Raw genomic sequence first — 70,273 nt, 5'->3', positions numbered from 1 at the left:
CCTGGGTTCTTCCAAGTTCCCATCTAGGTCCTCAGGGATCCCAACCTTGTTACTGCCCTTCAGACCTCGGGGCATGGCGAACATCTCAGCAGACACACCTGCTTGCCTGCCCGTCTCCATGGGTGGGATTCAGGTCTGCTCTCTGACAGCGCTGTAGACGCGGAAGTTCTGGCTGGGGTGGTTTGATTATGGATCTGCAACGAGAACCTTCCAAAGATTTTGGCTGCTGTGTTTCTCTGAGGCACAGTTTAGCCACAACTGGACACAGCTCCCTGCCTCCCGCTCCCACACACAAACACACACACTGGTTTTCTCACTTCCGCAATGTGAAGAAATTTTTGTATGGAGAGTATATGAGTTTTAGATCAATGTATAATAAATTCTCACAAATTTGGGGTCTTTAAAACAAACCCCAACTCACAGGTCAGAAGTTCTACTGAGCCAAGTGACTGCCTCCTGCTCAGAGTCACACGAGGGACCTCCAGGATGGGTCTGACTGTGTGGTCGTTGCCTTCACCTGAGAAGAGTCTGGCTTCGATCTGATTCGAGTTGGTGGCAGAATTCAGGCCCACTTGTTTGTTCTGCCTGCTGCTGGGAGGATGCTCTCGGCTCCTACAGGTGTTGACCGGGTCTGCGCTGTGGGGCTCCCTGGGTCTGCACAGCCAGTGCTGAGGAACCTCCCTCAGGGAATGGAATCTCAGGGAGGTTCAGTCCCTTATAAAGAGTTCAGATGATTGAATTAGACCCAGCCCTTAACAGCTATTGGTTCAGGGTATCCTTAATCTAATCAGGGATTTGGGCGGCTCCTCAATTCATGGCTCCGCCCACACTCAAGGTAGGGGCAGATGGAGGGCGAGTCTCTGAGGGGCAGGAAATGCAGGGGGCATTTCAGAATTCTGTCTTCCTCACAGAATCGTAAAGTTCACGTCTCACAACAACAACCACAACAAAACATTTACAGTAAAAATGAGACATTTTATGAAGTGGCACATTAGAACATTTAAATGTCTGAGAAAAAAATGTCTAACTCATAGGGAAACGAGTGGTTTATGAGATACTCTGAAAGGAAACTGGGCTGGGTGAGGGGAATTTGAAAATATCATTTCAATTTTATTTTATTTGTTTATGTATTTAGTTACTTATTTATCTGTCAGACAGAGTCTCGCTCTGCGCCCCAGGATGGATTGCAGTGGTCTGATCTCAACGCACTGCAACCTCCACCTTCTGGTCTCAAGCGATTCTCCTGCCTCAGCCTCCAGAGTAGCTAGGAATCAATGTGCACACCACCACGCCGGGTTAATCTTTGTATTTTTTAAAGTAGAGACAAGGTTTCACCATGTTGGCCAGGATGGTCTTGAACTGCTGACTTCAAGTGATCTGTCCCCCTTGGATTCCCAAAGTGAATGGGAATGTTCACAATGATTTGATAATAAATCTCAGATCTTTATTTTAAGATGGAAAAGTCTTCTTTGCCATAATAAAGGTAAAGGAGAGTATGTATAAACAGACGTTGGGATAACTTTATAACTCCTGATGAACCTACTTTGTTCCATATAATAAAGGTAATCTGGAACACAATAAAGGTAAAGTAGAGTATATACAAGGAGACTGTGGGATGACTTTATACCTTCTGATGAAGCTACTTTGTTCCATATCTCAATAATTTCTTTTCTACGTTGCTGTACTCAGTTTCGATTTTCTGTGCAGATGGCCTATAGAAAGCGTAAAATCAAGATGCTCTGTGACAGTGTTTTAAACTAAATTTGGGTGCCTATAGAAGCACTGGTAATATGACCACATGAAGCAAACCTGAAGGATCAATAAGCTCTCTCTATTTGTGTCTTTTAAAGTGCAGATGATCATTACAAATGGGTGTTCACAGACAGGTGGTTTTCGTACTCTGTTCCTCGCTCTCTAGTCTTATAAAATTCTCCTACGCTATGTTAATTGCCAATAATGTAGATGACCACTTGCCGACATAAAGCAAAGGAGGGAGGAATGTATATGAGAAGAGTCAAATAAGAGAAAATAACGCTTTGTAATTTTGTTTTTATTTCTTCAGTTTGGAAACAGTTCAATGATGAATCAAAAAAATCCATACAAGAATGTAAACGACATACAAGGACAACAATTGCAGGGCTCCTGCTCAGGCACAGCCTCCAGGGCAGAATAACACAAGAGAAAAGTCTCCGCAGGCTGCATTGATTGAAACCAGACCTAATCGTCAAAGTTAAGACACAGCAACTCCAGGCTTCAGCATAAAACCATACAAGTCCCCTGGAAGACGTGTCCCCCTCTGAAAGCATCTCCCTGCCCACAAACAACTGAAGGCCCGCGCACTCATCTTCTTCCAACTACGCAGACAGGGAAGGATGCCTCTGTATGCCCTAGGAAGCAGAAATATTTAGTCAAAGTGATTATGAAACAAGTCACTGTCCTCATCTGGGGAAGACAAATGTCAGTTTGTGAAAGATGTTAAAGTTCTACGGAAACGCAGGGTGGACTGAGATGCAGAAGCCCCAGCAAACACGGTCCCGTCACGGGAAGATGGATGCAGTACTTCTCCCTTCAGGACCACACCTGTCCCTCTGGCCGTGGGCCTAAAAGAACATGGTTTTTCCGTCGTTGCTGTTGCGGAAGAGGCCCTTGCGCTTTAACCTGCGAACAGCCTCCCTTAAATGCTTGGGCTGAAGCGGGGGCGTTTCTCCCCACATCTCACACACGACCAGGGCCTCTTCCACCACCTCTCCAACCAAGACCTTGGCTATTCCAGCCATGGCAATGGCCGTGTTCTCAGACACCGAGCTGCCACTGATAGACCGCATCAGATGTGCAACGCGTGCTTTTGGGAAAGCTGACCCGCGACACACCTCATAGCGGGCCAGCTGCTCCTCAGACATGGCGGACAGCAGGGTGCTCATCCTCTGAGCCTCCTCTGCATCCACGGTGGGCTTCCTCTCCTTCTTTCCTTTGGTGTCTGTTTTCAGTCTTTTGGCTGCAGGAGGAGCTGAGGCTGAGGCTTCATTTTCACCTTCCGTGAGGTCCATGACATCCTGACTCCTGAGCTCACTTTCCTGAAACCTGGGTTCTTCCAAGTTCCCATCTAGGTTCTCAGGGATCCCAACCTTGTTACTGCCCTTCAGACCTCGGGGCATGGCGAACATCTCAGCAGACACACCTGCTTGCCTGCCCGTCTCCATGGGTGGGATTCAGGTCTGCTCTCTGACAGCGCTGTAGAGGCGGAAGTTCCGGCTGGGGTGGTTTGATTATGGATCTGCAATGAGAACCATTCACAGATTTCAGCTGCTGGGTTTCTGCTGAGCCACAGTTTAACCACAACTGGACACAACTCCCTGCCTCCCGCTCCCACACACAAACACACACACTGGTTTTCCCACTTCCGTAATGTGAAGAAACTTGTGGATGGAGAGTATACCAGTTTCAGATTAATGCATAATAAATTCTCATAAATTTTGGGTCTTTAAAACAAACCCCAACTCACAGGTCAGAAGTTCTACTGAGCCAAGTGACTGCCTCCTGCTCAGAGTCACACGAGGGACTTCCAGGAAGGGTCTGACTGTGCAGTCGTTGCCTTCACCTGAGAAGGGTCTGGCTTCGATCTGATTCGAGTTGGTGGCAGAATTCAATGCCTCAGCGTTGTGAGACCCAGGCCCACTTGTTTGTTCTGCCTGCTGCTGGGAGGATGCTCTCAGCTCCTACATGTGTTGACTGGGTCTGGGCTGTGGGGCTCCCTGGGTCTGCACAGCCAATGCTGAGGAATCTCCCTCAGGGAATGGAATCTCAGGGAGGTTCAGTCCCTTATAAAGAGTTCAGATGATTGAATTAGACCCAGCCCTCAACAGCTATTGGTTCAGGGTATCCTTAATCTAATCAGGGATTTGGGCGGCTCCTCAATTCATGGCTCCGCCCACACTCAAGGGAGGGGCAGATGTAGGGCAAGTCTCTGAGGGGCGGGAAATGCAGGGGGCATTTCAGAATTCTGTCTTCCTCACAGAATCGCAAAGTTCACATCTCACAACAACAACGACAACAAAAAATTTACAGTAAAAATGAGACATTTTATGAAGTTGCACCTTAGAAAACTTAAATGTCTGGGAAAAAATGTCTAATTCATAGGGAAATGAGTGATTTATGAGATACTCTGAAAAGAAACTGCGCTGTGTGAGGGGAATAGGAAAATATTATTTCAATTTTATTTTATTTTATTTTATCTTATTTATTTATTTATTTTTGAGATAGCGTCTCGCTCTGTCCCCCAGACTGGATTACAGTGGCCTGATCTCAACTCACTGCAACCTCCGCCTCCTGGGCTCAAGCGATTCTCCTGCCTCAGCCTCCAGAGTAGCTGGGACTAAATGTGTGCACCACCACGCAGGGCTAATTTTTGTATTTTTTAAGTAGAGATGGGGTTTTGCCATTTTGGCCAGGCTGATCTTGAACTGCTGACTTCAAGTCATCTGCCTCCCCTTGGCTTCCCAAGTGAAGGGATTACAGGCATGAGTCTGCGCCCAGACTTCAATTTATATATTGCAGATATATATGCATACAAAGGTCACAGAGAAGCACCAAAGACACAGAAAATTATGTCATGCACAAAGATATAAATCATATTTAGGGAAACTTATGTTGCGAAATGACATAAAAAGTACTTCAGAAGATAAAGCAGACACTCAAATATCTGACTTTTATATAGCTTTTGTTTATTCCAAAATAGTTGGTAGAAGATATGAAATTACTGGCCAGGCACTGTGGCTCGTACCTGTAATCTCAGCATTTTCGGAGGTCGAGGTGGGTGGATCTCCTGAGGTCAGGAATTCGAGAACAGCCTGGACAACATGGTGAAATCCCTCTTTTCTAGCAACATATGTTTACATCAGAACCTTTGTAAGTCACACAGGGCCTTTGCTTTTCAATATTTACTAGTACTGAAGGCATGATGGGTAGGTTATAAGCAGAATCAAATGGCAACTCAAACAGGAAGAACCATCCAAAACTTGAAAATTAACCCCTGAAATAAAACAAACACAGATACGTAAACTTCTCATAAAAATTAATTGCCACAAACAGTTATCTCTCACTATACTCTTAAAAGACACGGAATTTGTCTAAGCTTTATATACTCCTCATTTTTCTCTTAAACCCTAGTGGGTCTTTATCTAGAGAGGTACACACTCTAGAGAGAGGACTGAATTAATGACTTCTTAAATGAAAAGAGAAGGCGGCCATATACCCCCAAAATATGCAAGCTCATTGAGGCATAAGGAACAAAATTTGGCCGGGTGCGGTGGCTCACGCCTGCAATTCCAACACTTTGGGAGGCCGAGGTGGGCGGATCACAAGGTCAGGAGATCGAGACCATCCTGGCCAACAGGGTGAAACCCCGTCCCTACTAAAAATACAAAAAATTAGCCAGGTGTGGTGGAAGGTGCCTGTAGATCAGGCCTTTCTTTCTGGACTGGGGCCCAGAGGAAGATGACTTTGTTTTGTAGTAGGTGTTTGGGAAATGGCCACAGGGCTGTCCCGTGAGAAAGGTTTCCCTCCAATGCTTGGGCTGCAGTGGGGCACGTCTCCCCGCATCTCAAACACGCCCAGGACCTCGTCTACCACTCCCCCAACCAAGACCTGTATCATTCCAGCCCTGGTCACGGCCGGGACCACGTTCTAGGACACTGAGCTGCTGGTGATGGACTGCATCGGACTTCTGATGGGTGCCTCTCTCCCTTTCCCACCCACAAACAGACCCACACTGGTTTTTGCCTCCCGTAATGTGAAATGACTTGTGTATAGAGATTCTATTCACATTTTAGAAAGTAGGATGTAATGTATGCTCACAGCAAAGATACATTCAGGAACAGCCCAGGAGACAGGGAACATTGAGAACACGGAGCTGCGTATAGGAAAAGTCAAAGTGTGGATCTCATGCGCTGTTTGATCCAATGCAGGAGACATTTTCTATTTGCCACCAATAAGAACTTTATTTGGTTTTCAAGAATATTAGTGAACACATTTTTTCACAATTGTTCCTGATTTGAACTGTTGAAAGGCGTTCAGTGAGAAATTCCCCGTTGACATGAATGCATTAGACCCTCAGTGTAGATGGAAAGTTTACAGAGAAAAGAAAACAGAAACACAGTCGTACCGGTTATATCTGCCTCTGTTGTTACTCCTAATCATATGCAGGGCTACTTTTGGACCCAGTGAGGGACATAAAACCAAAAGTGAAGAGAACCACTAATATCAGAACTATGATTAACACAGAGAGGAAGAAAAACACAACCAAGGGAAGCGAAGCCGTCCACAGTGCAGCGTTTCCCAGGAGCGTGGGCTCTTCGGCACACTCTCCGAGAAGGCGGCGAGCCAGCTGTATGTCTCTGGGCGTAACTGTGTCGCGCCTGGCATGATTAACACATGGGTTGGTGTGTTTAAACCAGGTAGGCCTCGCTGTTCCCCTGAAATCGCCAATGGCCGTACTCTGGAAGCTCAGATCTGGCTGGATGGCGATCTCGCGCACCAGGCGGTGGAAGGGCAGCTTGCGCAGAAGCAGCTGCGTGGACTTCTGATACTTTCTGATTTTGCACAGGGCCAGGGTGCCAAGCCTGTGGCGGTGAGGCTTCTTGATCCCTCGGGTAGCCAGGACCCTCTTGCCGGCAGCTTTGGTGGCCAGGGGCTTCCTGGGGGCCTGCCAGGCGGAGGCTTTGCAGTCGGTCTGCTTGCTGTGAGCCATGGTGTAGGACTGTGGCCTCTCCCTTGTCCTTGGGCTGAGCCTGGTGAACTGGAGGCAGCGCTGGTAGCCGACAGCAATGGTATTGGGGATATGGGGCAGGATTCAGAGAGGCTCTGTGTTAGGATCTATGCAGAAGATGCTCCCATACACTTAGCCCCTTCCCACCCAGTCCCAGACTTACCAGCTCACTGGTCAGTGGGTCCGAGGTCCCTGTATTCAGTCTCTTTGACTGGCCTTGGGATTCCTAGGTCTGCACACAACAGTGGAGAATGTTTCTCCCAGGCAGTCTTGCTCTGGCCGGAGATCTCTGTGATCTCAGCCAAATTCAGTCATTTATAGGAGGCTTGGATGATTGGATTAGACCCACCCAGCTACCTTCCACCGCATTCTGTGCTTCAGCAGATGCTTAACCTAATCAGGGCTGTGAAAGCTCATTAAGCCCCTGGGTTCTTCCTCCCCCACTAGAGGGAAACACCTCTGGATTGTGCATTGTGGGAGGGATGGTAAATTAAGGTTTTGGGTGCCAAATGGATTCTGAAAGTTTACATTTTATTTACATCAAGGAAATAGTTCCTTAAAGTTGCATGTTAGGCCAGGCGTGGGGGCTCACACCTCTAATCCCAGCACTTTGGGAGGCCGAGGCGGGCAGTTCATGAGGTGAAGAGATTGAAACCATCCTGGCTAACACGGTGAAACCCTGTCTCTATTAAAAATATAAAACATTAGCCAGGCGTGGTGGCGTGCGCCTGTAAGCACAGCTACTCGGGAGGCTGAGGCAGGAGAATCACTTGAACCTGGGGTGCGGAAGTTGCAGTGAGCCGAGATAACACCACTGTACTCCAGCCTGGTGACAAAGTGAGACTCTGTCTCAAAAACAAAAACGAAAACAAAAGATAAAGTTGCACGTTACACAACTTACATGTCTGCAGAAAAACACCAAGGCTTGAGATCATGAGGTCTTCATCGGGTCCCACGAGGATGAACTGAACAGGGAAGGGGAATGTAGAAACCTGAAATGGCCACTCCACTGTGAGGGATTCTCCTGGGGCATTTTTCTCTTCAAAAGTGATGCTCCCGCAAATCTGCTGGTAGCCTCCTGGGGAAGGCAAAGCTTTTCTAAGAAAACAGTGACATGTGAGTGTCACTGATGCCCCCCCCCCTTGTCTTCTTTTCCACTTTGAACGTGGATTTGATGCCTGAACTGAGCTATCCTGTTGTTGCCCAGGATGAAAACACCATGAGGTCCTGAGAAGTCAGCCCCGACCTCACTGAACTGCTGAACTGAGGTCACAGCTTAGCGAAGTAAATATTGAAAACATTTCATTATTTGAATAGCTTTAGCAGTACCAAATTGTTTTAGGTACCATAAAATGAGATACGTTGTTGCTGTATGACCTAGGCTGGAGTGTAGTAGTAAGATCTCTGCTCACTGCAACCTCTGCCTCCTGGGCTCAAGGGATCCTCCCACCTCAGCCTCCCAAGTAGCTGACACCACTGTCACGTACACCACCCCTGGCTAATTTATGTATTTTTTGTAGAGAAGAGGTGTCGCTCTGTTGTCCGGGCTCATCTTGAACTCCTGGGCTCAAGTCATCTGCCTGCCTCAACCTCCCAAAGTGCTGGGATTACAGGCATGAGCCACCATGCCCGGCCAGTAAAACATTTTTGAATAGCCCGACACATATATCTTGTTATTTACAAGCTTTATTTATGGAATATAGTCATTTTGTATATAAAATTAGTTAATTTAATTCTTTGTCCTTAGATAAAACTAAACATAAATCAACATCTAATTTTGTTCTTTATGCCTTGATTATCTTGCATATTTTGGAGGTATATGGCCTTCTTCTTCTCTATTCATTTAAGAAGTCATTAATTCAGACCTCTCTCTAGAGTGTCTACCTCTGTAGATAAAGACCCACTAGAACTTAAGAGAAAAATGAGGAGTATATAAAGTTTAGATAAATTCAGTGCCTTTTTAGAATATAGTGAGAGATACCTATATATGGTAATCAATTTTTATGAGAAGTTTATGTATCTGTGTTTGTTTTATTTCAGGGATTAATTTTCAAGTTTTGGATGGTTCTCCCTATTTGAGTTGCCATTTGTTTCTGCTTATAACCTACCAATCATGCCTTCGGTACTAGTAAATATTGAAAAGCAAAGGCCGTGTGTGACTTACAAAGGTTCCAGTGTAAATATGTGTTACTGGAAAGGAGGGGTTTCACCATGTTGTCCAGGCTGGTCTCGAACTCCTGACCTCAGGAGATCCACCCACCTCGGCCTCCCAAAATCCTGAGATTATAGGCATGAGCCACTGTGCCTGGCCAGTAATTTCATATCTTCTACCAACTATTATTGCATAAACAAAAGCTCTTCAAAAGTCAGATATTTGAGTGTTTGCTTTACCTTCTGAAGTACTTTTTATGCCATTTCACAACATAATTTTCCCTAAATGTGATTCATATCTTTGTGCATGACATAATTTTCTGTGTCTTTGTTGCTTCTCTGTGACCTATGTATACATATACATGTAATATATAAATTGCAGTCGGGGCGCAGTGGCTCATGCTTGTAATCCCTTCACTTTGGGAATCCAAGGGGGGCAGATCACACGAAGTCAGCAGTTCAAGACCAGCCTGGCCAAAATGGTGAAACCTTGTCTCCACTTTTAAAAATACAAAAAATTAACCTGGCGCGGTGGTGCGCACATTGATTCCCAGCTACTCCGGAGGCTGAGGCAGGAGACTCGCTTGAGGCCAGGAGGTGGAGGTTGCAGTGAGCTGAGATCAGGCCACTGCAATTCATCCTGGGGCACAGAGCGAGACTCTGCCTCAAAGATAATAAGTAAATAAATAAATGAATAAATAAATAAATAAAATTGAAATAACATTTTCATATTCCCCTCACCCAGCCCAGTTTCTTTTCAGAGTATCTGATAAACCACTTGTTTCCCTATGAGTTAGACATTTTTTTCTCAGACACTTCAGTTCTTTAATGTGCAACTTCATAAAATGTCTCATTTTTACTGTAAATGTTTTTCTGTTGTTGTGAGATGTGAACTTTGCGATTCTGTGAGGAAGACAGAATTGTGAAAAGCCCCCTGCATTACCCGCCCCTCAGAGACTCGCCCTCCATCTGCCCCTCCCTTGAGTGTGGGCGGAGCCATGAATTGAGGAGCCGCCCAAATCCCTGATTAGATTAAGGATACCCTGAACCAATAGCTGTTAAGGGCTGGGTCTAATTCAATCATCTGAACTCTTTATAAGGGACTGAACCTCCCTGAGATTCCATTCCCTGAGGGAGATTCCTCAGCACTGGCTGTGCAGACCCAGGGAGCCCCACAGCGCAGACCCGGTCAACACCTGTAGGAGCCGAGAGCATCCTCCCAGCAGCAGGCAGAACAAACAAGTGGGCCTGAATTCTGCCACCAACTCGAATCAGATCGAAGCCAGACCCTTCTCAGGTGAAGGCAACGACCGCACAGTCAGACCCTTCCTGGAAATCCCTCGTGTGCCTCTGAGCAGGAGGCAGTCACTTGGCTCAGTAGAACTTCTGACCTGTGAGTTGGGGTTTGTTTTAAAGACTCAAACTTTATGAGAATTTATTATCCATTGATCTGAAACTGGTATACTCTCCATCCACAAGTTTCTTCACATTGCGGAAGTGAGAAAACCAGTGTGTGTGTTTGTGTGTGGGAGCGGGAGGCAGGGAGTTGTGTCCAGTTGTGGCTACACTGGGGCTCAGCAGAAACCCAGCAGCTGAAATCTTTGAATGGTTCTCATTGCAGATCCATAATCAAACCACCCCAGCCAGAACTTCCGCCTCTACAGCACTGTCAGAGAGCCGACTTGAATCCCACCCATGGAGACGGGCAGGCAAGCAGGTGTGTCTGCTGAGATGTTCGCCATGCCACGAGGTCTGAAGGGCAGTAACAAGGTTGGGATCCCTGAGGACCTAGATGGGAACTTGGAAGAACCCAGGTTTCAGGAAAGGGAGCTCAGGAGTCAGGATGTCATGGACCTCACGGAAGGTGACAATGAAGCCTCAGCCTCAGCTCCTCCTGCAGCCAAAAGACTGAAAACAGACACCAAAGGAAAGAAGGAGAGGAAGCCCACCGTGGATGCAGAGGAGGCTCGGAGGATGAGCACCCTGCTGTCCGCCATGTCTGAGGAGCAGCTGGCCCGCTATGAAGTGTGTCGCCGGTCAGCTTTCCCAAAAGCACGCGTTGCACATCTGATGCGGTCTATCAGTGGCAGCTCGGTGTCTGAGAACACGGCCATTGCCATGGCTGGAATAGCCAAGGTCTTGGTTGGAGAGGTGGTGGAAGAGGCCCTGGACGTGTGTGAGATGTGGGGAGAAACGCCCCCGCTTCAGCCCAAGCATTTAAGGGAGGCTGTTCGCAGGTTAAAGCGCAAGGGCCTCTTCCCCAACAGCAACGACGGAAAAACCATGTTCTTTTAGGCCCACGGCCAGAGGGACAGGTGTGGTCCTGAAGGGAGAAGTACTGCATCCATCTTCCCATGACGGGACCGTGTTTGCTGGAGCTTCTGCATCTCAGTCCACCCTGCGTTTACGTAGAACTTTAACATCTTTCACAAACTGACATTTGTCTTCCCCAGATGAGGACAGTGACTTGTTTCATAATCACTTTGACTAAATATTTCTGCTTCCTAGGGCATACAGAGGCATCTTTCCCTGTCTGCGTAGTTGGAAGAAGATGAGTGCGCGGGCCTTCAGTTGTTTGTGGGCAGGGAGATGCTTTCAGAGGGGGACACGTCTTCCAGGGGACTTGTATGGTTTTATGCTGAAGCCTGGAGTTGCTGTGTCTTAACTTTGACGATTAGGTCTGGTTTCAATCAATGCAGCCTGCGGAGACTTTTCTCTTGTGTTATTCTGCCCTGGAGGCTGTGCCTGAGCAGGAGCCCTGCAATTGTTGTCCTTGTATGTCGTTTAAATTCTTGTATGGATTGTTTTGACTCATCATTGAACTGTTTCCAAACTGAGGAAATAAAAACAAAATCACAAAGCGTTATTTTCTCTTATTTGACTCTTCTCATACATATTCCTCCCTCCTTTGCTTTATGTCGGCAAGTGGTCGTCTACATTACTGGCAATTAACATAGCGTAGGAGAATTTTATAAGACTAGAGAGAGAGGAACAGAGTACGAAAACCACCTGTCTGTGAACACCCATTTGTAATGATCATCTGCACTTTAAAAGACACAAATAGAGAGAGCTTATTGAGCCTTCAGGTTTGCTTCTTATGGTCATATTACCGGTGCTTCCATAAGCACCCAAATTTTATTTAAAACACTGTCACAGAGCATTCTTGATTTTATGCCATCTGTGTAGAAAATCGAACCTGAGTACAGCAACATAGGAAAGAAATTATTGACATATGGACCAAAGTAGGTTCATCAGGGGTTATAAAGTCATCCCATAGTCTCCTTGTATACACTCTACTTTACCTTTATTGTGTTCCATATTACCTTTATTATATGGAACAAAGTAGTTTCATCAGGAATTATAAAGTTATCCCAACGTCTCCTTATACATACTCTACTTTACCTTTATTACGGCAAAGAAGACTTTTCCATCATAAAATAAAGATCTGGGATTTATTATGAAGTCATTGTGAACATTCCCAGCACAGCTCGCCAATACTGATCCTGCTAGTTCAGCATGTTTATCTCTGCCCTGTGCCCCCTCAATCACAGAGTAGCAGCAAATAGGGTCTAAAAGCCCCTTCCAGTTCAGTTCTAATATTGAACAGAGAGTACCACCAATTATTTTTTCCTGAAGCCAAATATACCCCCTCAAAACTGTTGCTTTATTTATTTTGAAACTTAAGCTTTTGCTCTTCAAATGGTACTTACGGTACATCGAACCTGTCTTTGACTGGGTCAGTGTTACAGAAACTTTTAAACTTTACCAAAAATGGGGACATTCTGTTTCACACCACCATATTTTGACATTACATAGCTTTCATTTTTTTTTTTAATCAATTTCCTTGCAAATGCATGTAACAAGTTAGACTCCTGGGTCTAAGGGAGGCAAGTGGAGGGTACAGATTCTTGGAAGAATTCATGGAGTTGGGAGGGCTGTCTCAGAAATTGAAGTACTTGAGCAACCAAAATAAGTAAGATCCAAGGGTCTCAATATCACCCAGTCTTTATACTGCTCTTAGGTTGTTCTTTTTTCCATCACACTTGGGAGTCTCAGAAGCTGTGTTCTGGCCGATGTGGCAGGCGTAGTGCTCTCTGAACACTAGAAGTAAAGAGAACCTTGCCCAAGCAACCTGAGGTGGGGCAAAAATCTACAGGTAGCAGTGAGGGTAGTGATTGGACACACAAGGTTAGAACATTTTTCTGGCCCCGGCATAGAACTCAATGCTTTTCGTGGAGTCTGAGTAAAGCTGAACTGCTGAAGACAGAAGCAAGATCCCATCGAGGTCTCAGAGGTCAGTTCAGGAGCAGAAACACAGTGTTGTTTTTTCAAAGAGGAAAACCGCATTAGCTGAGAAGGTTCAGTGTCCCCACAAATTCTAAATCTTCTCAATGTGTAATATCACATAGCCACAGTTGTCAAGAAGAAAATCTATAGATAGTTATATCTTTCCAGGAAAAATCTTTGACAGCTTTCATGGCTGGTTGTATTACATGTTAATAACAATGTAAGTTTTCCTGGAGCTTCATTGCCATTATTAAAGTCTATCTCATAATGGACATTTGGAGACCGCCTAGAAAAATGTGGCCTCTGGTTGGAACTCGTGAGGTAGTGAGGAGATGACTAACAAATGAAGGGACTGCACTTCACAGCTTCTCTCTCTCTCTCTCTCTCTTTCTCTCTCCTTCCTTCCTTCCTTCCTTCCCTCCTTCCCTCCCTCCTTTCTTTTTCTTTTTTTTTTGTGGAGTCTTGCTGGGTTGCCCAGGCTGGCATACAGTGGCATTATCTTAGTTCACTGTATCCTCTGCCTTCCAGGTTCAAACAATTCTCCTGCCTCAGCCTCCAGAATAGCTGGGATTACAGACATGTGCCATCACACTGGCTAATTTTTGTATTTTTAGTAGAGATGGAGTTTCACCATGTTGGCTAAGCTGCTCTTGACCCGCTGACCTCAAGAGAGCCACCAAAGTGCTGGGATTACAGGTATGACCCACTGTCTATGGCCTACAATTTCACAGTTATTTTCAATAATTTAGGATCACTCTGGAATAAGCTTAACATCTGCTCTGCCTGCCTTTGCCCCCTAAAAGTACTTAGCCTGTGTCCAAATAAAGTTTAAATAATCTAGCTGCACTGTTTCCAAGTGCAAACTATCTAGGGTTTGGTCTTCAAAAGTACAAGTAATCAAAAGGTTGTACCCCAATTAAACAAGTTTAAATAATAATTTGATGGAATTATGTTTTCTATGAAGAAGGATACAAAGTAGAGGGGTAACTTTCATATATAGCGGAGAAGGGTGCCATGCTCTCACAAAATGAATGGAGTCAGATTATTTTAATAGTTTAATAAGTATCACGAATATTGGAGAGACATGTCATATAATTTCAAGTTAGTGCCGAGTCTAGGCATATCTAGCAGTCTATTTGATAAGGAAATATTTTCTTTTATATGAACCCATTAATGAGATAGATGAAGTTGTTTTTAATTTTTAATTAGTTTTTCTTAGTCACATATTCAAGGGCGCATACTACTGTTTGATAAAACAAGATGATTCGACATTAGGTTTTTGTTTTTAAAGATGAAAGAGCTGAAAAACCTTGTTTTGTCACAGCAATGCCATCTAATTATTCAAATTTTTTGAGATCATAATTCAAAAATTACATTGTGATTTAGCTTCAAAAATTTTTTTGTAATGACCTTTGAATTGACAACTCATTAAAACTTTCTGTAGTTTGGATAAAAACAAAAAATTTGAAATGATCTAAACTGAAAAAAATCATGTTTCTCAAAATCTACCTCCTACTCCTTCAGCTACCATGCCACGTTCAACTCTTGGACGTGAAAAGCATTGAAAAATTTAAGTTCTGTTAATTTCAATCCACTTTCACCAAAGAAGTATTGTTTGTGAGAAAGCCATAATCTCATTAATAACGGCTTTAAAAAAATTCAACAGAAAATATGAACTAGTAACTGATCATGATAAGAAAATAAAACCCAGAAAGAGCAGTCCTAAGGCAGAGCAACTTCTGTCTTCAGTGTGAAATCACCATCGTCTCTTGGAAGGGGTTTCTGTTTCAAAGCAGTTTGCTGTCCGGAGGGTGCTAAAGGCCCATACAAGTTTATTCTTCCAAATAGGAAGATGTAGAAAAAAAACTCAGATGTCAGAAACGATCCAAATATTTAGCCAAAATGATTATGACATAGGTTGCTTCCTTCATCCAGATGTGGCCAATTTAAGGGTTTGAAGAAGATATTAAAATTGTGGGTAAATTCAGGGTAGATTGAGACACTGAAGCTCTGGCCCACAAAGTCTTCTGTCATAGGGAACATGGAGCCAGTACTTTTCCTCCCAGGATTTCTTTTCTGGCCTTGAGTCTAAGATCACATAATTTTTTGGTACTTGTTAAAAATGTGGCCCTCTGTAATCCCAGTACTTTGGGAGGCCAAGGTGGGCAGATCATGAGGTCAGGAGATCAAGACCATCTTGGCCAACATGGTGAAACCCCGTCTCTACTAAAACTACAACAAATTAGCTGTATATGGTAGTACTTGCCTGTCATCCTAGCTACTTGGGTGGCTGAGGCAGGAGAATGACTTGAACCAGGGAGTCGGAGGTTGCAGTGGGCTGAGATCATGCCACTGCACTCCAACCTGGCTACAGAGCGAGACTACATCTCAAAAAAAAAAAAAAAAAGGAAAAATTGGGCCGGGTGTGGTGACTCTCGCCTGTAATCCCAGCACTTTGGGAGGCCGAGGTGGGCAGATCACGAGGTCAGGAGATTGAGATCATTTTGGCCAACATAGTGAAACTGTGCCTTTACTAAAAATACAAAAATTAGCTGTGCCTGGTGGCGCTTGCCTGTAATCCCAGCTACTCAGGAGGCTGAGACAAGAGAATCGCTTGAACCAGGGAGTTGGAGGTTGCAGTGAACCGAGACAGAGGGAGACTCCATCTCAAAACAAAAAGGAAAAAAAAAATAGACCGGGCGCAGTGCCTCCCGCCTGTAATCCCAGCACTTTGGGAGCCCAGGCGGGTGCATCACGAGGTCAGGAGATCTAGACCATCCTGGCTAACACGGTGAAACCCGTCCCTACTAAAAACACAAAAAAATTAGCCGGGAGTGGTGGCACTTGCCTGTAGTCCCCGCTACTCAGGAGGCTGAGGCAGGAGAATGGCATGAACCCGGGAGGCGGAGCTTGCAGTGAGCCAAGATCTTGCCACTGCACGCCAGCCTGGACGACAGAGCCAGACTGTGTCTCCAAAAAAATAAAAAAAAAAATAAAAAAAAATAATAATAAATAAATAAAAGTGTTCCTTAAACTTGATCGTACAGTCTGCCTGCCTCAAACGGTTTGGCTGCAGTGGGGGTGTGTCTCCTTACATCTCATAGACTTCTAGGGCCTCTGCTACTACCTCCCCTACCGAGACCTGGGTCATTCCAGTCATGGCCATGGATGTGACCACGTTCTAGGACGCTGAACTGCCAGAGATGGACAGCATCAGACTTCTAAAGGCTTCCTCTTTCCCTTTCCTACCCACAAACACAGTCACACTGCCTCCCATAATGTGAAGTGCCTTGTGGATAGAGAGTCTGTTCGTATTTTAGGAAGTGGAGTTGAATGTGTGTTCATAGCAAACTAGTAGGAACAGCCCAGGACACAGGGAACATTGCAAACACAGAGCTGCATACGGGAAAAGTCAAAGTGCGGATCTCATCTACTGATCAAGTTAAACAAACGTCACCGAGTTGCCATCAGGAAGAGATTTATTTGGTTTGAAGTAGTCTAAACACAGGCGTAGTCCAGTGAAAATGAACAGGTTTCTTGCAAATTGATGTAGAGTTGAAGTGCTGAAACTCGCTCACTGAAACTTCCCACTTGACACTACTAGTGCCTTATGACCCTCAAGGTAGATTAGACATTGACAAAAGCACACAGAAACACCACCAAGACCTGATTTCTGCCTGTTTCCACTCCCAATCCTATGCTTAGCTACCTTTGGGCTCTTAAGCACCCTCTCTGCGGATGCGGCGGGCCAGCTGCATGTCTCTGGGCATAATTGTGACACGTCTGGCATGGATGGCACACAGGTTGGTATCTTCAAAGAGGCTCACCAGGTAGGCCTCGCTGGCCTCCTGCAGGGCGCCAATGGCCGCGCTCTGGAAGCGCAGGTCCGGGCTGATGGCCTGGGCGATCTCGCGCACCAGGCGCTGGAAAGGCAGCTTGCGCAGGAGCAGCTGCGTGGACTTCTGGTACTTTCTGATTTCGCGCAGCGCCTGGGTGCCAGGCCTATAGCGGTGAGGCTTCTTGATCCCTCCTGTAGGCGGCAACCTCTTGCCTGGGGCTTTGGTGGCCAGGGGCTTCCTGGGGGCCTGCCAGTTGGTGGCTTTGCGGGCGGTCTGCTTGGTGCGCGCCATGGCCTGGGCTGTAGCCTCTCCCCTCTCTTTGGGCCGAGCCTGGCCTGCTGCAGGCGGTGCTGGCGTCAGAGAGCGAGGGCAGTGGTGCTGTGGATTCAGGATTCAGAGAGCCTGTGAGTTGAGATCCATGGGCATGACCCTCCTACACACTTAGTCCCTGCAAACCCAGCCCCAGACTTACCAGCTCTCAGGTCTGTGGGGCAGAGGCTGGGCTGTTTAGTCTCCCCACAGGGTCCTGGGTTTTTTTGGTCTTCACAGCAGCGGCCAGGAATCTCCCTCGCAGGCAGTCTCTTTCTGACTGGAGATCTCTGGTCTCAGTAAAGCCCTGCCTCTTATAAGGGGCTCAGATGATTGCATTAAACCCACCCAGCTACCCTCCATTGTACTCCCTGCTTCACTAGATCCTCAATCTCACCAGGGCTGTGAAAACCCAATCAAGTCCCCGGATTCTGCACACACCCCCCAGGGAGGGAGGAACCTCTGCTGTGTGCATCATGGGAGGGATGGTAGGTGCGAGTTAGATAAAATTCTGGGTTCCAAGGAGATTCTGAAAGTTTACATGGAAGTCATTACAATGAAAAAGACATATGAGTAAAGTTGCATGTTACACGACATTGGTGACTGCTGCAAAACACCAAAAGTGCGATCATGAGGTGTCTCTCAGGTTCCCGGAGGATGAGGTGAAACGGGGAGGGAAAGATAGAAAACCTCTAACAGGGATGCTCTTGGGGGCATTTTTCTCTCCCAAAGTGACATTCATGGGAATCTGCGGGTAGCCTTCAGGCAAAGGTGTGGCTTTTTGATCAACTGGTCCTATGGGCCTGTCACTGAGGCCTCCTGTTTTTTTTCTTACCTTGGTACTGGGGCTGAGCTTTGTTTCCATTTGCCAACTTTGGAAATGCCATGAGGCCCAGTGAAGACCCTGAGTTTACTGAGCTGCTGCTGAACCGAGGCCACAGCTGCTACCTTCATACCTTTGGCTCCATGAGAAAAGGCAAAGCAGAAGAAACAACACACAAACAAAAGGCCCCTATTTCAATACACGGTTAACAGGCTTCTCTGATATGTGTAGTAGAAATTTAATGCCCATGTATGCAATGCATATATCACGCACCAAACAGGAAATTCCAGGATAATCAACACTCACAAAATAAGTTTACATTACTGTTTTAAAAATAGAGCTCATTTCATAGAAAACCTTTAGGTTCATGCCAAAATGGGGCAAAAGGAACAGAGGTTACAGATATCCTCTCCCCCAACATATTCATAGGCCCCCTTATTATCAACTTTCTCTCCTAGATTGGGACTTTGGCTACAATCATTTAGCCTACACTGACACGTCACTCTGACTCCAAGACCATAGCTCTTCTTAGGATTCACTTGGCTGTTGTATATTCCATGGATCCGAGCAAAGGCATAATTACACGTGTCCACCGTTATTGTATTCTATGGACTAGTTTCACTTCCGTACAAATGCACTGTGTCCACTCTCTGCACTTTTCCTTCACCGTTGGTCCCTTGCAACCACTCAACTACTGATTTATTTATTCATATTTAAAATAGATACATCTCATTGTCTATATTTCCTCTTTTTTTTTTTTTTTTTTTCAGACGGAGTCTAGTTCTGTTGTCCAGTCTGGAGTGCAATGGCGCGGTCTCGGCTCACTGCAAGCTCCGCCTTACCGGGTTCACGCCATTCTCCTGCCTCAGCCTCCTGAGTAGCTGGGACTATAGGCGACAGAGAGCATTTTGGGAGAGCGGGGTTGGCGGATCACTTAAACTCAGGCGTTCCAGACCATCCTGGGCAACATGACGGAACTTCCTCTCTACAATTAAAGTGGGAAAAAAAAAAGCTAAATGTGGTGGTTGGTGCCTGCTCTTTCAGCTACTCCAGAGGCTGAGGTAGGAGGATCTCTTGAGCTCTGGAGGTGGAGATCCCAGTGAGCTGAGATGGAGCCACTGCTCTCCTACCTGGCTGGCAGAGGGAGACCCTGGCTCAAGAAAATAACAATCACCGTCAGCGTCATCATCATCATATTTGGGTCCCTGAGGTCCATGTATGAGCAGGCATTGTTCTAGGGCTTCCTAGTTGGAAGAACAAAGGTACATGGACCTTGAGCCTCCTGTGGACAGGGAACTGTTTTTAGAGAGAAGAAAGAAACCCTTTTAGGAGACTATGGTGGATTCACACGGAATCTTGAAGTGGATATAACTTAGGATTTTTGCTCATATGTGATTTTAAGGAGATACAACAAAGTCCTCCCTTACAATACTCTATCCTGAAGGTCCTGGGCTTTCTAAGAGTACTGGAGTAGTTGCCCTTGTAAACATTTAGCACGTTTCCGTAGCTTTTCCTGGGGAATCAAGCACCTCTTTTCCAGCTTGTAAAAATAAAAGTGAAATTGAAAAACAGTTTTCTTCTTGAAAATGACTCTTTTTACTTTCCTACCAAGACTGTTTCATGTCAGGGAGTGATATGTGATGATGTTAGAATGGTAACACACTCTAGGAGCCGCATGGAAAACTGAGAGAAGCACAGACCCCAGATACCCCGTCTAATCTGGGCACTCCTTTCCACGCCTTCACCTCCAAGGAATTGGCCCCATTGTAAACTAGGTTTATGGCCGAAATAACATGTTTGTTTCTGTTTTGTGCTTCTCTAAAACAGATATACATATGATGACAATACATTTTCATACAAGATAAAATTCAATTGTTACTTTATTTTCCAAATTATTCTATAAGAACATAAAAATTAAAAATAAAATTCCCTCTCAGTGTAGGATTTGACCATTAAGTATTTTGTGTATTTGAACATTATTTGTAATTATAGCGATGTGTAATTGATCCAATACCATGAATATAAGATAAACGGTAACAAATGTATAACCACAATAAAATGGAGTTCCAGTATCAGGGTGGCTCCTAAGGAGATTCAATATCATCACCTTGTCTTGAAATCAGTAAACACTAGAAAAGTGAAGTATCAACATCTCTCTGAGTGGTAATGTCACAAGGCAAACTACAGAGAAAATAAAAAGATTCATGCTTTCCTATCTTTAAACTAAGTAATATATGTATATTAGCACTGTGCTTTGTTCCCTCTTCCATAGGAAACACAAATCCATCAATTTATCATTTAAACCTTTCTAGTTTGGATATATCTTTTTATGTAGTTGTACATTTTTTTTTTTTTAGACAGAGTCTGACTCTGTCGCCCAGTCTGGAGTGCAGTGGCACAATCTCGGCTCACTGCAAACTTCACCTCCCAGGTTCACGCCATTCTGCTGCCTCAGCCTCCTGAGTAGCTGGGACTACAGGCCCCCGCCACCATGCCCAGCTATTTTTTTTGTATTTTTTTAGTAGAAACGGGGTTTCACCGTGTTAGGTAGAATGGTCTCCATCTCTTGACCTCGTGATCTGCCTGCCTTGGCCTCCCAAAGTGCCGGGATTACAGACGTGAGCCACCACACCTGGCCGGTTGTACTTTGAAGCTTTGTACTTTATACTTCTAAAGACTAGACCCTAGATAATATGTGCTTGGGAATAGTGGAGCTAGCTTGCTTAAACTTTATTTAGGCATACGCTAATTACTTGTGAGGGGCAAAGGCAGGCACTGAGGATGTTAAGCTTATTCCAAAATAGAAAATGATGGAAAATAGTCAAGTATACTCACTTTGTTAGGTATCTTGTCACCACTTTACCAGCATCCAATCAGAGACTACATTTTTCTAGGCAGTCTCCAAATGTACATTATGAGATAGTCTTTAAGAATAGTAATGAAGCTCCAGGAAAAACTTTATTGTCATTAACATGTAATATAATCAGCCATGAAAGCTGTCAAAGATTTCTCCTGGAAAGAAACCACTTTCTACAGATTTCTTTCTTGAGAGCTGTGGCCATATGATATTATATATTGAGAAGATTTAGTATGTAATTATTACAAAGTCAGGAAACAACAGATGTTGGCAAGGCTGTGGAGACATAGAAACACTTTTACAATGTCTGTGAGAGTATAAATTAGTTCAACCATTATGGAAGACAGTGTGGCAATTGCTCAAGGATCTAGAACCGGAAATACCATTGAACCCCGCAATCTCATTACGGGGTATATATCCAAGGATTACAAATCATTCTACTATAAAGACACATACACATGTATGTTTATTGCAGCCCAGTTTACAATAGCAAAGACTTGGAACCAACTCAAATGCCCATCAATGATAGACTGGATAAAGGAAATGTGGCATATATACACCATGGAATACTATGCAGCCATAAAAAAGAATGAGTTCGTGTTCTTTATGGTGACATGGATGACACTGGAAACCATCATTCTCAGCAAACTAGCACAGGTACAGAAAACCAAACACCACATGTTCTCACTCATAAGTGGGAGTTGATCAATGAGAACACATGGACACAGAGAGGGGAGTATCATACACCGTGGCCTGTCAGGGGGAGGGAGGCAAGGGAAGGGAGAGCATTAGGACAAATATCCAAAGCATGTGGGGTTTCAAGCCTAGATAATAGGTTGATAGGTGCAGCAAACCACTACGGCACATGTATACCTTTGTAACAAACCTGCACGTTCTACAGATGACTCCCAAAACTTAAAGTGAAAAAAAAAAAAAAAAAAAAAAGCCAGGTGTAATTACACTGAACCTTCTCAGCTAATCCAGTTTTCCTCTCTGCGAAAACAATGCTGTGTTCCTGCTCCTGAGCTGACCTCTGAGACCTTGATGGGAATTTCAGGTCAGCTTTACTCAGACCCCACTCAAAGTATTGAGTTCTATGAGGGGCCAGAAAAATGTTCGAAGCTTGTGTGTGCAATCACTGGTACTGTTCTCTGCAGATGCTTGTCTCCAAATCAGGCTGCTTGGGCCAGGTTCTCTTTTCCTCTAGTGTTCAGAAAGTGCTAGACCTGCCACGTCTGCCAGAATACAGCTTCCAAGATTGCTCAATGCCATGGGAAAGGAATGAGCTGACAGCAATCTAAAGACTGGGAGATATGAAGTCTCTTGGATCTTACTTCTTTTGGTTGCTCAAGCACTTTAATTCCTGAGAGAGCCCTCCCATCTCCATCAGTTCTTCCAAGAACCTGTACCCTCCTTGTGTCTCTCTAAGACACATTGGTCTAACTTGTTATACGCCTTTACACGGAAGTTGGTAAAATAAAAGGAAAGATAAACAATATCAGAATATGGAGGTATGAAACAGAATTTCCCATACTTGGTAAAGTTTAGAAATTTGTGTAATACCCAAAGACATATTCTATGTACAATAAGTATTAGTTTAAGAGCAAAAGCTGAGTGTCTGAGGAAATAAAACTATATTTTATGGGGGTATCTTTGGCTGCAGGAAGAAAGAGTACATGTTACTCTCCATTCAATATTACAGCTGAGCCTGGGGGATTTTACATCCTTTTTGCTTATACTCTGTGATTCAGGGGGCACATGGCAAAGGTAAAAAGACTGAAATAGCACCGTGGATATCTGGGAGCTGTGCTGGGAAGGTTCACAGTGATTCCATAATAAATCTCAGGTCTTTATTGTATAATGAAAAATTACTCTTTTCCATAATAAATGGAAAGCAGAGTATGTACAAGTAGAGGATGGAAGAGCTTTGTAACTCGTGATGAACCTATTTGTCTGATATTTTAATAACTTCTCCAACGTCTCTGTACTCAGGTTTGATTTTCTGAGTGGATCATCAGTAGAAGGAATAATAGAATCAAGAATACTCTAAAGCAATGTTTTGAACTAAATTTCAGTGTCTCTGGAAGTACTGGTAATATCACCATGTGTAGCAAACGTGAAGTATCCATAGGCTTTCCCTGTGTCTTTTGAACCGCACATACGACCATTACAAATGACTGGTTGAGGAAAGGTGTTTTGGAATTGGTTTCCGTCTCTCTAGACTTCCATGAAGCATTGATACTATATTACATATTAAAAAAGTAAAGCATCACTTGCTGACAGAAAGCACAGTAGGCAGGAATAGGAGAAGAGTCAACTTAGAGAAAAAAATGCTTTGTGATTTTATTTTTATTTCTGCAGTTTGGAAAACAGTTTAACAGTTTAACTGTTCTTGTGATGAGTCACGAAAATACATATGAGCATTGAAAATACACAGAAGGACAACAATTGGGAAATATTTCTGGAAGCTTCACTTACGGAAACCCAGACATAAGCATACAAGCTAAGACACAGCAACACCAGGCTTCCGAATGAAACCATACAAATCTCTTGGAAAGGCCTTGCCTCTCTGAAGGCAGCTACCTGTCCACAGGATGCTCAAGGCCCAGGCACCTTGTTTCCTCCAACTAGAAAGACGTAGAAAAATGCTTCAATATGCCCTTGGAGGCCCAAACATTTAGCCAAGGCTACTATGAAAAGCTGTTCTCTTCATCTAGGTAAGGCCAACTTCACACTGTAAGACATCAAGATTGAGGGTAAATCCAGGGTAGACTGACATGCAGAAGCTCCAGCAAACACAGTCCCGTCATGGGAAGATGGATACGGTACTTCTTCCTTCACGAACAGACCTGTCCCTCTGGCTGTGGGCCTAAAAGAACATGGTTTTTCCGTCGTTGCTGTTGGGGAAGAGGCCCTTGCGCTTTAACCTGCGAACAGCCTCCCTTAAATGCTTGGGCTGAAGCGGGGGCGTTTCTCCCCACATCTCACACACGTCCAGGGCCTCTTCCACCACCTCTCCAACCAAGACCTTGGCTATTCCAGCCATGGCAATGGCCGTGTTCTCAGACACCGAGCTGCCACTGATAGACCGCATCAGATGTGCAACGCGTGCTTTTGGGAAAGCTGACCGGCGGCACACTTCATAGCGGGCCAGCTGCTCCTCAGACATGGCGGACAGCAGGGTGCTCATCCTCCGAGCCTCCTCTGCATCCACGGTGGGCTTCCTCTCCTTCTTTCCTTTGGTGTCTGTTTTCAGTCTTTTGGCTGCAGGAGGAGCTGAGGCTGAGGCTTCATTGTCACCTTCCGTGAGGTCCATGACATCCTGACTCCTGAGCTCACCTTTCTGAAACCTGGGTTCTTCCAAGTTCCCATCTAGGTCCTCAGGGATTCCATCCATGTTGCTGTCCTTCAGACCTCGGGGCATGGCGAACATCTCAGCAGACACACCTGCTTGCCTGCCCGGGTGGGATTCAGGTCTGCTCTCTGACAGCGCTGTAGAGGCGGAAGTTCCGGCTGGGGTGGTTTGATTATGGATCTGCAACGAGAACCTTCCAAAGATTTTGGCTGCTGTGTTTCTCTGAGGCACAGTTTAGCCACAACTGGACACAGCTCCCTGCCTCCCGCTCCCACACACAAACACACACACTGGTTTTCTCACTTCCGCAATGTGAAGAAATTTGTGGATGGAGAGTATATGAGTTTTAGATCAATGTATAATAAATTCTCACAAATTTGGGGTCTTTAAAACAAACCCCAACTCACAGGTCAGAAGTTCTACTGAGCCAAGTGACTGCCTCCTGCTCAGAGTCACACGAGGGACCTCCAGGATGGGTCTGACTGTGTGGTCGTTGCCTTCACCTGAGAAGAGTCTGGCTTCGATCTGATTCGAGTTGGTGGCAGAATTCAGGCCCACTTGTTTGTTCTGCCTGCTGCTGGGAGGATGCTCTCAGATCCTACAGGTGTTGACCGGGTCTGCGCTGTGGGACTCCCTGGGTCTGCACAGCCAGTGCTGAGGAATCTCCCTCAGGGAATGGAATCTCAGGGAGGTTCAGTCCCTTATAAAGAGTTCAGATGATTGAATTAGACCCAGCCCTTAACAGCTATTGGTTCAGGGTATCCTTAATCTAATCAGGGATTTGGGCGGCTCCTGAATTCATGGCTCCGCCCACACTCAAGGTAGGGGCAGATGGAGGGTGAGTCTCTGAGGGGCAGGAAATGCAGGGGGCATTTCAGAATTCTGTCTTCCTCACAGAATCGTAAAGTTCACGTCTCACAACAACAACCACAACAAAACATTTACAGTAAAAATGAGACATTTTATGAAGTGGCACATTAGAACATTTAAATGTCTGAGAAAAAAATGTCTAACTCATAGGGAAACGAGTGGTTTATGAGATACTCTGAATGGAAACTGGGCTGGGTGAGGGGAATTTGAAAATATCATTTCAATTTTATTTTATTTGTTTATGTATTTAGTTACTTATTTATCTTTCAGACAGAGTCTCGCTCTGCGCCCCAGGATGGATTGCAGTGGTCTGATCTCAACGCACTGCAACCTCCACCTTCTGGTCTCAAGCGATTCTCCTGCCTCAGCCTCCAGAGTAGCTAGGAATCAACGTGCACACCACCACGCCGGGTTAATCTTTGTATTTTTTAAAGTAGAGACAAGGTTTCACCATGTTGGCCAGGATGGTCTTGAACTGCTGACTTCAACAGTCCCCCTTGGATTCCCAAAGTGAATGGGAATGTTCACAATGATTTGATAATAAATCTCAGATCTTTATTTTAAGATGGAAAAGTCTTCTTTGCCATAATAAAGGTAAAGGAGAGTATGTATAAACAGACGTTGGGATAACTTTATAACTCCTGATGAACCTACTTTGTTCCATATAATAAAGGTAATCTGGAACACAATAAAGGTAAAGTAGAGTATATACAAGGAGACTGTGGGATGACTTTATACCTTCTGATGAACCTACTTTGTTCCATATCTCAATAATTCCTTTTCTACGTTGCCGTACTCAGTTTCGATTTTCTGCGCAGATGGCCTATAGAAAGCGTAAAATCAAGATGCTCTGTGACAGTGTTTTAAACTAAATTTGGGTGCCTATAGAAGCACTGGTAATATGACCACATGAAGCAAACCTGAAGGATCAATAAGCTCTCTCTATTTGTGTCTTTTAAAGTGCAGATGATCATTACAAATGGGTGTTCACAGACAGGTGGTTTTCGTACTCTGTTCCTCGCTCTCTAGTCTTATAAAATTCTCCTACGCTATGTTAATTGCCAATAATGTAGATGACCACTTGCCGACATAAAGCAAAGGAGGGAGGAATGTATATGAGAAGAGTCAAATAAGAGAAAATAACGCTTTGTAATTTTGTTTTTATTTCTTCAGTTTGGAAACAGTTCAATGATGAATCAAAACAATCCATACAAGAATGTAAACGACATACAAGGACAACAATTGCAGGGCTCCTGCTCAGGCACAGCCTCCAGGGCAGAATAACACAAGAGAAAAGTCTCCGCAGGCTGCATTGATTGAAACCAGACCTAATCGTCAAAGTTAAGACACAGCAACTCCAGGCTTCAGCATAAAACCATACAAGTCCCCTGGAAGACGTGTCCCCCTCTGAAAGCATCTCCCTGCCCACAGACAACTGAAGGCCCGCGCACTCATCTTCTTCCAACTACGCAGACAGGGAAAGATGCCTCTGTATGCCCTAGGAAGCAGAAATATTTAGTCAAAGTGATTATGAAACAAGTCACTGTCCTCATCTGGGGAAGACAAATGTCAGTTTGTGAAAGATGTTAAAGTTCTACGTAAACGCAGGGTGGACTGAGATGCAGAAGCTCCAGCAAACACGGTCCCGTCATGGGAAGATGGATGCAGTACTTCTCCCTTCAGGACCACACCTGTCCCTCTGGCCGTGGGCCTAAAAGAACATGGTTTTTCCGTCGTTGCTGTTGGGGAAGAGGCCCTTGCGCTTTAACCTGCGAACAGCCTCCCTTAAATGCTTGGGCTGAAGCGGGGGCGTTTCTCCCCACATCTCACACACGTCCAGGGCCTCTTCCACCACCTCTCCAACCAAGACCTTGGCTATTCCAGCCATGGCAATGGCCGTGTTCTCAGACACCGAGCTGCCACTGATAGACCGCATCAGATGTGCAACGCGTGCTTTTGGGAAAGCTGACCGGCGACACACTTCATAGCGGGCCAGCTGCTCCTCAGACATGGCGGACAGCAGGGTGCTCATCCTCCGAGCCTCCTCTGCATCCACGGTGGGCTTCCTCTCCTTCTTTCCTTTGGTGTCTGTTTTCAGTCTTTTGGCTGCAGGAGGAGCTGAGGCTGAGGCTTCATTGTCACCTTCCGTGAGGTCCATGACATCCTGACTCCTGAGCTCACCTTTCTGAAACCTGGGTTCTTCCAAGTTCCCATCTAGGACCTCAGGGATTCCATCCATGTTGCTGTCCTTCAGACCTCGGGGCATGGCGAACATCTCAGCAGACACACCTGCTTGCCTGCCCGGGTGGGATTCAGGTCTGCTCTCTGACAGCGCTGTAGAGGCGGAAGTTCCGGCTGGGGTGGTTTGATTATGGATCTGCAACGAGAACCTTCCAAAGATTTTGGCTGCTGTGTTTCTCTGAGGCACAGTTTAGCCACAACTGGACACAGCTCCCTGCCTCCCGCTCCCACACACAAACACACACACTGGTTTTCTCACTTCCGCAATGTGAAGAAATTTGTGGATGGAGAGTATATGAGTTTTAGATCAATGTATAATAAATTCTCACAAATTTGGGGTCTTTAAAACAAACCCCAACTCACAGGTCAGAAGTTCTACTGAGCCAAGTGACTGCCTCCTGCTCAGAGTCACACGAGGGACCTCCAGGATGGGTCTGACTGTGTGGTCGTTGCCTTCACCTGAGAAGAGTCTGGCTTCGATCTGATTCGAGTTGGTGGCAGAATTCAGGCCCACTTGTTTGTTCTGCCTGCTGCTGGGAGGATGCTCTCAGATCCTACAGGTGTTGACCGGGTCTGCGCTGTGGGACTCCCTGGGTCTGCACAGCCAGTGCTGAGGAATCTCCCTCAGGGAATGGAATCTCAGGGAGGTTCAGTCCCTTATAAAGAGTTCAGATGATTGAATTAGACCCAGCCCTTAACAGCTATTGGTTCAGGGTATCCTTAATCTAATCAGGGATTTGGGCGGCTCCTCAATTCATGGCTCCGCCCACACTCAAGGTAGGGGCAGATGGAGGGCGAGTCTCTGAGGGGCAGGAAATGCAGGGGGCATTTCAGAATTCTGTCTTCCTCACAGAATCGTAAAGTTCACGTCTCACAACAACAACCACAACAAAACATTTACAGTAAAAATGAGACATTTTATGAAGTGGCACATTAGAACATTTAAATGTCTGAGAAAAAAATGTCTAACTCATAGGGAAACGAGTGGTTTATGAGATACTCTGAAAGGAAACTGGGCTGGGTGAGGGGAATTTGAAAATATCATTTCAATTTTATTTTATTTGTTTATGTATTTAGTTACTTATTTATCTTTCAGACAGAGTCTCGCTCTGCGCCCCAGGATGGATTGCAGTGGTCTGATCTCAACGCACTGCAACCTCCACCTTCTGGTCTCAAGCGATTCTCCTGCCTCAGCCTCCAGAGTAGCTAGGAATCAACGTGCACACCACCACGCCGGGTTAATCTTTGTATTTTTTAAAGTAGAGACAAGGTTTCACCATGTTGGCCAGGATGGTCTTGAACTGCTGACTTCAAGTGATCTGTCCCCCTTGGATTCCCAAAGTGAATGGGAATGTTCACAATGATTTGATAATAAATCTCAGATCTTTATTTTAAGATGGAAAAGTCTTCTTTGCCATAATAAAGGTAAAGGAGAGTATGTATAAACAGACCTTGGGATAACTTTATAACTCCTGATGAACCTACTTTGTTCCATTTAATAAAGGTAATCTGGAACACAATAAAGGTAAAGTAGAGTATATACAAGGAGACTGTGGGATGACTTTATACCTTCTGATGAACCTACTTTGTTCCATATGTCAATAATTTCTTTTCTACGTTGCTGTACTCAGTTTCGATTTTCTGCGCAGATGGCCTATAGAAAGCGTAAAATCAAGATGCTCTGTGCCAGTGTTTTAAACTAAATTTGGGTGCCTATAGAAGCACTGGTAATATGACCACATGAAGCAAACCTGAAGGATCAATAAGCTCTCTCTATTTGTGTCTTTTAAAGTGCAGATGATCATTACAAATGGGTGTTCACAGACAGGTGGTTTTCGTACTCTGTTCCTCGCTCTCTAGTCTTATAAAATTCTCCTACGCTATGTTAATTGCCAATAATGTAGATGACCACTTGCCGACATAAAGCAAAGGAGGGAGGAATGTATATGAGAAGAGTCAAATAAGAGAAAATAACGCTTTGTAATTTTGTTTTTATTTCTTCAGTTTGGAAACAGTTCAATGATGAATCAAAAAAATCCATACAAGAATGTAAACGACATACAAGGACAACAATTGCAGGGCTCCTGCTCAGGCACAGCCTCCAGGGCAGAATAACACAAGAGAAAAGTCTCCGCAGGCTGCATTGCTTGAAACCAGACCTAATCGTCAAAGTTAAGACACAGCAACTCCAGGCTTCAGCATAAAACCATACAAGTCCCCTGGAAGACGTGTCCCCCTCTGAAAGCATCTCCCTGCCCACAAACAACTGAAGGCCCGCGCACTCATCTTCTTCCAACTACGCAGACAGGGAAAGATGCCTCTGTATGCCCTAGGAAGCAGAAATATTTGGTCAAAGTGATTATGAAACAAGTCACTGTCCTCATCTGGGGAAGACAAATGTCAGTTTGTGAAAGATGTTAAAGTTCTACGTAAACGCAGGGTGGACTGAGATGCAGAAGCTCCAGCAAACACGGTCCCGTCATGGGAAGATGGATGCAGTACTTCTCCCTTCAGGACCACACCTGTCCCTCTGGCCGTGGGCCTAAAAGAACATGGTTTTTCCGTCGTTGCTGTTGGGGAAGAGGCCCTTGCGCTTTAACCTGCGAACAGCCTCCCTTAAATGCTTGGGCTGAAGCGGGGGCGTTTCTCCCCACATCTCACACACGTCCAGGGCCTCTTCCACCACCTCTCCAACCAAGACCTTGGCTATTCCAGCCATGGCAATGGCCGTGTTCTCAGACACCGAGCTGCCACTGATAGACCGCATCAGATGTGCAACGCGTGCTTTTGGGAAAGCTGACCCGCGACACACTTCATAGCGGGCCAGCTGCTCCTCAGACATGGCGGACAGCAGGGTGCTCATCCTCTGAGCCTCCTCTGCATCCACGGTGGGCTTCCTCTCCTTCTTTCCTTTGGTGTCTGTTTTCAGTCTTTTGGCTGCAGGAGGAGCTGAGGCTGAGGCTTCATTGTCACCTTCCGTGAGGTCCATGACATCCTGACTCCTGAGCTCACTTTCCTGAAACCTGGGTTCTTCCAAGTTCCCATCTAGGTCCTCAGGGATCCCAACCATGTTACTGCCCTTCAGACCTCGGGGCATGGCGAACATCTCAGCAGACACACCTGCTTGCCTGCCCGTCTCCATGGGTGGGATTCAGGTCTGCTCTCTGACAGCGCTGTAGAGGCGGAAGTTCCGGCTGGGGTGGTTTGATTATGGATCTGCAATGAGAACCATTCACAGATTTCAGCTGCTGGGTTTCTGCTGAGCCCCAGTGTAGCCACAACTGGACACAACTCCCTGCCTCCCGCTCCCACACACAAACACACACACTGGTTTTCCCACTTCCGCAATGTGAAGAAACTTGTGGATGGAGAGTATACCAGTTTCAGATCAATGCATAATAAATTCTCATAAATTTTGGGTCTTTAAAACAAACCCCAACTCACAGGTCAGAAGTTCTACTGAGCCAAGTGACTGCCTCCTGCTCAGAGTCACACGAGGGACTTCCAGGAAGGGTCTGACTGTGCAGTCGTTGCCTTCACCTGAGAAGGGTCTGGCTTCGATCTGATTCGAGTTGGTGGCAGAATTCAATGCCTCAGGGTTGTGAGACCCAGGCCCACTTGTTTGTTCTGCCTGCTGCTGGGAGGATGCTCTCAGCTCCTACATGTGTTGACTGGGTCTGGGCTGTGGGGCTCCCTGGGTCTGCACAGCCAGTGCTGAGGAATCTCCCTCAGGGAATGGAATCTCAGGGAGGTTCAGTCCCTTATAAAGAGTTCAGATGATTGAATTAGACTCAGCCCTTAACAGCTATTGGTTCAGGGTATCCTTAATCTAATCAGGGATTTGGGCGGCTCCTCAATTCATGGCTCTGCCCACACTCAAGGGAGGGGCAGATGTAGGGCAAGTCTCTGAGGGGCGGGAAATGCAGGGGGCATTTCAGAATTCTGTCTTCCTCACAGAATCGCAAAGTTCACATCTCACAACAACAACAACAAAAAAAAATTTACAGTAAAAATGAGACATTTTATGAAGTTGCACCTTAGAAAACTTAAATGTCTGGGAAAAAATGTCTAATTCATAGGGAAACGAGTGATTTATGAGATACTCTGAAAAGAAACTGCGCTGTGTGAGGGGAATAGGAAAATATTATTTCAATTTTATTTTATTTTATTTTATCTTATTTATTTATTTATTTTTGAGATAGCGTCTCGCTCTGTCCCCCAGACTGGATTACAGTGGCCTGATCTCAACTCACTGCAACCTCCGCCTCCTGGGCTCAAGCGATTCTCCTGCCTCAGCCTCCAGAGTAGCTGGGACTAAATGTGTGCACCACCACGCAGGGCTAATTTTTGTATTTTTTAAGTAGAGATGGGGTTTTGCCATTTTGGCCAGGCTGATCTTGAACTGCTGACTTCAAGTCATCTGCCTCCCCTTGGCTTCCCAAGTGAAGGGATTACAGGCATGAGTCTGCGCCCAGACTTCAATTTATATATTGCAGATATATATGCATACAAAGGTCACAGAGAAGCACCAAAGACACAGAAAATTATGTCATGCACAAAGATATAAATCATATTTAGGGAAAATTATGTTGTGAAATGGCATAAAAAGTACTTCAGAAGATAAAGCAGACACTCAAATATCTGACTTTTTTTTTTTTTTTTTTTTTTTTTTGAGACGGAGTCTCACGCTGTTGCCCAGGCTGGAGTGCAGTGGCGCGATCTCGGCTCACTGCAAGCTCCGCCTCCCGGGTTCCCGCCATTCTCCTGCCTCAGCCTGCTGAGTAGCTGGGACTACAGGCGCCCGCCACCGCGCCCGGCTAATTTTTTTTTTGTATTTTTAGTAGAGACGGGGTTTCACTGTGGTCTCGATCTCCTGACCTTGTGATCCGCCCGCCTCGGCCTCCCAAAGTGCTGGGATTACAGGCTTGAGCCACCGCGCCCGGCCAAATATCTGACTTTTATATAGCTTTTGTTTATTCCAAAATAGTTGGTAGAAGATATGAAATTACTGGCCAGGCACTGTGGCTCGTACCTGTAATCTCAGCATTTTGGGAGGTCGAGGTGGGTGGATCTCCTGAGGTCAGGAATTCGAGAACAGCCTGGACAACATGGTGAAATCCCTCTTTTCTAGCAACATATGTTTACATCAGAACCTTTGTAAGTCACACAGGGCCTTTGCTTTTCAATATTTACTAGTACTGAAGGCATGATGGGTAGGTTATAAGCAGAATCAAATGGCAACTCAAACAGGAAGAACCATCCAAAACTTGAAAATTAACCCCTGAAATAAAACAAACACAGATACGTAAACTTCTCATAAAAATTAATTGCCACAAACAGTTATCTCTCACTATACTCTTAAAAGACACGGAATTTGTCTAAGCTTTATATACTCCTCATTTTTGTCTTAAACCCTAGTGGGTCTTTATCTAGAGAGGTACACACTCTAGAGAGAGGACTGAATTAATGACTTCTTAAATGAAAAGAGAAGGCGGCCATATACCCCCAAAATATGCAAGCTCATTGAGGCATAAGGAACAAAATTTGGCCGGGTGCGGTGGCTCACGCCTGCAATTCCAACACTTTGGGAGGCCGAGGTGGGCGGATCACAAGGTCAGGAGATCGAGACCATCCTGGCCAACAGGGTGAAACCCCGTCCCTACTAAAAATACAAAAAATTAGCCAGGTGTGGTGGAAGGTGCCTGTAGATCAGGCCTTTCTTTCTGGACTGGGGCCCAGAGGAAGATGACTTTGTTTTGTAGTAGGTGTTTGGGAAATGGCCACAGGGCTGTCCGGTGAGAAAGGTTTCCCTCCAATGCTTGGGCTGCAGTGGGGCACGTCTCCCCGCATCTCAAACACGCCCAGGACCTCGTCTACCACTCCCCCAACCAAGACCTGTATCATTCCAGCCCTGGCCACGGCTGGGACCACGTTCTAGGACACTGAGCTGCTGGTGATGGACTGCATCGGACTTCTGATGGGTGCCTCTCTCCCTTTCCCACCCACAAACAGACCCACACTGGTTTTTGCCTCCCGTAATGTGAAATGACTTGTGTATAGAGATTCTATTCACATTTTAGAAAGTAGGATGTAATGTATGCTCACAGCAAAGATACATTCAGGAACAGCCCAGGAGACAGGGAACATTGAGAACACGGAGCTGCGTATAGGAAAAGTCAAAGTGTGGATCTCATGCGCTGTTTGATCCAATGCAGGAGACATTTTCTATTTGCCACCAATAAGAACTTTATTTGGTTTTCAAGAATATTAGTGAACACATTTTTTCACAATTGTTCCTGATTTGAACTGTTGAAAGGCGTTCAGTGAGAAATTCCCCGTTGACATGAATGCATTAGACCCTCAGTGTAGATGGAAAGTTTACAGAGAAAAGAAAACAGAAACACAGTCGTACCGGTTATATCTGCCTCTGTTGTTACTCCTAATCATATGCAGGGCTACTTTTGGACCCAGTGAGGGACATAAAACCAAAAGTGAAGAGAACCACTAATATCAGAACTATGATTAACACAGAGAGGAAGAAAAACACAACCAAGGGAAGCGAAGCCGTCCACAGTGCAGCGTTTCCCAGGAGCGTGGGCTCTTCGGCACACTCTCCGAGAAGGCGGCGGGCCAGCTGTATGTCTCTGGGCGTAACTGTGTCGCGCCTGGCATGATTAACACATGGGTTGGTGTGTTTAAACCAGGTAGGCCTCGCTGTTCCCCTGAAATCGCCAATGGCCGTACTCTGGAAGCTCAGATCTGGCTGGATGGCGATCTCGCGCACCAGGCGGTGGAAGGGCAGCTTGCGCAGAAGCAGCTGCGTGGACTTCTGATACTTTCTGATTTTGCACAGGGCCAGGGTGCCAAGCCTGTGGCGGTGAGGCTTCTTGATCCCTCGGGTAGCCAGGACCCTCTTGCCGGCAGCTTTGGTGGCCAGGGGCTTCCTGGGGGCCTGCCAGGCGGAGGCTTTGCAGTCGGTCTGCTTGCTGTGAGCCATGGTGTAGGACTGTGGCCTCTCCCTTGTCCTTGGGCTGAGCCTGATGAACTGGAGGCAGCGCTGGTAGCCGACAGCAATGGTATTGGGGATATGGGGCAGGATTCAGAGAGGCTCTGTGTTAGGATCTATGCAGAAGATGCTCCCATACACTTAGCCCCTTCCCACCCAGTCCCAGACTTACCAGCTCACTGGTCAGTGGGTCCGAGGTCCCTGTATTCAGTCTCTTTGACTGACCTTGGGATTCCTAGGTCTGCACACAACAGTGGAGAATGTTTCTCCCGGGCAGTCTTGCTCTGGCCGGAGATCTCTGTGATCTCAGCCAAATTCAGTCATTTATAGGAGGCTTGGATGATTGGATTAGACCCACCCAGCTACCTTCCACCGCATTCTGTGCTTCAGCAGATGCTTAACCTAATCAGGGCTGTGAAAGCTCATTAAGCCCCTGGGTTCTTCCTCCCCCACTAGAGGGAAACACCTCTGGATTGTGCATTGTGGGAGGGATGGTAAATTAAGGTTTTGGGTGCCAAATGGATTCTGAAAGTTTACATTTTATTTACATCAAGGAAATAGTTCCTTAAAGTTGCATGTTAGGCCAGGCGTGGGGGCTCACACCTCTAATCCCAGCACTTTGGGAGGCCGAGGCGGGCAGTTCATGAGGTGAAGAGATTGAAACCATCCTGGCTAACACGGTGAAACCCTGTCTCTATTAAAAATATAAAACATTAGCCAGGCGTGGTGGCGTGCGCCTGTAAGCACAGCTACTCGGGAGGCTGAGGCAGGAGAATCACTTGAACCTGGGGTGCGGAAGTTGCAGTGAGCCGAGATAACACCACTGTACTCCAGCCTGGTGACAAAGTGAGACTCTGTCTCAAAAACAAAAACGAAAACAAAAGATAAAGTTGCACGTTACACAACTTACATGTCTGCAGAAAAACACCAAGGCTTGAGATCATGAGGTCTTCATCGGGTCCCACGAGGATGAACTGAACAGGGAAGGGGAATGTAGAAACCTGAAATGGCCACTCCACTGTGAGGGATTCTCCTGGGGCATTTTTCTCTTCAAAAGTGATGCTCCCGCAAATCTGCTGGTAGCCTCCTGGGGAAGGCAAAGCTTTTCTAAGAAAACAGTGACATGTGAGTGTCACTGATGCCCCCCCCCCTTGTCTTCTTTTCCACTTTGAACGTGGATTTGATGCCTGAACTGAGCTATCCTGTTGTTGCCCAGGATGAAAACACCATGAGGTCCTGAGAAGTCAGCCCCGACCTCACTGAACTGCTGAACTGAGGTCACAGCTTAGCGAAGTAAATATTGAAAACATTTCATTATTTGAATAGCTTTAGCAGTACCAAATTGTTTTAGGTACCATAAAATGAGATACGTTGTTGCTGTATGACCTAGGCTGGAGTGTAGTAGTAAGATCTCTGCTCACTGCAACCTCTGCCTCCTGGGCTCAAGGGATCCTCCCACCTCAGCCTCCCAAGTAGCTGACACCACTGTCACGTACACCACCCCTGGCTAATTTATGTATTTTTTGTAGAGAAGAGGTGTCGCTCTGTTGTCCGGGCTCATCTTGAACTCCTGGGCTCAAGTCATCTGCCTGCCTCAACCTCCCAAAGTGCTGGGATTACAGGCATGAGCCACCATGCCCGGCCAGTAAAACATTTTTGAATAGCCCGACACATATATCTTGTTATTTACAAGCTTTATTTATGGAATATAGTCATTTTGTATATAAAATTAGTTACTTTAATTCTTTGTCCTTAGATAAAACTAAACATAAATCAACATCTAATTTTGTTCTTTATGCCTTGATTATCTTGCATATTTTGGAGGTATATGGCCTTCTTCTTCTCTATTCATTTAAGAAGTCATTAATTCAGACCTCTCTCTAGAGTGTCTACCTCTGTAGATAAAGACCCACTAGAACTTAAGAGAAAAATGAGGAGTATATAAAGTTTAGATAAATTCAGTGCCTTTTTAGAATATAGTGAGAGATACCTATATATGGTAATCAATTTTTATGAGAAGTTTATGTATCTGTGTTTGTTTTATTTCAGGGATTAATTTTCAAGTTTTGGATGGTTCTCCCTATTTGAGTTGCCATTTGTTTCTGCTTATAACCTACCAATCATGCCTTCGGTACTAGTAAATATTGAAAAGCAAAGGCCGTGTGTGACTTACAAAGGTTCCAGTGTAAATATGTGTTACTGGAAAGGAGGGGTTTCACCATGTTGTCCAGGCTGGTCTCGAACTCCTGACCTCAGGAGATCCACCCACCTCGGCCTCCCAAAATCCTGAGATTATAGGCATGAGCCACTGTGCCTGGCCAGTAATTTCATATCTTCTACCAACTATTATTGCATAAACAAAAGCTCTTCAAAAGTCAGATATTTGAGTGTTTGCTTTACCTTCTGAAGTACTTTTTATGCCATTTCACAACATAATTTTCCCTAAATGTGATTCATATCTTTGTGCATGACATAATTTTCTGTGTCTTTGGTGCTTCTCTGTGACCTATGTATACATATACATGTAATATATAAATTGCAGTCGGGGCGCAGTGGCTCATGCTTGTAATCCCTTCACTTTGGGAATCCAAGGGGGGCAGATCACACGAAGTCAGCAGTTCAAGACCAGCCTGGCCAAAATGGTGAAACCTTGTCTCTACTTTTAAAAATACAAAAATTAACCTGGCACGGTGGTGTGCACATTGATTCCTAGCTACTCCGGAGGCTGAGGCAGGAGAATCGCTTGAGGCCAGGAGGTGGAGGTTGCAGTGAGCTGAGATCAGGCCACTGCAATTCATCCTGGGGCACAGAGCGAGACTCTGCCTCAAAGATAATAAGTAAATAAATAAATGAATAAATAAATAAATAAAATTGAAATAACATTTTCATATTTCCCTCACCCAGCCCAGTTTCTTTTCAGAGTATCTGATAAACCACTTGTTTCCCTATGAGTTAGACATTTTTTTCTCAGACACTTCAGTTCTTTAATGTGCAACTTCATAAAATGTCTCATTTTTACTGTAAATGTTTTTCTGTTGTTGTGAGATGTGAACTTTGCGATTCTGTGAGGAAGACAGAATTGTGAAAAGCCCCCTGCATTACCCACCCCTCAGAGACTCGCCCTCCATCTGCCCCTCCCTTGAGTGTGGGCGGAGCCATGAATTGAGGAGCCGCCCAAATCCCTGATTAGATTAAGGATACCCTGAACCAATAGCTATTAAGGGCTGGGTCTAATTCAATCATCTGAACTCTTTATAAGGGACTGAACCTCCCTGAGATTCCATTCTCTGAGGGAGATTCCTCAGCACTGGCTGTGCAGACCCAGGGAGCCCCACAGCGCAGACCCGGTCAACACCTGTAGGAGCCGAGAGCATCCTCCCAGCAGCAGGCAGAACAAACAAGTGGGCCTGAATTCTGCCACCAACTCGAATCAGATCGAAGCCAGACCCTTCTCAGGTGAAGGCAACGACCGCACAGTCAGACCCTTCCTGGAAATCCCTCGTGTGCCTCTGAGCAGCAGGCACTCACTTGGCTCAGTAGAACTTCTGACCTGTGAGTTGGGGTTTGTTTTAAAGACTCAAACTTTATGAGAATTTATTATCCATTGATCTGAAACTGGTATACTCTCCATCCACAAGTTTCTTCACATTGCGGAAGTGAGAAAACCAGTGTGTGTGTTTGTGTGTGGGAGCGGGAGGCAGGGAGTTGTGTCCAGTTGTGGCTACACTGGGGCTCAGCAGAAACCCAGCAGCTGAAATCTGTGAATGGTTCTCATTGCAGATCCATAATCAAACCACCCCAGCCAGAACTTCCGCCTCTACAGCGCTGTCAGAGAGGAGACCTGAATCCCACCCATGGAGACGGGCAGGCAAGCAGGTGTGTCTGCTGAGATGTTCGCCCTGCTCCGAGGTCTGAAGGGCAGTAACAAGGTTGGGATCCCTGAGGACCTAGATGGGAACTTGGAAGAACCCAGGGATCAGGAAGGTGAGCTCAGGAGTCAGGATGTCATGGACCTCACGGAAGGTGACAATGAAGCCTCAGCCTCAGCTCCTCCTGCAGCCAAAAGACTGAAAACAGACACCAAAGGAAAGAAGGAGAGGAAGCCCACCGTGGATGCAGAGGAGGCTCAGAGGATGAGCACCCTGCTGTCCGCCATGTCTGAGGAGCAGCTGGCCCGCTATGAAGTGTGTCGCCGGTCAGCTTTCCCAAAAGCACGCGTTGCACATCTGATGCGGTCTATCAGTGGCAGCTCGGTGTCTGAGAACACGGCCATTGCCATGGCTGGAATAGCCAAGGTCTTGGTTGGAGAGGTGGTGGAAGAGGCCCTGGACGTGTGTGAGATGTGGGGAGAAACGCCCCCGCTTCAGCCCAAGCATTTAAGGGAGGCTGTTCGCAGGTTAAAGCGCAAGGGCCTCTTCCCTAACAGCAACGACGGAAAAACCATGTTCTTTTAGGCCCACGGCCAGAGGGACAGGTCTGTTCGTGAAGGGAGAAGTACTGCATCCATCTTCCCGTGACGGGACCGTGTTTGCTGGAGCTTCTGCATCTCAGTCTACCCTGGGTTTACCTAGGACTTGAACATCTTTCTCAAACTGACATTTGTCTTCCCCAGATGAGGACAGTGACTTGTTTCATAATCACTTTGACCAAATATTTCTGCTTCCTAGGGCATACAGAGGCATCTTTCCCTGTCTGCGTAGTTGGAAGAAGATGAGTGCGCGGGCCTTCAGTTGTTTGTGGGCAGGGAGATGCTTTCAGAGGGGGACACGTCTTCCAGGGGACTTGTATGGTTTTATGCTGAAGCCTGGAGTTGCTGTGTCTTAACTTTGACGATTAGGTCTGGTTTCAATCAATGCAGCCTGCGGAGACTTTTCTCTTGTGTTATTCTGCCCTGGAGGCTGTGCCTGAGCAGCAGCCCTGCAATTGTTGTCCTTGTATGTCGTTTAAATTCTTGTATGGATTGTTTTGACTCATCATTGAACTGTTTCCAAACTGAGGAAATAAAAACAAAATCACAAAGCGTTATTTTCTCTTATTTGACTCTTCTCATACATATTCCTCCCTACTTTGGTTTATGTCGGCAACTGGTCGTCTATATTACTGGCAATTAACATAGCATAGGAGAATTTTATAAGACTAGAGAGAGAGGAAGAGAGTACGAAAACCACCTGTCTGTGAACACCCATTTGTAATGATCATCTGCACTTTAAAAGACACAAATAGAGAGACCTTATTGAGCCTTCAGGTTTGCTTCTTATGGTCATATTACCGGTGCTTCCATAAGCACCCAAATTTTATTTAAAACACTGTCACAGAGCATTCTTGATTTTATGCCATCTGTGTAGAAAATCGAACCTGAGTACAGCAACATAGGAAAGAAATTATTGACATATGGACCAAAGTAGGTTCATCAGGGGTTATAAAGTCATCCCATAGTCTCCTTGTATATACTCTACTTTACCTTTATTGTGTTCCATATTACCTTTATTATATGGAACAAAGTAGTTTCATCAGGAATTTTAAAGTTATCCCAACGTCTCCTTATACATACTCTACTTTACCTTTATTACGGCAAAGAAGACTTTTCCATCATAAAATAAAGATCTGGGATTTATTATGAAGTCATTGTGAACATTCCCAGCACAGCTCGCCAATACTGATCCTGCTAGTTCAGCATGTTTATCTCTGCCCTGTGCCCCCTCAATCACAGAGTAGCAGCAAATAGGGTCTAAAAGCCCCTTCCAGTTCAGTTCTAATATTGAACAGAGAGTACCACCAATTATTTCTTCCTGAAGCCAAATATACCCCCTCAAAACTGTTGCTTTATTTATTTTGAAACTTAAGCTTTTGCTCTTCAAATGGTACTTACGGTACATCGAACCTGTCTTTGACTGGGTCAGTGTTACAGAAACTTTTAAACTTTACCAAAAATGGGGACATTCTGTTTCACACCACCATATTTTGACATTACATAGCTTTCATTTTTTTTTTTTAATCAATTTCCTTGCAAAGGCATATAACAAGTTAGACTCCTGGGTCTAAGGGAGGCAAGTGGAGGGTACAGATTCTTGGAAGAATTCATGGAGTTGGGAGGGCTGTCTCAGAAATTGAAGTACTTGAGCAACCAAAATAAGTAAGATCCAAGGGTCTCAATATCACCCAGTCTTTATACTGCTCTTAGGTTGTTCTTTTTTCCATCACACTTGGGAGTCTCAGAAGCTGTGTTCTGGCCGATGTGGCAGGCGTAGTGCTCTCTGAACACTAGAAGTAAAGAGAACCTTGCCCAAGCAACCTGAGGTGGGGCAAAAATCTACAGGTAGCAGTGAGGGTAGTGATTGGACACACAAGGTTAGAACATTTTTCTGGCCCCGGCATAGAACTCAATGCTTTTCGTGGAGTCTGAGTAAAGCTGAACTGCTGAAGACAGAAGCAAGATCCCATCGAGGTCTCAGAGGTCAGTTCAGGAGCAGAAACACAGTGTTGTTTTTTCAAAGAGGAAAACCGCATTAGCTGAGAAGGTTCAGTGTCCCCACAAATTCTAAATCTTCTCAATGTGTAATATCACATAGCCACAGTTGTCAAGAAGAAAATCTATAGATAGTTATATCTTTCCAGGAAAAATCTTTGACAGCTTTCATGGCTGGTTGTATTACATGTTAATAACAATGTAAGTTTTCCTGGAGCTTCATTGCCATTATTAAAGTCTATCTCATAATGGACATTTGGAGACCGCCTAGAAAAATGTGGCCTCTGGTTGGAACTCGTGAGGTAGTGAGGAGATGACTAACAAATGAAGGGACTGCACTTCACAGCTTCTCTCTCTCTCTCTCTCTCTCTCTCTTTCTCTCTCCTTCCTTCCTTCCTTCCTTCCCTCCCTCCCTCCCTCCTTTCTTTTTCTTTTTTTTTTGTGGAGTCTTGCTGGGTTGCCCAGGCTGGCATACAGTGGCATTATCTTAGTTCACTGTATCCTCTGCCTTCCAGGTTCAAACAATTCTCCTGCCTCAGCCTCCAGAATAGCTGGGATTACAGACATGTGCCATCACACTGGCTAATTTTTGTATTTTTAGTAGAGATGGAGTTTCACCATGTTGGCTAAGCTGCTCTTGACCCGCTGACCTCAAGAGAGCCACCAAAGTGCTGGGATTACAGGTATGACCCACTGTCTATGGCCTACAATTTCACAGTTATTTTCAATACTTTAGGATCACTCTGGAATAAGCTTAACATCTGCTCTGCCTGCCTTTGCCCCCTAAAAGTACTTAGCCTGTGTCCAAATAAAGTTTAAATAATCTAGCTGCACTGTTTCCAAGTGCAAACTATCTAGGGTTTGGTCTTCAAAAGTACAAGTAATCAAAAGGTTGTACCCCAATTAAACAAGTTTAAATAATAATTTGATGGAATTATGTTTTCTATGAAGAAGGATACAAAGTAGAGGGGTAACTTTCATATATAGCGGAGAAGGGTGCCATGCTCTCACAAAATGAATGGAGTCAGATTATTTTAATAGTTTAATAAGTATCACGAATATTGGAGAGACATGTCATATAATTTCAAGTTAGTGCCGAGTCTAGGCATATCTAGCAGTCTATTTGATAAGGAAATATTTTCTTTTATATGAACCCATTAATGAGATAGATGAAGTTGTTTTTAATTTTTAATTAGTTTTTCTTAGTCACATATTCAAGGGCGCATACTACTGTTTGATAAAACAAGATGATTCGACATTAGGTTTTTGTTTTTAAAGATGAAAGAGCTGAAAAACCTTGTTTTGTCACAGCAATGCCATCTAATTATTCAAATTTTTTGAGATCATAATTCAAAAATTACATTGTGATTTAGCTTCAAAAATTTTTTTGTAATGACCTTTGAATTGACAACTCATTAAAACTTTCTGTAGTTTGGATAAAAACAAAAAATTTGAAATGATCTAAACTGAAAAAAATCATGTTTCTCAAAATCTACCTCCTACTCCTTCAGCTACCATGCCACGTTCAACTCTTGGACGTGAAAAGCATTGAAAAATTTAAGTTCTGTTAATTTCAATCCACTTTCACCAAAGAAGTATTGTTTGTGAGAAAGCCATAATCTCATTAATAATGGCCTTAAAAAAATTCAACAGAAAATATGAACTAGTAACTGATCATGATAAGAAAATAAAACCCAGAAAGAGCAGTCCTAAGGCAGAGCAACTTCTGTCTTCAGTGTGAAATCACCATCGTCTCTTGGAAGGGGTTTCTGTTTCAAAGCAGTTTGCTGTCCGGAGGGTGCTAAAGGCCCATACAAGTTTATTCTTCCAAATAGGAAGATGTAGGAAAAAAACTCAGATGTCAGAAATGATCCAAATATTTAGCCAAAATGATTATGACATAGGTTGCTTCCTTCATCCAGATGTGGCCAATTTAAGGGTTTGAAGAAGATATTAAAATTGTGGGTAAATTCAGGGTAGATTGAGACACTGAAGCTCTGGCCCACAAAGTCTTCTGTCATAGGGAACATGGAGCCAGTACTTTTCCTCCCAGGATTTCTTTTCTGGCCTTGAGTCTAAGATCACATAATTTTTTGGTACTTGTTAAAAATGTGGCCCTCTGTAATCCCAGTACTTTGGGAGGCCAAGGTGGGCAGATCATGAGGTCAGGAGATCAAGACCATCTTGGCCAACATGTTGAAACCCCGTCTCTACTAAAACTACAACAAATTAGCTGTATATGGTAGTACTTGCCTGTCATCCTAGCTACTTGGGTGGCTGAGGCAGGAGAATGACTTGAACCAGGGAGTCGGAGGTTGCAGTGGGCCGAGATCATGCCACTGCACTCCAACCTGGCTACAGAGCGAGACTACATCTCAAAAAAAAAAAAAAAAAAAAAAAAAAAAAGGAAAAATTGGGCCGGGTGTGGTGACTCTCGCCTGTAATCCCAGCACTTTGGGAGGCCGAGGTGGGCAGATCACGAGGTCAGGAGATTGAGATCATTTTGGCCAACATAGTGAAACTGTGCCTTTACTAAAAATACAAAAATTAGCTGTGCCTGGTGGCGCTTGCCTGTAATCCCAGCTACTCAGGAGGCTGAGACAAGAGAATCGCTTGAACCAGGGAGTTGGAGGTTGCAGTGAACCGAGACAGAGGGAGACTCCATCTCAAAACAAAAAGGAAAAAAAAAATAGACCGGGCGCAGTGCCTCCCGCCTGTAATCCCAGCACTTTGGGAGCCCAGGCGGGTGCATCACGAGGTCAGGAGATCTAGACCATCCTGGCTAACACGGTGAAACCCGTCCCTACTAAAAACACAAAAAAATTAGCCGGGAGTGGTGGCACTTGCCTGTAGTCCCAGCTACTCAGGAGGCTGAGGCAGGAGAATGGCATGAACCCGGGAGGCGGAGCTTGCAGTGAGCCAAGATCTTGCCACTGCACTCCAGCCTGGACGACAGAGCCAGACTGTGTCTCCAAAAAAAAAAAAAAAAAAAAAAAAAAAAATAATAATAATAAATAAATAAAAGTGTTCCTTAAACTTGATCGTACAGTCTGCCTGCCTCAAACGGTTTGGCTGCAGTGGGGGTGTGTCTCCTTACATCTCATAGACTTCTAGGGCCTCTGCTACTACCTCCCCTACCGAGACCTGGGTCATTCCAGTCATGGCCATGGATGTGACCACGTTCTAGGACGCTGAACTGCCAGAGATGGACAGCATCAGACTTCTAAAGGCTTCCTCTTTCCCTTTCCTACCCACAAACACAGTCACACTGCCTCCCATAATGTGAAGTGCCTTGTGCATAGAGAGTCTGTTCGTATTTTAGGAAGTGGAGTTGAATGTGTGTTCATAGCAAACTAGTAGGAACAGCCCAGGACGCAGGGAACATTGCAAACACAGAGCTGCATGCGGGAAAAGTCAAAGTGCGGATCTCATCTACTGATCAAGTTAAACAAACGTCACCGAGTTGCCATCAGGAAGAGATTTATTTGGTTTGAAGTAGTCTAAACACAGGCGTAGTCCAGTGAAAATGAACAGGTTTCTTGCAAATTGATGTAGAGTTGAAGTGCTGAAACTCGCTCACTGAAACTTCCCACTTGACACTACTAGTGCCTTATGACCCTCAAGGTAGATTAGACATTGACAAAAGCACACAGAAACACCACCAAGACCTGATTTCTGCCTGTTTCCACTCCCAATCCTATGCTTAGCTACCTTTGGGCTCTTAAGCACCCTCTCCGCGGATGCGGCGGGCCAGCTGCATGTCTCTGGGCATAATTGTGACACGTCTGGCATGGATGGCACACAGGTTGGTATCTTCAAAGAGGCTCACCAGGTAGGCCTCGCTGGCCTCCTGCAGGGCGCCAATGGCCGCGCTCTGGAAGCGCAGGTCCGGCCTGATGGCCTGGGCGATCTCGCGCACCAGGCGCTGGAAAGGCAGCTTGCGCAGGAGCAGCTGCGTGGACTTCTGGTACTTTCTGATTTCGCGCAGCGCCTGGGTGCCAGGCCTATAGCGGTGAGGCTTCTTGATCCCTCCTCTAGGCGGCGCCCTTTTGGCGGCTGCTTTGGTGGCCAGGGGCTTCCTGGGGGCCTGCCAGTTGGTGGCTTTGCGGGCGGTCTGCTTGGTGCGCGCCATGGCCTGGGCTGTAGCCTCTCCCCTCTCTTTGGGCCGAGCCTGGCCTGCTGCAGGCGGTGCTGGCGTCAGAGAGCGAGGGCAGTGGTGCTGTGGATTCAGGATTCAGAGAGCCTGTGAGTTGAGATCCATGGGCATGACCCTCCTACACACTTAGTCCCTGCAAACCCAGCCCCCAGACTTACCAGCTCTCAGGTCTGTGGGGCAGAGGCTGGGCTGTTTAGTTTCCCCACAGGGTCCTGGGTTTTTTTGGTCTTCACAGCAGCGGCCAGGAATCTCCCTCGCAGGCAGTCTCTTTCTGACTGGAGATCTCTGGTCTCAGTAAAGCCCTGCCTCTTATAAGGGGCTCAGATGATTGCATTAAACCCACCCAGCTACCCTCCATTGTACTCCCTGCTTCACTAGATCCTCAAGCTCATCAGGGTTGTGAAAATCCAATCAAGTCCCCGCGTTCTGCACACACCCAAGGGAGGGGCAAACCTCTGGCATGTGCCTTGTGGGAGGAATGGTAGGTGGGTGGGTCACCCAAAGTTCTAGGTGTGAAAGATAATCTGAAAGTTTACATTTTTCCATCGTCATGGAAATATTGACAGTGGAAAAAATTTTTTAGCAAAGTCGAAAGTTAGCCAACAATCACATCTGCTCCCAAACACCAAGGCCTGAGATCATGAGGTTTTATCAGTTCCTTTGAGAATGAAGTGTGTCGGGAGGGGGGTTGGAGGGGGTATGGAAATTGGTAAAATTTGAAATGGTCACTTCTCTGTCAGGGATTCTCCTGTGACATTTTCTCCCCAAAAGTGACACTCATGAAAATCTTCTTGTAGCCTCCAGCAGATTTGACTCCGGATAAGCCAAAGCTTTCCTGAGAAAAGAATCACATGTGACTGTCACTGGTTTTCCCCTCAGCCCCCTCAAGCTCCTTTTCCCCTTTGAAGGGGGAAGGGAGCCTTAGCTGAGCTACCCTGCCATTGCCCATGATGGGAATGCCATGAGGTCCTGAGAAGCCAGCCTTGACCTCACTGACCTGCTGACCCGAGGTCACAGCTGAGCTAAGAAAACATTGAATGTATTTTGTTATTTCAGTATTTGTAGGGGTACCTGTGGTTTTAGGTGCCATAGATAAATTGTGTAGTTGTGAATTCTCTTCAAATACACCATTAAAAGACTTTTGTGATACCTGTAGTAGAAATTAATACCCAATTCCATGTAGGTACGGCACACAAAACAAGAGATTCCATGATATCAGTACTTACAAAATAAGTTCATATGAGTGTTTTAAAATTCGAGCTTCTTATTATCACTGTTTTGTTGTTAAATTTTTTTAAGTGTGTTTCAATAGCTTTAGGAGTACACGTTGTCTTTGGTTCCATAGATGAATTGTATAGTGTTGAAGTCTGGGATTTGAGTGCACTCATCACCCAGTTAGTTTACATTTTACTCAACGGGCAGTTTCTCCTCCGTCACCCTCCTCTCACCCTCCCCACTTCTGAGTCTCTGATGTTTAGTATACTACACTGCATGCCTTTGTGGACCCATAGCTTAGCTTTCACTTCTAGGTGAGATGGTGCACTATTCGCTTGTAGATTCCTGAGTTACTTTTCAGAGAATAATGACCTCCAGTTCCATCCAAGTTGCTGAAATGACATAGTTTCATTCCTGTTTATGGCTGAGTAGCAGTCCATGGTGTATATGTTCCTGTTTTCTTTTTGTTTGTTTATTATTAGTATTATTTCAGTAGTTTTTGGGGAGCAGGTAGTGTTTGGTTACATGGATAAGTTATTTAATGCACAGAATTTCGGAAATTTTGGTATGCCTGTCACCTGAGCAGTGTACACTGTACCCAATGTGTAGCCTTTTATTCCTCGTCCCCTTCCACCCTTCCACCCAAGTCCACAAGTTTCATTGTAACATTCTTATGTTTTTGTGTTGTCATAGCTCAGCTCCCGTTTATAAGTGAGAACATATAATGTTTGATTTTCCATTCTTGAGTTACTTCACTTAAAATAGTGGTCTCCAATTCCATCCAGGTTGCTGGGAATACCATTATTTCTTTCCTATTTTTGGCTGAGTTGTATTTAGTGGTATGTGTGTGTGTGTGTGTGTGTGTGTGTGTGTATGTATACATATATATTTTATATATATATGCATATATATATGCATATATATAATGCATATATATATTTTATATATATATGTATATATATAAAACATTTTCTTTATCGACCCGATTGATGGGCATTGGCTGGTTTCTTTCTTTGCTTTTCTTTTTTTGAGACGGAGTCTCACTCTGTCACCCAGGCTGGAGTGCAGTGGAGCGATCTCGGCTCACTGCAAGCTCCGCCTCCCAGGTTCACGCTATTCTTCTGCTTCAGCCTCTGGAGTAGCTGGGACTACAGGTGCTTGCCACCATGTCAGCTAATTTGTTGTATCTTTAGTAGAGATGGGGTTTCACCATGTTAGCCAGGATGGTCTTGATCTCCTGACCTCATGATCCACCCACCTTGGCCTCCCAAAGTGCTGGGATTACAGGCATGAGCCACTGCGCCCAGTCTGGTTTCATGTTTTTGCAATTGTGAATTGTGCTGCTATAAACATGTGTGTGCAAGTGTTTTTTTCAGATAATGACTTATTTTTCTCTGGGCCGATACCCAGTAGTGGAATTGGTGGATCAAATGGTAGATCTACTTTTAGTTCTTTAGGGAATCTCCACACTGTTTTCCATAGTGGTTGTGCTAGTTTACATTCCCACCAGCAGTGTAAAAGTGTTCCTCACCTCATCCACCATAACATCTATTATTTTTTGATTTTTAAATTATGGCCATTCTTGCAGGAGTAAGGTGGCATTGCATTGTGCTTTTGATTTACATTTCCCTGATCATTATTGAACATTTTTTCATATGTTTGGTGGCTATTTGCATATCTTCTTTTGAAAATTGCCTATTTATGTTTTAGCCCACTTTTTGACTGGATTATTTGTTCTTTTCCTTGCGGCTTTGTTTGAGTTCCTTGTAGATTCTCAACATTAGTCCTTTGTAAGATACATAGTATGTGAATATTTTCTCCCACTCTGTAGGTTGTTTGTTTACTCTGTTGATTATTATTAAGATTTTTGTTGTGCAGAAGCTTTTTAGTTTAATTAAGTCCCATCTATTTATCTTTGTTTTTCTTGCATTTGCTTTTGGGTTCTTGGTCATTAACTCTTTGCCTAAGCTAATGTCTAGAAGAGTTTTTCTGATGTTACCTTCTAGAACTTTTATGGTTTCAGGTCTCAGATTTAAAGTATTTGATCCATCTTTTTTTTTTTTTTTTTTTTTTTGAGACGGAGTCTCACGCTGTTGCCCAGGCTGGAGTGCAGTGGCGCGATCTCGGCTCACTGCAAGCTCCGCCTCCCGGGTTCCCGCCATTCTCCTGCCTCAGCCTCCTGAGTAGCTGGGACTACAGGCGCCCGCCACCGCGCCCGGCTAATTTTTTGTATTTTTAGTAGAGACGGGGTTTCACTGTGGTCTCGATCTCCTGACCTTGTGATCCGCCCGCCTCGGCCTCCCAAAGTGCTGGGATTACAGGCTTGAGCCACCGCGCCCGGCCTTTGATCCATCTTGAGTTGATTTTTGTATAAGGTGAGAGTTGAGGATCCACTTTCATCCTTCTATATAAAGCTTGCCAATTATCCCGGCACTATTGGTTGAATAGGGTGTCCTTTCGCTCCTTTACGTTTTTGTTTGCTTTGTCGAAGATCAGTTGGCTGTAAGTATTTGGCTTTATTTCTGGGTTATGTATTTTGTTCCATTGGTCTATATGCCTATTTTTATACCAGTAGCATGCTGTTTTGGTACCTATAACCTTGCAGTATAATTTGAAGTTGGGTAATGTGATGCCTCCATATTCCTTCTTTGTACTCAGCCTTACTTTGGCTATGCAGGCTCTTTTATACTCCCATATAAATTTTAGAATAGCTTTTTTCTAGTTCTGTGAAGAATGATAATGGAATATTGATGGAAATTGCATTGAATTTGTAGATCGCTTTTGGCAGTATAGTCATTTTTACAATATTGATTCTACCCATCCATGAGCATGGGATGTTTTTATATTTGTTTCTTTCATCTATGATTTCCTTCAGCCGTATTTTGCACTCTTCCTTGTAGAGGTCTTTCACATCCTTGGATAGGTATATTCCTAAGTACTTTATTTTTTGCAGCTATTATAAAAGGGGTTGAGTTCTTGATTTGATTCTTAGCTTGGTCACTGTTGGTTTTTAGCAGTGCTACTGATTTGTATACATTGATTTTGTATCCTTAAACTTTACTGAATTCGTTTAACAGATCTAAGGGCTTTTTACATGAGTCTTTAAGATTTTCGAGGTATACAATCATACCATTGGAGACAGTGACAGTTTAACTTCCTCTTTAACAATTTGGATGCCCTTTATTTCTTTTGTATGATTACTCTGGCTAAGACTTCCAGTACTATGTTGAATAGGAGTAGTGAGAAAGGGCAACCTTGTTTTGTGCCAGTTTGCAAAGGAAATGCTTCCAGCCCTTGACCATTCAGTATGATATTGGCTGTGGATTGATCATATCTGACTCTTATTATTTTGAGGTATGTTCCTTCAATACCTAGTTTATTGAGAGTTTTTAACATGAAGTGATGTTTAATTTTATGAAAGGTCTTTTCTATATCTATTGAGATAATCATGTGGTTTTTGTCTTTAGTTCTGTTTATGTGATGAATCACATTTATTGATGTGTGTATGTTGAACAAGCCTAGCATCATGGGGATGAAGCCTACTTGATTGTGGTGGATAAGCTTTTTGATGTGCTGCTGGATTTGATTTGCCAGTATTTTGTTGAGGAATTTTGCATCAATGTTTATCAAGGATATTAGCCTCAGGTTTTCTTTTATTGTTGTTATCTCTGCCAGGTTTTGGTATCAGAATGATGCTGGCCTAGTATTTTGGAATAGTTTCAGTAGGAATGGTACCAGCTCCCTCTTTTTTTTTTTTAATTAACCTCTGATAGAATTCAGCTGTGAATCCTCTGGTCCTGGGCTTTTTTTGATTGGTAGGCTATTAATTACTGCTTCAATTTTAGAACTTATTATTGGTCTATTTGAGAATTTGATTTCTTCTGGATCAGTCTTGGTAGGGTGTTCATGTCCAGGAATTTATGTATTTCTTCTAATTTTCTAGTTTGTGTGCATGGAGGTGTTGTTTATAGTCTCTGATGGTTGTGTGTATTTCCCTGGGGTTAGTGGTGATATCCCCCATGTTTCTGATTGTGGTTTTTTTTTTTTTTTTTTTTTTGAGACGGAGTCTCTATCACCATGCTGGAGTGCAGTGGCACTATCTCGGCTCACTGCAACCTTCACCTCCTGGGTTCAAGCAATTCTCCTGCCTCAGCCTCCTGAGTAGCTGGGACTACAGGCATGCGTCACCATGTCCAGCTAATTTTTGTATTTTTAGTAGAGATGGAGTTTCATCATTTTGATCAGGGTGGGCTTGATCTCTTGACCTTGTGATCGACCCCCCTCGGCCTCCCAAAGTGCTGGGATTACAGGCGTGAGTCACCACACCCACCTGATTGTGTTTATTTTAATCTCCTCTTTTTTCTTTTTTATTAGCCTGGATAGAAGTTTATCTATTTTATTAATTTTTTCAAAACACCCGCTACTGAATTCATTGATTTTTTGAAGGGTTTTTAAAAAATGTCTCTATCTCCTTAGTTCAGCTGTGATCTTGGTTATTTATAATCTTCTGTTAGCTTTGGCATTTGTTTGCTCCTGTCCTCTAGATTTTTAGTTGTGATGTTAGGTTTTTAACAAGTTCTTTCTAACTTTTTGATGTGGGTGTTTAGTGCAACAGATTTCCCTCTTAACACTGCTTTAGCTGCGTCCCAGAGATTCTGGTACATTTTATCTTCATTCTCATTAGTTTCAAAGAACTTCTTGATTTCTGCCTTAATTTCATTATTTACCCAAAAGTCATTCCAGTGCAGGTTGTTCAGTTTCCGTGTAGTTGTATGGTTTTGAGTGAATTTCTTAATCTTGAGTTCTAATTTGATTGTTCTGTGGTCCAAGAGACTGTTATAATTTCACTTCTTTTGCATTTGGTGAAAAGTGTTTTACTTCCAATTATGTGATCAATTTTAGAGTGACTGCTGTGTGGTGATGAGAAGAATGTATATTCTATTGTTTTTGGGTGGAGAGTTTTGTAGATATCTGTTAGGTCCATTTGATCCAGAACTGAGTTCAGGTCCTGAATATCTGTTAATTTTCTGTCTTGACGATCTGTCTAATATTGTCAGTGGGGTGTTAAAGTCTCTCATTATTATTGTGTCGGAGTCTAAGTCTGCATTGTTTTATCATGATTCTTAGCTTCTTTCCATTGGGTTACAACATGATCTTTTAGGTCAGTGAAGTTTATTTTTATCCACATCCTGTCATTTTAGCCATCTCATTCTCAGCCCACTTCTGAGCCCTTGGTGGAGAGATGTTGTGGTCATTTGGAGGAAAAGGGACCCTCTGGGTTTTTGAGTTTTCAGGGTTTTTATTGTGCTAATTCTTTCTTTCTTTCTTTCTTTTTTTAAGAATTAAAAGAGGCCCACGTTTTGATGGGGTTGTTTGATTTTTTTTCTTGTAAATTTGTTTAAGTTCTTTGTAGATCCTAGATATTAGCTCTTTGTCAGATAGGTGGATTGCAAAAATTTTCTCCCATTCTGTAGGTTGCCTGTTCACTCTGATGGTAGTTTCTTTTGCTGTGCAGAAGCTCTTTAGTTTAATTACATCCCATTTGTCAATTTTGGCTTTTGTCACCATTGCTTTTGGTGTTTTAAACATGAAGTCCTTACCCATGCCTATGTCCTGAATGGTATTGCCTAAGTTTTCTTTTGGGTTTTTATTGCTTTAGGTCTAACATTTAAGTCTTTAATCCATCTTGAATTAATTTTTGCATAAGGTGTAAGGAAGGGATCCAGTTTCAGCTTTCTACATATGGCTGTCCAGTTTTCCCAGCACCATTTATTGAATAGGGAATCCTTTCCCCATTTCTTGTTTTTGTCAGGTTTGTCAAAGATCAGATGGTTGTAGATGTGTGGTATTATTTCTGAGGGCTCTGTTCTGTTCTATTGGTCTATATCTCTGTTTTGGTACCAGTACCATGCTGTTTTGGTTACTGTAGCCTTGTAGTATAGTTTGAAGTCAGGTAGGGTGATGCCTCTAGCTTTGTTCTTTTGACTTAGGATTGTCTTGGCAATGCGGGCTCTTTTTTGGTTCCATACGAGTTAATGGGTGCAGCACACCAACATGGCACATGGATACATATGTAACAAACCTGCACATTGTGCACATGTACCCTAGAACTTAAAAGTATAATAATAATAATAAAAGATTTTAAGGGAAAAAAAAGAATTAAAAGAGGCAACATGAATTTCTTTTCTTTTTTTTTCAAAATTGAAACTGATGAATATCAATATCACTTAGTAAAGTTCAGGAGAAAAAATCAAGTTAGACATGCAAAAATGTGATATGAATGTGATAGGACATGTTATTCTGTGAATGTGAAGCTTAATTTCATCTGAAAGAAATATAAGAGAAAATAAAAAGCATTGTCGAATTCTTTCTTATCTTTGTGGATTTATCTGGCTTCAAGCTTTGAGGTTGCTGACCTTTAGATGGGGTTTTTAGTTTTGTTGTGGTGGTTGTTTGCTGGTTTTTTTTTTTTTTCCACTCTGGCCACTCTTCTGTAGGGCTGCTGCAGTTTGCTGGGTGTCTGCTCCAGACTGTAGTCACCTGGGTTTTTCCCATACTTGGAATTATCACCCTTGAAGGCTGCAAAACAGCACAGATGGCATCTTGCTTCTTCCTCTGGAAGTACCCAGGAGGGTACTAAACTTGTTGCTGGCTTGAATGCATCTGTAGGAGGTTCCTGGTTACACTGCTTGGGAAAATCTCATGCAGTCGGGAGGAATGGGATCAGGAACATACTTAAGCAATCTAACTGCTTTTTGGTAGAGCGGCTGTGCTGTATTGGTGATTCCCTCAACCCCTGATCCATTAGGGCTTTCCAAGGCCCACAGATTGGACCAGCTGAGATGCCTGGACAGTCATGGTGGCAGCACGCCCTGCCCCATGGGCACTTAGACTCAGGGAGAAATTAGAACTCTGTCAGGCAGGTGTGACTGGAGGCCCTGGCTGGGAGTACCCACCCCAAAAGGAGCAGTGGGTTGGGGCCCTGCTTAAAGAAGCAGTCTGGCCACGTTCTGGGAAAGCAGCTGTGCTGTGCTGGAGGTACCCTACCTCATCCCGACCATTTGGATTCTCCAAAGCCCGCAGACCGAAACAGCTGAGCTGACCAAACAGCATAGATAGAGTGTGCCCCTTTCCTGGGGTCTTTGTCCTATCTCGGGCAGGCTCCACCTTGTTTCTTGTGGCTGGCTGGAATTCCAAGCCAGAGGGTCTTATCTTGTGAAGTGCCGTGGAAATGGCGCCTGCAGATTGATGCTGCTCAGCCCCCAGGATTTAACCCCTTCCTAGGGGTATGCACAGACCTTCTGCCTTGCCTGAGCTGCAGATGCCCTTGCCAGGGATCCCAAGGCCAGAGTATGTAAAGCTCCTGGGTCTCTGTACATGTTCCAGCAGCTGCTCTGCGGAGACTCCACACAGCTAAATGTATCGGACCCAAGGCCCTGGAGTCATGGGCCTATAAGGGGACCTCCTGATCCACAGATCGCAAAGATCCACAGGAGAAGTGTGGTTTCCCGGGAGCATGCAATCACTCACTGCTTCCCTCGGCTGGGGGTACGGGTTCCCTTGGCTCTGTGTTGCTCCAGGTTGGGCTGTTTCTCCACCTTGCTTTTCTTCATTCTCTATGGGTCAGATTGATTTCCTACATAGTCTCAATGTGAGTACATGGATATTTCAGTTGAAGGTACTGCATTCACTCGCCCCTCTTCCTTTTTGTGAGTGCCACAGACCACAGCTGCTTCCGAATGGCCGTCTTGGGACCCACTCATCAGTGGATGGGCACTTAGGTGGTTTTTTTTTTTTTTTTTTTTTTTTTTTGACAGAGTCTCGCTTTGTCGCCCAGGCTGCAGTGCAGTGGTGCGGTCTCGGCTCACTGCAAGCTCTGCCTCCGGGTTCCCGCCATTCTCCTGCCTCAGCCTCCCGAGTAGCTGGGACTACAGGCGCCCGCCATCACGCCCGGCTAGTTTTTTGTATTTTTAGTAGAGACGGGATTTCACCGTGTTAGCCAGGATGGTCTCGAGCTCCTGACCTCGTGATCCTCCCGCCTCGGCCTCCCAAAGTGCTGGGATTACAGGCGTGAGCCACCGCGCCCGGCCAGGTTGATTTTATGTCTTTGCAATTGTGAATTGTGCTGTGATAAAAATATGTGTGCAGGTTTCTTTGATATAATGACTTCTTGTTTTTAGGTGTGTACCCAGTAGTGGGATTGCCGGATGGAATGGTAGATCTACTTTGAGTTCGTTGTGAAATCTCGGCACTGTTTTCCACAGAGGATGTACTAATTGACATTCCACCAGCAATGCCTGAGCGTTTCCTTTTCACCACATTTACGCCAATACCTACTGTTTTTTGACTATTGAATAATTAGTCAGTAATTATTGACTATTGAATAATTAGCCATTCTGACTGGGGTAAGGTGGGTGAGAAACTCAGCTGTTTCTCATTGTGGGTTTAATTTGCATTTCCCTGATAATTAGAGATGTGGAGCATTTTCCCCTGTTTATTAGTTATTTGTGTATCTTCTTTTGAGAAACGTCTATGCATGTCATTTGCTCACTTTTTAATGGGATTATTTGTGTTTTCTTTGATGATTCGTTTCAATTTCTTGTAGATTCTGTATCTATTAGTCCTTTGTCAGATACATAATTTGCAAATAGTTTCTCTTATTCTGTAGGTTTTTTGTTTACTCTGATGATTTATTTTGCTTTGGAGAAGCTTTTTCTTTCCATTAGCTCCCACTGATTTATTTTTGCTTTTGTTGAATTTGCTTTCGGGGTCTTTGTTATAAGTTTTTTGCCTAGGCTGATGTCTAGAAGAGTTTTCCCGGGTTTTCTTCTAGAGTTTTTATTATTTCAGGACCTAGATTTAAGTCTTGAATTCACCTTGAGTAAATTTTTGTGATGATGAACGATAGGGATCCAGTTTCCTTCTTCTGTGTGTGGCTATTGTGTTCCCATCACCATTTATTCAATAGGGTGTTCTTTCCCCAGTTGATGTTTCTGTATGCTTTGTTTGAGATCAGTTGGCTTTATTTTTGTTTTCTCTATTTCGTTTCATAGGTCTATGGATCTACTTTTATGCCAATACCACATTGTTTGGCATACTGTAGCCTTTTGGGATACTTTTGTAGCAGGACCAGCCACAGACAAAACTCATCAGACACGGGATTAAAGAAGGAAGAGGTTTTTTATTCAGCCGGGAGCGTCAGCAGTCTCAAAAGCTGAGCTCCCCAAAGACAGATTTCCTGGCCCTTTTAAGGGCTTACAACTCTGAGGGGTTCCACGTGAAAGGGTCGTGATAGATTGAGAGCACATGTGGTTAGAGTGGGGCGGGGTTAATCTTTTAACGTCAGGCCTGGTCATCAGTGGCACCAGCTGGTCTTGCCATTGACTTCATTCGTGTTGTTTTTCAACTTTTCCTTCCTCCTCCTCTTCAGAGACAGGAGACAGTAAGAGAAATGACTTCTCTCCTCAATTTGAAGTCCGGTAATGTGATGCCTGCATATTTATTCCTTTTCCTTAGGATGGCTTGGCTATTCTACCTGTTTTTGGCTCCTTATGAACTTTAGAATTTTTTTTCTAACTCTGCATAAAATGATGTTGGTATTTGGGGAGAAACTGCATCGAATCTGTAGTTTGCTTTGGGCTGCATGGTTGTTTTTTTAAACAATACTGGTTTTTCTAATCCATGGGCATGGAAAGTATTTCTGTTTGTTTATACCATCGATTATTTCTTTCAGCAGTGCTTTGTGGTTCTCTTTGTTGGGATCATTCACCTTCTTTTTAAAGTATATTCCCATATACATATGTAACTACTATAAAAGGGATTGAGTTTTTGATTTAATTCTCATCTTGGTTGTTGTTGGTTTATAGCATGCTATTAATTTGTGTGCAAGACTTTTGTAACCTGAGATTTTTACTGAATTTACCTATAAGGTCTGGCTGTCTTTCGTAGGAGTGTTTAAAGTTTACTACGTATACCACCAGATCACTGGGCAACAGAGATAGTCTGACTTTCTCTTTTCCAGTGTTAATACCTTTTATTTCTTCCTCCTGCCTGGTGGCTGTAGCTAGGACTTTTGTGCTCATTTTATAGAAAAGTTTTAGTTTTATGCAAAATTGGGCAAAAATTAGAGAGTTCCCCTATATCCTTTCCCCCACATATACATCGCCTCCCTCCGGTATCAACTCCCTATCCCAGACTGTATGTGAGTTACAATCATTGAACCTACATTGACCTATTATTATCACTCAAAGTCTGTAGCTTATGTTAGGGTTCACTATGTTTTTGTTGTACATTCTGTGGGTTTGGACAAATGCATCATGACAGGCATCCACAACCATAGTGTCCTATGAAATAGTTTCACTTCTCTAAAAATCTTTTGTCTCTAGCTTCTCTATTCCTTCTCTCAACACCAACCCCTTCCAACCATGGATCTCTGTATTTACTGATAAATCTTGTCTACTTCATATTGTATATACTTCTTATGTACAACATGATGTATTATATACATTTTACGATGTCAAAATCTAGCTAATTTTTACATAGTTATTGTAGTTTTGTTAAGAACACTTCACATTCATTCTTAGCATTTTTCAAGAGCATGATATATTGTTAGGTGGAGTCACCACGCTGTAAAATAGATCTCTTGAACTTATTCCTCCCATGTGATTGAAATTTTGTATGTTTTGACTGTCTCTTCAAATACCCTGCCTCTGCAACCCCAGCCCATGGTAACTGCCATGCTACTGTCTACTTCTATAAGATCAACTTTTTTAGATTGTACATAAGATTGAGGTCAAGTAGTATTTGTCTTTCTCTGCCTTGTGTATTTCACATAGCATAATGATCTCCAGATTCATCTATGTGTCTTTATCTTTTTAGGCTATTCCTTAAGTAGCCTTAAAATATAAGAACACATAAATGAACCTGGAGATGTATTTTGTTGTGTATACATATCACATCTTCTTTATCCAATCATGTATTTTTGGACACTTACGTTGATTTTATATCTTAGCTATTGTAAATAGTGCTGCAGTAGACATGAGGGTACAGAGAGCTCTTCAGTATACTAATTTTATTTCCTCTGGATATATATTTAGCCGTGTGGCATTGGTGGAACATATTGTGGCTCTATTTTTAGTTTTTGGAGGAACTGCCGTACTAATTTTTGTAGTGGTTGTACTAATTTGTATTCTCACCAACAGGGCAAGGGGTTTCCCTTTCCTTCATATCTTCATCTACAATTGTTATCTCTTGATGTTTCCGTAACAGTTATTCTAATGGGTGTGAGGTAATGTTTTATTTTGGTTGTAATTTGCATTTCTGTGATGATTAGTGATGTGGAGCATTTTTCTATACACCTACTGGCCATACCTTTCTGTCTTTTTTTCATAAATGTCTCTTTAGTTCTTTTGGCCATTTTTATTTTGGATTTTTGTTTTCTTCCTATTGAGTTGTTTGAGTTTCTTACGTATTTTGGAAATTTATTCCTATCAGATGTATGGTGTGAGATCTATAGTAACAAAATAACACCATTACATTTTGTATGTGTATTATGTCTTTTAATAATGATTTGATTGAAAAGAATGTATTATTAAAAATAAATCCTATGTCATTAGCTCCAAGTGCTTTGGTAGCTGAAGCTGTAATTTTTGATCAATACTTAATATCAAAGAAGGTTTAGATTTTTATAAATCTATAGAAAACTAATTGAATATGTTTATAGAGAGAGTGAGTATAGATAAATTGTTAGAAATAAGAATAACTCAATATATATAGTGGTGTATGAGTGATAATGATTTGAGTATTAGACATAAGTTTGTGAGTATTAAATTGTGTAGTCTAGAGGATTGAAATGTTATCACCAAGAAATAACTCTTGAAAATAACCCTGGAGAATCCAGAGAGATTAGATTCTGATTGTCCGTGAGTCAAAGGAAAGGCTGCCAATGACATACGCAATGGACACCATTACAAGGGCCATGGGGTGGAGTATTGAGTTTAAAAGACATTAATACATCACAGAACAATTATTTTTGTTACTTGTCGTCCAGAATTCTGCCAAAACAAACTGAAGGCACCAAATGGATATGAAAAACTCATTTAATACAGCAAAATATTTCTTACCTCTTTTTTCGCCCGTAAGTTGACTCAAGTACAAAATTAATGAGGTCAAGATTATATCTTATATCCCTGGATAGCCTAGTTAATTTGCACAAAGAAAATTACATTTTATGACTATGGACCCTATGACTAACTTTGTCAGGTCACTTATGAAAATATGTGTCACTGATCACAGGTACAATTAGGTAAAAGTGCACAGATGTTTTAGAGAAAAATCTGCATTGTTACTAAGAAACTGAACATCTGAAAATACAGGATGGCAGAATGTAAGTGTATGTTATTCATTTTAGAGCTTAGTGGTTTTGATAAATATTTCTAATTGCAGAATTCTTTATTCATATACTTGAATGCCCAGTGTGTAAAACAGAAAGTTGTACTGGTTGATGAGGGAAAAAATTGGGGTCTGTAAATCAACATTATAAGAATTCTTATGCCTTCCTACTTCACTAACTCATGTCCTTTCATCTACCACCGAAACTACCCTCTGAAATAATTTAAAAAATGTGAGAATTAGGGTTCTGTGAGACACTGTTGTCAAAGCACTGATGTGGCCAGACACTCTCATTTTAGGAATTAGGAAATGACAGCTTGTCTGAGATCACCCAGTCAGGCAGTGGCAAATACGGGACTTAAACTCAGGTAGTGACATTCTTTCTATATAGTGTAATTCAACAATTCACATTTATTTATCTCCTGCTTAACAGACTGAGTTGAGTATTCCAGGCTGATGAGTAGCTCTGCTCCACACTGTTATTTATTCAGGGATCTGGATTTGTTGCAATTCAATTATTCCATTGCTCTCTTGTCATCATTTTCGTGAGGAAAATTTGTCTGCAAAACACTCTAATTGACACTGAGGAGAAGAGAGTCTGGGAGGGGACTGCCCATGGAATGTTGAGCTAGGCCTGAGAGTGGAACTGGGCGTGAGAGTGGACACATGGCTGAAGTTAACACCAAATGAGGCTGGGCAGCCATGTGCCAAGAAGACAGGAAGACAGATTTTGATTAACATTTGGGAATACCTGTCACTGAACCCTATTAATTCCTACAGTTTGTGGAAGCGTTATCTTCAGTTTTAATAATAAACTTACTAAATAGGTTCAGGAATTCTTTAGAGTTCTTTCACATCAGTTTTCTCCTGTGTCTTAGCCCCTTTGCAATGCTGTAACAAAATATCTTAGACTGCGTAATTTATAATGAACAGAAATGTATTTCTTACTGTTCTGGAGGCTGGGAGTTCAAGATCAAGGTGCCAACAGTGGTGTCTGGTGAGGGCTACTCTCAGGTTTCAAAATGTCACCTTAGGACTTTTTCCTCATGTGGCAGAAGGGGAAAGGGCAAGAGTGGCCTGTGACCCTTTTGTAAGAATGCTAATCTGCTCCTGAGGGTGGAGCTCTCATGGTCTAATCACCAACCTAAAGGCCCCATCTCTTAATACCAACACAATGGGAATTAAGTGTCAACATGAATTTTGGAGAGCACATAGTCAAATCACAGAATGAAAACCTAGTAAAGTTCAAAGAGCGGGAGTATCCTTACAATCTTAAAAGTGAGCTTTAGGAAGTACAGCAATAAAGACATTTTAAATCAAGTGTTTGTCAAGCCTCTAACAATGGCAGCTCATTAGTAGAAACTATCTCTTTGGCCAGGTTACAAAATCTTTCCTCTTCCTTTTCGTTTCTATTGCCTTACACATATTTTAGACACCGTAGATTTTCTGATTCCCTTGGTAGAGGAAAGTATAAGGTATTCTCTGTTTTAGTATTCATATGGTCCGTTCAGATCTCCTTATACATAGATATTGAGTAAATCTCATCTAAGTTTTAATATTGATTAAAGTGGTAATGTCTAAGTGGTAATGATTGAACCAGAGTAATATTCTGTTGGGGTCTTAGTTGATTTATTTTTGGTGCTTTTTTATTACTTGAATGTGTTAAGTCTGGCCAACACTTTCAACATAGTGAAAGGACATAAAATGGACATTAACATAAAAATAGCTTCAGACAGATTAGTTTTTGAATAATATGAAACTCACAGATGAAAATCAAATACTACGATACTATGGGTCAAGAACTGACTGATGTGAGAAAACCTCTTGCTTTCAAAAAGATAAATGAAACACATGGCTGAGCTCATATTTGCTTTTCTGGTATTAATATCTTATATGTGATAAAATATCAAATGTGAGAACATAACTTGGTGAACTGAAAACAATAAGCAAAACTTCTCTGTTTCTCTGTATTTATATCTCCCATTGCCTTGCTACAGAGGAACTTTATGGCAGTTTTGAAGGTTAAGAAAAGTTATATTGTAGGTAAGAGATTCCTAGATTCTGCTCTGTGAAATCATTTTTTTTTTCTTGCACAATGTTTAATAGGCATGGGAAAAATTTCTCTCATGTCAAAAAAAAATTGGAAAATGATGCATACTTTAGTTTCTTTTAGAGATTTGCAATAAACATCAACATAGTAAATTATATAAGGTGAACTGACTAAAAATATTCTGTTTAACTTTAATGCTGTGTCTTCTGCACTGGTTTGACTATGAAGCACTTTTCTCCTCTCAAAACATCTATTGTCATTGTACAGATTATGGATTAATATTTGCTGTTATTTTTTAACCATTGATAAGACTAATTTCAGACTTTTGAAAACAAGATTAAAGGCATATATAAAATGTCACAAATACTTAATTTTTATTTAATTGTTGAAATATACAAAATGAGTGCAATTATAGAAATCTATAATATTGCCTGAGAATTTCGAATTTCATTTTCAAAAATAGCACTACCAAAGTTTCAAAAAGCAAAAGTATAGTTATTCTTGGGAATAAATTTTTCATTGTTCTTTGCTTGAGTTTCAATGTTTCCTCTTACACATATGTGATATTACATAAATGCACAAATATGGCATGCCATTTATGCTTCTGGTTCTCTTCTTGTTTTCCCTGCTTCCCACCCTGCCTTTCTTTTTCCTTTCAGCCACATTGGCATTCCTGTCTCTACTCCAGTGAATGCACATCAGCCTGTTACATATTATTCCATATATTTCATCTGGACTCATATATAAAAAGACACACACACATGGGTGCGCACACACACACACATACACATTTAAGGACGAGCTTCTGGAGGTCAACTTCTTGGATTTGCACCTTGGCTCTGACACTTACTGTGTGACCTTGGAGAATCTTTCTAACCTCTCAGTTACTCAGCTGATTTGTTTGAAAACTGGGCTAACAGGGATGTTGTGAAGATTAAGGGCGTTATTTCACGTTACGTGCTTCGAAAGCTACCTGGTGTGTAATGAGTGTTCAATAATGTCAGTGACTAGTATAATTTTTACTATATTATTTCATTTGTTGGTAGCTTGCTTTTCATAAGGTGATCATATATACACAATTTTCTTCATCTTACTTTATTAATTTATAACAGTTTTACTTTGTGGAAATTATTCCAGATCAACTAATTTATCTTAAGTAAATGTCTTCATATTATTAGATGGCAAATTATTCAGCCCTTTTCCTTGTCATGACATTCACTTATTTCTAGAGTTTATTGCAAATGATGCTGCATAACTACACCTAGCTATGTAAGTCCTTCTGCATCGGTTTATTTTTCCCTTTAAAATTAAAAAAAATTGGCCAGGCGCGGTGGCTCATACCTGTAATCCCAGCACTTTGGGACGCTGAGGCGGGTGGATCACCTGAGGTCAGGAGTTCCAGGGCAGCCTGACCAACATGGCAAAACCCTGTCTGTACTAAAAATACAAAACTTAGCCGGGTGTGGTGGTGCGCGCCTGTAGTTCCAGCTACTCAGGAGGCTGAGGCAGGAGAATTGCTTGAACCCGGGAGGGGGAAGTTCCCAGGAGGAACTCCAGCCTGGGTGACAGAGCCAGACGCTGTCTTAAAAAATAAAAAATAAAAAAATTAAAAAAAAAATCCTGGTGAAATACACATAACATAAAGTTTTTATCACCTTAGCAGTTTGTAAGTGTACAGTTCAGTAGCGTTAACTACATACACGTTGTGCAACCAATATTCAAAACTTTCTTCATCTTGCAGTCCTGAAATTCTATATCCGTTAAATATCAACTCATTTTTTTCCTCTTCCCCACAGCCCCTGGAAACCACCCTTCTACTTTCTGTCTCTACCAGTATGACTAGTCTAGGTGCCTTGTGTGAGGGGAATTATATAGTATCTTTCTTCCTGTGATCGGTTTATTTCATTTAGAATGATGTTCTCAAGTTTCATCTGTGTTGTAGCAGATGACAGAATTTTCTTCCTTATAAAGCCGAATCATATTTTATTGCATGCATATATTACAATACCTCATCTTCTTTATCCATTTGTCCCTTGGTTGCTTGTTGTTAGACACTTGGGATGCTTTTATCTTTTGGCTGTTGTACATAATGCTGCTAAGACCATGGGTATGCAAATAACCTTTCCAAACTGCTTTCAGTTCTTTTGAGTACGTACTCCGAAGTGGAATTGCTAAATCATGTGGTAATTCTATTTTTTTTAGGCACGGCCATACTGTTTTCCATAGTGGCTGTGCCATTTTACTGTATTGTTTTTATTTCCGTTGGTTTTCTGTTAACATTTTGATCCTAGTGTAGATTAATATCTTTTAGAGATTATTTGGATAGAAATAAGAAAAAATGGTTTTAGTAGTGAAATCCACTGAAACCTATGGAATCATCTAGGAAGGAGTGTAGAAGGACCAGGTTTAGAATTGATGTAGTTACTGTCTAACACATCATAAAGAGTTTTTGATAATTATGTAATAACTGCTGTAGAAACTAAAAGGTTAATCTTTTGACATTTAAGTGTATAATAATTATATTGTCATATGTTCATGGGTGTCTTCAGGAGCTGAAAATTCACCTTTCTATCTGAAAATGTCAGCATCTTTGCTCTTAATAGAAGTAGTTTCTTATCAAGATCCAGAAATTAGTTTTGAAACAGATGTTTTATTTTTCCTGTTCATTGTCTTTCTATTCTCTAGGTTTTAAATGTACAAGTTATCTAATAAATGACCTTCATTAGCACCCATGGTCTACTTATTATATCTCAGTTCTATAGAAATTATGTGATTTTCATCATATTACTAAATTATGTTATGAAAATAATTTATATTCGTGGCTACCAGAAATCAATAATATGACAGATCCTAGTGTTACACATACTTGTTTTGAACTAGTAGGTGTGGAGTGGAGCCTAGGATTCCTCATTTCTTTTCTTTTTTTTTTTTTTTTGAGACAGAATCTTGCTTTGTCGCCCAGGCTGGAGTGGGAGTCCTCATTTCTAATGGGCTTTCATCTGAGGCTGGTGCTGCTGTGGGGCTGGTGTGGTTCACACCTTGTGTAACAGGGGACTAGAGGACCAACAAGAGTCTGGCTCCTATGGCACCAAACAAGCCAGTTTTGTAAAAGTGGCTTTTCATCTAAGGCATTACCTTTGTTGAGAATGCGTTTTTTCTAAGGTCAAAACATTTATTCAGTTTTAAGTTGCTGAATTGATTCTTTTGATTTTGTATCTCTTCGCTCACACCATAATCACTGCATTCGTTTAACTACAGTCAACAATTTTCCTTCTTTGCATCTTTTAATGTTTCCTCTTTGGCACTGAAGCACTGTGGTTTTCTGAGCCCCTAGATTGAAAATATCCAGTTACCAAATCTTTAACTTTTAACAGACTTGACATATTGAACTAATATATACCTATACATACTATAATTATATGTAGACTATTTAGTATTATAATATAAAGTATTATGGTAATTAGAACTTTTCTATGTCTAAACACAGGAGACCATGTAGAAATGATGAGAAAGTAATGACTATTGCATTATCATTTATCTTATGGAAATACTGTATTCCATCAAACATACATGTGGTATGTGTCCAACATATAATTATTGCATTTAGAGAAATATTACGTCACCACTGATACATATGAAAACAAATACAGTCTTCTTTTAGCTAAAATGAGATGCCTTGAAGGGAAGGAGCATAGTTTACTAGAGCATGGAGCTGGCTATCAGGAATCAGAATTTTACGACCTACACCAGGGTCCCCAATTTCCGGGCCATGGACCTGTACTAGTCCGTGGCCTGTTAATAATCAGGCTGTACAGCAGGAGGTGAGCAGCAGGCAAGTGAGCAAAACTTCATCTGTATTTATAGCTGCTCCCCATCACTCACATTAATGCCTGAGCTCTGCCTCCTGTCAGATCAGCAGCAGCATTCGATTCTCATAAGAGTGCAAACCTTATTGTGAACTATGCATGCGAGGATCTAGGCTGAGTGCTCCTTCTGAGACTCTACTGCTTGATCACCTGAGGTGGAGCCGAGGCAGTGATGCTAGTGCTGGGGAGCAGCTGCATCAAAGGTGAACATTAGCAGAGAGGTCTGATTGCACAGAGAGCATAATAAATCAATTATTTACAGATTCATATCAAAGCCCTATCAGTGAGTGGCAAGTGACAATTAAGTTGCATCTGTTGGCAGGCTTTAAGTCAGAAGGTGACACTTATTTTAGTCCACATGTGGCCCTCTCATTATTTTATTTACCACTTCTGCCCATGCCTCTTTCTCGCACTGCACACTTGTCTCAGTCAAGTTTTGGCAAACTCATGAGCTAACCCTAGCCAAAATGAGTGAAAAACATCACCGGAGAGCTTCTTTGAAAAGGAGGAAAGACCCAATGACGAGACAGAAGAAGACTCTAAGATTGCCAACAAAAAGAAAGCTGCATTTAAAAGAAAATACCAAGAGTCCTACTAAAACTATGGGTTCAATGCAAGAGGTGATTCACGTTCTCCAAACCCGTTTTGTATAATATGTGGTGATCACCTATCCAATGAAGCCGTGAAACCTTCAACACTGCTTTGTCTCATGGAGACCAACAACTCTGCATTAAAAGACAAGCCTTGGAGTTTTTCAAATGAAAAAAAAAATGTGAACACAAAGAAGAGAAGCAATTATTGGAGGCCACCACTTCATCAGATGCGTCTGCACTGACAGCATCATTCTTGTGGCTAACCACATTGCTAAAGCTAAGAAGCCCTTTACTCTTGGTGAAGTGTTGATCCTGCCTGCTGCTAAGGACATTTGTTGTAAACTTTTAGGAGATACTGCAGTTCAAAAGGTGGTACATGCTCCTCTTTCAGCCAGCACCATAACTAAATGAATTGATAAAATAGAAGATATTGAGACACTTTTGTCAGAGAGGATTAATGAGTCACTGTGGTATGCAATCCAGGTTGATGAGCCTACTGATGTTGACAACAATGTAACAATACTTGTTTGTTTGTTTGTTTTTGAAATGGAGTCCTGCTGTCGCCCAGGCTGGAGTGTGCTTCCCGGGTCCAAGCAATTCTCCTGCCTCAGTCTCCTGAGTAGTTGGGATTACAGACACCCGCCACTGCACCCAGCTAATTTTTGTGTTTTTAGTAGAGACAGGGTTTCATCATCTTGGCCAGACCGGTCTCGAACTCCTGACCTTGTGATCCACCCGCCTCAGCCTCCCAAAGTGTGGGGATTACAGGCATGAGCCACAGCCCCTGGCCAACAGTGCTTATTTTTGCGCAATATATTTTCAGGAGAATGTGCATGAGGAAATGTGTGTACTTTTGCCAACCAACACCACAGCTGCAGCACTAGTCAAATCTTTGAATGATTACATATCAGGAAAACTGAAAGGTCATTTTGTGTTGGTATATGCATGGACAGAGTGACCATGACTGGACAGCTTTCTGGTTTCACTACTTGGGTTAAAGAGGTTACTTCTGAATGTGACTCTATGCACTGTGTCATCCGTAGAGAAATGCTGGCTAGCCAAAAAATGCCACCTGAACTTAACATCATTTTGCAGAATGTAACTAAAATTATCGACCACATTAAAGTACATGCCCTTAACTTATGTCTGTTCACTAAGCTCTGTGAGGAGATGGATGCAGAGCACACCTGTCTTCTCTTATACGTAGAACTGAGATGGCTTTCTAAAGGTAGATCACTGGCCAGAGTGTTTGACTTATGAGAGCTACTCCAGAGATTTCTTTTAGAAAAAGTCACCATTGGCAGCACATTTCCGTGACACAGAATGGGCTGCAAAACTTGCTTACTCGTGTGACATGTTCAACCTGCTCAACAAACTCAATCTGTCACTTCAGGGGAGAATGACAACTGTGTTCAAGTTGGCAGATAAAGTGGCTACATTCAAAGCCAAATTGGAATTATGGGGGTGACGAGTGAACATTGAGTTTTTTTTTTTTTTTTTTTTTTTTTTTAACATGTTTCAAACATTAGCAGGGATTTTGAAAGAGATTGAGCCAGAGCCTTCTTTTTCCCAGGTGATACATGATTACCTACCTCAGGTTTCAAAAGAGTTTGAGCATTACTTCCCAGCGATAAAATACCCCTGAACTGGGAAGGAAAGGATCTGCTTCCCATTTGTAAATAAACCTGGTGAATCCATTTTGTCCATGCTAGAAGAGGATCAATGGCTTGAGATTGCAAATGTCAGTGGCCTTGAAAGCATGTCTGAGACAACTTCAAATCTCCATATGTTCTGGGTTAAAGCCATGGTGGAATATCCTGAGATGGCCACAGAAGCACTGAAAAGCTTGTTTCTATTTTCAGTTTCTTTTTTTTTTTTTTTTTTTTTGAGACGGAGTCTTGCTCTGTCGCCCAGGCTGGAGTACAGTGGCCGGATCTCGGCTCACTGCAAGCTCCGCCTCCCGGGTTTACACCATTCTCCTGCCTCAGCCTCCCGAGTAGCTGGGACTACAGGCACCCGCCACCTCGCCCAGCTAGTTTTTTTTTTTGTATTTTTTAGTAGAGACGGGGTTTCACCGTGTTAGCCAGGATGGTCTCGATCTCTTGACCTCGTGATCCGCCCTCCTGGGCCTCCCAAAGTGCTTGGATTGCAGGCTTGAGCCACCACGCCCGGACTATTTTCAGCTTCTTACTTTGTGAAGGAGGGTTTTCTGTAGTGACAGCAACCAAAACAAGATTTCAGAGTAGACTGGACATAAGCAACAGACTTGGGATGTCACTGTCTTCCATCACACCCAGATGAGACCGTCTAGTTACCAGCTCAGGGCTCCCACTGATTCTACATTATGATGAGTTGTATAATTATTTCATTATATATTACAACATAATAATGATAGAAATAAAGTGCACAATAAACTTAATGTGCTTTAGTCATCCCAACACCACCCCCACCACAGTCCATGGAAAAATTGTCTTCCATGAAACCAATCCCTGGTGCCAAAAATATTGGGGACCACTAACCTAGACACTTTCAGACACCTGGAGGAGTCCATATATTGAATCATGAATTAGGGATTTGTTTGCCTTACAACTGGGGGATACAGAAAATTAGATGGTATGTAGTTGAAAGGAAATAAGACCCAAGACTGCCATTGACCTCAGGAGTGAATTCGAGGCACCAGAAGTGGAGTTGAGCATTTTACTAAAAAGTGAGTAGGAGTTAAGCTCACTGATAGAAGAAAAGCCAAAGGAAGACTTAGAGTGGCTGCCTTCTCAGTCCTGAGCTTCGCCTTCCCTGTGCAGATTGGTCTCTCTATTATTCTTTCCTCCTTTCCTTTTCCCCTGTGACTCTTGATCTTTCTCATTCTGTTCTTCTTTTTATTTATTCTCCTCTTCAACTCTAGCAGGCATCATTGAGACCTCCATATGCTTCTCATTATTACAAAGAAAATCACAATTCTGAAATTAGATGCGAGTCTGATGGAAGTAATTTTGATTAATTGATTCTAGCAGCATGAATATGTTGCACATAGACCTCAGCTTGAAATGCCTTGATTTGGAAGTTAATACTAGGTAAGAAAATGCTTATAAATGTTCACTTGGGGATTCAGAACTCAGAAGTATAGCTGTAGTAGTGTCAGCATTTTACACAGAACACAAACTTTTTTTTTTTTAGTAAAAATATTATTTTTCACTAAAAATAATTTTTGTATTTTTAGTAGAGACCGGGTTTCACCGTGTTGGCCAGGATGGTCTTGATCTCTTGATCTCGTGATCTGCCTGCCTCAGCCTCCCAAAGTGCTGGGATTACAGGCGTGAGCCACAGTGCCTGACTGACAAAAACATTTTTATGGAGGAAAAAAGGTAGAGATAAAAGACCCCTAATTTAAGCAAAGTATTTCTATTTCTGTAGGCTGGGCACAGTGGTGCACGCCTGTAATTCCAGCACTTTGGGAAGCAGATGGCTTGAGCCCAGGAGTTCCAGACCAGTCTAGCCAACATGGTGAGACCCTGTCTCTACAAAAAATAAACAAATTAGCCTGGCATGGTGGCACATGCCTATAGTTCTAGCTATATTTGAGGGACTGTGGTTAGAGGATTGCTTGAGCCCAGGAGGTCAAGGCTGCAGTAAGCACTCCAACCTGGGCAACAGATTGAGACCCTGTCTCTAAAACACGCACACACGCACACATACACACGTGTGTGTGAGAGTGTGTGTGTGTGTGTGTGTGTGTATATATATATCCTACTTGGTGAGTATGAATATAAACTACCATAGTTAATATTTTTATATTGCTATTAGAGCTGAAAAATGTTTAGAAGCCAACCATTTCCTACTTCCCAATTATCCCATTTACAGGAGAAGATATTAAAGTCATTTAAAGACTACATGAACATTAATCCTAGCCCTCATTTTCTTTTTTGTTTCTTTTTTTTTTGAGACAGAGTCTCGCTCTGTCGCCCAGGCTGGAGTGCAGTGGCGAGATCTGGGCTCACTGCAAGCGCCACCTCCCGGGTTCACGCCATCCTCCTGCCTCAGCCTCCCGAGTAGCTGGGACTACAGGCGCCTGCCACCACACCCGGCTGATTTTTTGTATTTTTAGTGGAGACGGGGTTTCATTGTGTTATCCAGGATGGTCTTGAGCTCCTGACCTCATGATCCTCCCGCCTCAGCCTCGCAAAGTGCTGGGATTACAGGCATGAGTCACTGCGCCTGGCCTCTTATTTTCAATATAATTTTTTTAACTTATCTCTGCATGTTTATAGGTAAATAATGATAATCAAAACAATTATAAACCAGAATTAGATACACATACATACATACACGTTATATTTTAGTTCAGAGTGATTTAGATCACTAGGCTTGCTAAAATATTCTCAAGAAGTATGTATATATGTGTATGTATATATATTCGTATTTGTATTCACTTTTAAATATTAAAATGTCTGTAGAAGAGTCATGAGACTTTAGAATAAAAATAACGAAAATAAATACCAACGCATTTACTGTAAAGTCTGCAAGTCATAAAAGAGATCCGTTTTCATGAGTTCTGCTGTGCTGACCTGTGGAAAACAAAATATGAGCAGGGTTTAACTTCTGCAGTTGTAATTAATCTTTCTAAATTTAACATCATTCTACAAGAATAAAATTTTTATCGGTCCATGTTAAGTGTGTAAATAAATTCAATGCAAAGTAATGTTTAAACATTTTTGGCTGTTGCTTTTCTAAATTCATCAAAGGCATTTTCATTTAGGTCTCAGTTCATAAGTTCTTCCCTGATCTCCTTTTTAAAAATAGCCCTGCCATTCTCTATTAAATCAGCTTATTCTCATTCCTGTGGAGCGCTTGTCAGTACCTGAAAGTATCTTGTTTATTTATATTTTTAGTTGTTCACTCTTATCTAATCCAAGAGCAAATCCAGGTTTCGTGGGGTCTAAAGCTAACACGATTCTGGTGATCCTTTGAAATAAAATGATTTGAAATTATGAGTACAGCAAGTCCTTGAATAATGTTGTTTTGTTCAACATCATTTCATA

The 70,273-nt window shown here is 43.1% G+C and overlaps 8 protein-coding genes and 2 pseudogenes across 8 annotated transcripts in view; 2 read left to right on the top strand and 8 right to left on the bottom strand.

Moving 5' to 3' along the window:
* The window catches only part of LOC105492298 (TATA-box-binding protein-associated factor 11-like protein 12), a 1,710-nt gene extending 1,018 nt beyond the window's left edge, over window positions 1-692 (bottom strand). The window contains exons 1-2 of the mRNA XM_011759325.2: window positions 422-692; window positions 1-194 (exon numbers count right to left, since the gene is read on the bottom strand). The exon at window positions 1-194 is cut by the window's left edge and continues 1,018 nt beyond it. Of these exons, the coding sequence (XP_011757627.2) occupies window positions 1-120 (120 nt within the window). The 5' untranslated portion in view covers window positions 121-194; window positions 422-692. The remainder of the gene's footprint in view (window positions 195-421) is intronic.
* A 5,495-nt stretch (window positions 693-6,187) lies between these two features.
* LOC139363635 (histone H3.3-like) lies at window positions 6,188-6,746 on the bottom strand (annotated as a pseudogene).
* Window positions 6,747-10,796: 4,050 nt separating this feature from the next.
* Window positions 10,797-11,221, top strand: LOC139363634 (TATA-box-binding protein-associated factor 11-like protein 12). Its single transcript, XM_071097905.1, has one exon. It carries the CDS (start codon window positions 10,889-10,891, stop codon window positions 11,207-11,209), a length of 321 nt encoding a protein of 106 aa, XP_070954006.1. The 5' UTR covers window positions 10,797-10,888; the 3' UTR covers window positions 11,210-11,221.
* A 5,699-nt stretch (window positions 11,222-16,920) lies between these two features.
* LOC139363633 (histone H3.Y) lies at window positions 16,921-17,331 on the bottom strand. Its single transcript, XM_071097904.1, has one exon. It carries the CDS (start codon window positions 17,329-17,331, stop codon window positions 16,921-16,923), a length of 411 nt encoding a protein of 136 aa, XP_070954005.1.
* A 6,567-nt stretch (window positions 17,332-23,898) lies between these two features.
* LOC139363971 (TATA-box-binding protein-associated factor 11-like protein 12) lies at window positions 23,899-24,219 on the bottom strand. The gene has a single exon (XM_071099213.1). The coding sequence runs from the start codon at window positions 24,217-24,219 to the stop codon at window positions 23,899-23,901; it is 321 nt and encodes a 106-aa protein (XP_070955314.1).
* A 2,734-nt stretch (window positions 24,220-26,953) lies between these two features.
* Window positions 26,954-27,422, bottom strand: LOC139363632 (TATA-box binding protein associated factor 11 like protein 2-like). Its single transcript, XM_071097903.1, has one exon. It carries the CDS (start codon window positions 27,410-27,412, stop codon window positions 26,966-26,968), a length of 447 nt encoding a protein of 148 aa, XP_070954004.1. The 5' UTR covers window positions 27,413-27,422; the 3' UTR covers window positions 26,954-26,965.
* A 2,615-nt stretch (window positions 27,423-30,037) lies between these two features.
* On the bottom strand, window positions 30,038-30,592 carry LOC139363970 (TATA-box-binding protein-associated factor 11-like protein 12). Its single transcript, XM_071099212.1, has one exon. The coding sequence runs from the start codon at window positions 30,590-30,592 to the stop codon at window positions 30,038-30,040; it is 555 nt and encodes a 184-aa protein (XP_070955313.1).
* A 3,342-nt stretch (window positions 30,593-33,934) lies between these two features.
* On the bottom strand, window positions 33,935-34,493 carry LOC139363631 (histone H3.3-like; annotated as a pseudogene).
* Window positions 34,494-38,294: 3,801 nt separating this feature from the next.
* On the top strand, window positions 38,295-38,981 carry LOC139363630 (TATA-box binding protein associated factor 11 like protein 2). Its single transcript, XM_071097901.1, has one exon. It carries the CDS (start codon window positions 38,356-38,358, stop codon window positions 38,953-38,955), a length of 600 nt encoding a protein of 199 aa, XP_070954002.1. The 5' UTR covers window positions 38,295-38,355; the 3' UTR covers window positions 38,956-38,981.
* A 5,449-nt stretch (window positions 38,982-44,430) lies between these two features.
* LOC105492329 (histone H3.X) lies at window positions 44,431-45,411 on the bottom strand. Its single transcript, XM_011759340.3, has one exon. The coding sequence runs from the start codon at window positions 45,097-45,099 to the stop codon at window positions 44,689-44,691; it is 411 nt and encodes a 136-aa protein (XP_011757642.2). The 5' UTR covers window positions 45,100-45,411; the 3' UTR covers window positions 44,431-44,688.
* Between the last annotated feature and the right edge of the window lie 24,862 nt (window positions 45,412-70,273).

The sequence above is a fragment of the Macaca nemestrina genome, chromosome 6 (genome assembly GCF_043159975.1).
Source record: "Macaca nemestrina isolate mMacNem1 chromosome 6, mMacNem.hap1, whole genome shotgun sequence".
NCBI classification, from domain to species: domain Eukaryota; kingdom Metazoa; phylum Chordata; class Mammalia; order Primates; family Cercopithecidae; genus Macaca; species Macaca nemestrina.
Note: the sequence above shows the minus strand (reverse complement) of the source record. Positions and strands in the feature narration are given on the sequence as shown.

What these genes read in the sequence shown, in the direction of transcription:
- LOC139363634 (XM_071097905.1), top strand. Translation starts at nt 10,889, where the DNA reads ATGAGCACCCTGCTGTCCGCCATGTCTGAGGAGCAGCTGGCCCGCTAT.
- LOC139363633 (XM_071097904.1), bottom strand. Translation starts at nt 17,331, where the DNA reads ATGGCGCGCACCAAGCAGACCGCCCGCAAAGCCACCAACTGGCAGGCC.
- LOC139363971 (XM_071099213.1), bottom strand. Translation starts at nt 24,219, where the DNA reads ATGAGCACCCTGCTGTCCGCCATGTCTGAGGAGCAGCTGGCCCGCTAT.
- LOC139363632 (XM_071097903.1), bottom strand. Translation starts at nt 27,412, where the DNA reads ATGGACCTCACGGAAGGTGACAATGAAGCCTCAGCCTCAGCTCCTCCT.
- LOC139363970 (XM_071099212.1), bottom strand. Translation starts at nt 30,592, where the DNA reads ATGCCCCGAGGTCTGAAGGGCAGTAACATGGTTGGGATCCCTGAGGAC.
- LOC139363630 (XM_071097901.1), top strand. Translation starts at nt 38,356, where the DNA reads ATGGAGACGGGCAGGCAAGCAGGTGTGTCTGCTGAGATGTTCGCCCTG.
- LOC105492329 (XM_011759340.3), bottom strand. Translation starts at nt 45,099, where the DNA reads ATGGCGCGCACCAAGCAGACCGCCCGCAAAGCCACCAACTGGCAGGCC.